At 44.9% G+C, this 72,089-nt stretch overlaps 3 protein-coding genes and 1 pseudogene across 7 annotated transcripts; 2 read left to right on the top strand and 2 right to left on the bottom strand.

Moving 5' to 3' along the window:
* Window positions 1-10,959: 10,959 nt before the first annotated feature.
* On the bottom strand, window positions 10,960-13,962 carry LOC124676610. Of its 2 annotated transcripts, none has more exons than XM_047212647.1 (2): window positions 13,738-13,962; window positions 10,960-11,692 (listed from the first exon to the last, which is right to left on the bottom strand). In XM_047212647.1, exon 2 carries the CDS (start codon window positions 11,687-11,689, stop codon window positions 11,198-11,200), a length of 492 nt encoding a protein of 163 aa, XP_047068603.1. In that variant the 5' UTR covers window positions 11,690-11,692; window positions 13,738-13,962; the 3' UTR covers window positions 10,960-11,197. The 2 variants fall into 2 exon arrangements, with proteins under 2 accessions (XP_047068603.1, XP_047068602.1); XM_047212646.1 differs by having other exon boundaries at window positions 13,742-13,962.
* Window positions 13,963-37,451: 23,489 nt separating this feature from the next.
* LOC124676929 lies at window positions 37,452-41,531 on the bottom strand (annotated as a pseudogene).
* A 12,271-nt stretch (window positions 41,532-53,802) lies between these two features.
* LOC124673910 (TORTIFOLIA1-like protein 1) lies at window positions 53,803-60,498 on the top strand. Of its 4 annotated transcripts, XR_006992863.1 has the most exons (7): window positions 53,803-54,669; window positions 55,720-55,911; window positions 56,030-56,102; window positions 56,197-56,774; window positions 57,456-58,310; window positions 59,136-59,220; window positions 60,054-60,163. XR_006992863.1 is itself a non-coding variant. In XM_047209959.1 (6 exons), the coding sequence occupies exons 1-6, from the start codon at window positions 53,914-53,916 to the stop codon at window positions 60,246-60,248; spliced, it is 2,631 nt and encodes an 876-aa protein (XP_047065915.1). In that variant the 5' UTR covers window positions 53,805-53,913; the 3' UTR covers window positions 60,249-60,498. The 4 variants fall into 4 exon arrangements, 3 of the variants coding, with proteins under 3 accessions (XP_047065915.1, XP_047065914.1, XP_047065913.1); XM_047209959.1 differs by lacking the exon at window positions 59,136-59,220 and having other exon boundaries at window positions 53,805-54,669; window positions 56,030-56,087; window positions 56,200-56,774; window positions 60,054-60,498; XM_047209958.1 differs by lacking the exon at window positions 59,136-59,220 and having other exon boundaries at window positions 53,805-54,669; window positions 56,200-56,774; window positions 60,054-60,498.
* A 218-nt stretch (window positions 60,499-60,716) lies between these two features.
* Window positions 60,717-62,514, top strand: LOC124677999 (taxadiene 5-alpha hydroxylase-like). Its single transcript, XM_047213931.1, has 3 exons — window positions 60,717-61,669; window positions 61,761-61,948; window positions 62,031-62,514. Exons 1-3 carry the CDS (start codon window positions 60,724-60,726, stop codon window positions 62,340-62,342), a joined length of 1,446 nt encoding a protein of 481 aa, XP_047069887.1. The 5' UTR covers window positions 60,717-60,723; the 3' UTR covers window positions 62,343-62,514.
* Window positions 62,515-72,089: the final 9,575 nt, after the last annotated feature.

Below are 72,089 nucleotides of genomic sequence, written 5' to 3'. Positions count from 1 at the left end.
TGGAAACTATGCTTTCATGTCAAGATGTGGGGTGTGTGTGGCCTATAATAACATGAATGGTGTAAGACTTAGTTTCAGAAATGAAACTGGGGGCAATGCCTTGTTTTTCTAAAATAAAAAAACCCCGTTTAGTAGTCTGGGCTGATTTTCTGCATCACTACGCAAGGGAAAAATGCCACTTGAGCGGTTTCGGGCAAGCTACGGGTCATAAAATTCTAATTGTTTGGTAGACCGTGAAGCCATTTTCTGCATCAGATAGGAAAGACAGCCACTTCCAACCCAATTTAGACGCACCGAAACACAATTTAATTGTTTGGTTGCACAGATCACAGCTCTATAACCTTACCACGATTTAAATTGGGTGAGAATATCATGCCATAGCATGTTACATACGATCACACGCCATTCATAAGAACAAGATCCTCACGATCACGACGATCATGAAGACGATAATGTAATGTTTGACCCGTCTCTCACATACCTCAGGTGCTCATTGTAGAGCATGCACTACCTCCGGCGGTAACTGTGCTAACGGCACTGGTTGATCGATGGTATCAACTGCCATGGCCTCATCATCCAAGAAGCTGTGGTGCTCTTGTTGTGCCCCCTCCAATGTTTCATACCCTCTGTAGCTGTTGTTGGAGTAGTCTGATACGTCTCAAACGTATCTATAATTTTTGATGCTCCATGCTTGTTTTACACCAATTCATATATGTTTTGCTTAAACTTCGATGAACTTTTATATGATTTTCGGCACTAACCTATTAACAAGATGTCACAGTGTCAGTTTCCTATTTTTTTCTGTTTTTGTATTTCAGAAAAGTTGTACAGTAAATATTCTCGGAAATGGACGAAAGAAAAGCCGAAATCAATATTTTACTGAAACGAAGACATCGTCCAGAGGAGGGTCGAAGAGGCGCCACATGGCGGCCACACCTGCCCTTGGCGCGACCAATCCTGGGCCCGCGCCAAGGCATGGTGTGGGCCCCTAGTCACCCCACCGACCTAAATCATCCGCTTATTTATACATCTTCTCGGGAAAACCCTGGATACCCGAGCCTCCATCCACGGAAAGTTCTGTCGCGGCCGCCATCGCAGAACCCATCTCGGGGGGTTCGGAAGCTCTTCCCGGCACCCTGCCGGAGAGGGAAATCATCGGCGGAGGCATCTACATCGCCATGCCCGCCTCCAAAGTGATGCGTGAGTAGTTCATCCCTGGACTATGGGCCCATAGCAGTAGCTAGATGGTTGTCTTCTCCTCTTTGTGCTTCATGTATAGATCTTGTGAGTTGCCCTACATGATCAAGATCATCCTTATGTAATCCTACATGTTGTGTTTGCCGGGATCCGATGAATGTTGTATACTATGTTGAGATCGATTATATATTCATGTCATATGTTATTTATGATCTTGCATGCTCTCCGTTGCTAGTGGATACTCTGGCCAAGCAGATACTTGGGACTCCAAAGGGGGTATTTATGCTCAATTGTAGGTTCATGCCACTAGTTTTCTGGGAGAGTGACAATAACTTCTAAGATTGTAGATGTGTTGTTTCTACTAGGGAGAAAACAACAATGTTTTATCCGATGGTAATTCTATTGTTTACTTTACACACATTGCTTAATACGATAATTTATTGCTTGCAACTTAATACTGAAAGGGGTTCGGACGATAACCGGAAGGTGGATTATTAGTCATAGACGCAGTTGGATTACGGTCTATGTATTATGTTGTAATGCCCAATCAAATCTTATAGTAATCATCAGGTCATGTATGGTCGATATTCTATCAATTGCCCAGCTGTAATTTGTTCACCCAACATGCTATTTATCTTTATGGAGAGACACCTCTAGTGAACTGTGGACCCCGGTCCTGTTTCCTTTACATTGATAAATTCATCTACTGGAATCATGTTTTGTTTACTTTCTGCAAACATCTCTTTCCAATCGATACGTCTAATCCTTTGTGTTCAGCAAACCAGTGAGATTGACAACGTCACTGCAAGTTGGGGTAAAATACTTTGGTTGTGTTGTGTGCCGGTTTCACGTTGTTGCTGACGCCGGTAGTGCGCCCTGCCCCTAGTCAGCTAGCAACACCTTCAGAAGTCACGCCTTTCTCCTACTGGTCGATTAAACATTGGCTTCTTACTGAGGGAAAGGTTGTTGTTGTCCTCATCACACCTTCCTCTTGGGGTTTCCCAACCGCTTCCACAACAACTGCCAACAAGATTGTATGGCGCCATCACCGGAGCACCATCCAAATTTTATGGTGCCGTTGCCGGGGGACTGCAGAAAAGTTACACCACAGAGATTTCCAACTCCCACGGCAATCTGCGCTCAGCATAGCCATTGACTTGGTTTTGATAGATCCTCCATGAGCTGTAGATTACTGGAACCCTTACTCAGAACACCACATACCACTAGCATGGCAAAAAAGAACAAGTAAGCTATGTTGTTGATCGATCACAACCATGAACCAATTCATAACAGAGCAACACAGCTACAAACAAGGTCATAAGATAGCAACACAAATGTTGACATCAAATGATAAACTAACAGAGGCATGCATGATCATTGCAAAAGTGCATCACAAGTTCATCTACACTACTATGGTGTCATCCTACCACCACAACAAAAGTGGTTGTCATCCTAACACCGCAAGTTCATCATCTCATTAGGGGTTAGTATATACCACCTAATCATAGTTACAAAAGGGGGCCATCAGAAGTCTTTCATCCCTAGCTACAACCAAAATGTACATCATCATCATCAAGTCCATCACCTCCATGCATGCATCCCCTCACCCACGCCCTCAAGGGCACCACTACAGGTTGTAGTGATACTAGGCAAGGTAGGTCCTTAGCCAGAGGATGCGGTGTGGGTCGTTCATGCCCACAAAGCTTGAACCCTAGGCCTTGTGGTCGACGAGGTGGCTCAGCGCTGCCACGAGATCCTCCTCAGTTAAGTCAACCATGTCCATGGCTGCATTGTACAACTGAGGGTGCAATTTTGTTGGGTTGATGTCCCGGATGGCCTGTGCGAGGTCCTTCACAGCAAAAATCATGTCGGTGAAGGCCACTAGCTCGTCGTCGGTGAAGGCACCTCTCTTCCTCTTGCCGGCATTCGGCTTATCAGGTGCGTCGGCAGCCTTGTCAGATGGCCCATCTAGGATGACCGTGTAAGACTCCTGAGTGTCAGCATCCCCAGTTAAAGGCTCATATGGAGTTGTACCCATGGGCTCACTTGATCCCATGGCGTACTTGCCGGTGGCGAGGCCGATGGAAAAGATGGCATGCATCTCGTTGTAGTTTGCAATGGGCACATTCAGGAACCCGCGTCCCTTGGGTGATCCTACCATATGAAGGGACAATGATGTTAGTTGTGCATGTTTGTGATAAAAAGAGATAGTAAGGTGGATAGAGAGTTCTCACTGCGACGTGCCTGTGGTAGTGCTCAGCCTCAAGGATGATGCATTTGCTCTCGTCGCACCACTGAGCTCCGCTTAGATTGCGGAACCTGCTAACGATGAGCCACATCTGCCTCCACTTCCTCAGGTGGTTGTACACCTGAGTGGAGCTAACGCCTACACCACATTGTTCAAATAGGGCCTTCGCCGCAACAGTCAGATGGACTTCCTTGAATCCTTTGTCATTTCTCACTCCGCTCTTGATCAAGCCGCACATCTTCTCCAACACGAAGCTGGACATGAAGGGGGGCCATTTCATGGTCGCGTTCCCCTTCTGTGAGGCCTTGACGGCCTTGTCTGCATTGGTGCGGTTCTTGCCATGGCTCCTCTTTGTGAAGGCCATCCTCGCCGCCACCTCTGCCTCTACCTGAGCCACATGATCAGCCACAGGTCCATTGTTGGCCAGCAAAGGGGTGACCGACACCTTAGCCTCATAGGGGGGCTATGAATCGGCAACTTGCGACAGGATCTAGGTGTCCCCAACGCAGACGAGAGACTGGCTAAAGTCATCAAAGAAGGAGTCCTACATAGATCGTAGTACAGAGAACGTTAATTTACTTGGGAACAAAGACATGGATAATGCGGACAATACAAACCATACCAACATCATGCTAAATCAGACAATCTATACATGGCAATTGTGGACATCACAAACCCTAGCAAGATCATGATAAGTCAGACCATTTGGGACAAACAAAGAATGGCAAATGTGGCCAACACAAACCAGCAAGATCATGATAAATCGCCCTATTTGGGACTAACCCTAGCAACAAGATCAAACCCTAGGCAAGATCCGACAACTCCAAACCAAGATCTAAGCATAACCAATCAATCGGGGTGAGGTATTCCAACACTCATAGCCGGAAGTGAAGAAGTGTTGCACGAGGAAGAAGATGAAGCCGAGATGCAGTCGCCGCTGTCGCCCACCGGAGACCTGTGCGCCGCTTACCTGCTTGCCGACGGGAGGTGGAGCTCAAAATTTGGGGGAGAGTGGACGAGGGGTAGAAATAGATGATGGGACGCGGCAGAGGTGATGGAATCCTTCCCGTCCTCATTTTCGCGTTTCGCCGATGCGCGCCGCAGCTCGCGCCATCTTCCTCCTCGTCCCCGCTCGTGCAGCCGAAGATTCCCTTTTACATCAGCTCCGTGCGAGATTTGGGTGGCTCGCTGGAAATGGCCGATTCGGGCGTTGCTCCCGGGCCTTGCCCGTGGCTGCTTTAAGAACCGGGCGATGAACAACGTGGAAGAGCCCAGGAAACCAAACGGGCCAAGAACTTCGCCCCACATGCGAGCCAAGGGGAGCCCAAGCTACCAAACATGCCCTAAATTTGGGCGCGTCCTCTCCTTGTCTTCCTGGTCACAATGGGCCAACAATCGGGGCTAATTTTTTATATAAATCACCCTTCATCCCCATCCCCATCCCCACACTCCACCCCCACTGCCCAAGCTTCCCTACCACCCAAAACCCTAGGCCCCTACCGCCGTGGATCCTAACCGGTGGTTCCCCAATGGGAAGCACGGCCACGAGGCATCCTCCAATGCAACTAGCCGACACCGCGCACTTTCACCTGACCCCACTGAGGGTCTAGTGACGCGCAAACGTGTCCACAGAGGTGGCACACACATTCTAGGAGGCGGCGGCACCATTTCCATGGGGCGACATCCACCTGCTACGGGATGGCGTCAGAACCTTACCTGAACCCTCATGAGGTTCTAGTGTCCTCCATCCTCGCATCTGTCCGTGCATAGGATAGAGGCACGACGACCCCGCTTACGCGGAAGGGTCGCGCCACTCAGACTGGTGGTTCGATTGGGAGCAACAAATGACAATGACACTGAACCTGACGCCAATGGAGGAGGAAAACAAGGACTCCACCTTCTCCTAGTGGTCGATGAAGGTGGAGGGTGCTGAGATGGTGGCCGAAATCGAGGCTTTGAAGCTCGAGGAGTTCGGCAAGTGGCCACAACTGTCTGTGACGCTCTGCCCCTCCGCTCTCAAGGCGGCGGTGCAAGCGGCCACCGAAGACACTGAGAGAGAGAGGTTGCTTTGGAGGCGGCCAGGGCATATGACGAGGGATCCTGGGCGGTGTCCTAGCGGGAAGTCGCGACGATGAGGGCCTCACCGGTGATCCCTCCAAACTAGTACTCCTCATGGAAGGGGGCGTCATGGTCACCATGGACCACACTCGTTCCCCCTGGCTCCATAGTGGGCGCCTGCCATCCCACCTACAACCATGTACCCAATACCCGTCATCATCAAGCTAAAGAGTGATGACGAGCATGACTATGGGCCCTGACGGCCAACCCAAACAATAGCCTAGTTTTTTGCTTTATTGTAACTTATATTTTAAGGTTTAGCCTTTTTAGGGCTTATATATTTCTTCTAAAATATGAATCAAAATTGAAAAAAATATTTGGATGGCCATGTTAAATTCACCCTGAGACCCAAATGGATAAGAGGACGGCAATGTGTCCATCCATGCACGTCCACGTGGACAACTGGATTCCAGGGTTCCGAGCTGGATCCTTCAAGCCACTTTCACCGATCCCTGATAATGCGAAGGTTCGGTTTCTCATGAATGATGAAGGCAAAGAGTGGGAGGTGGACACTGTCCGTGCTTTTTTCCATGAAGAGCTGGCGGACGCTATTCTGCAGGTGCCAATAAGTAGATGTGGAGGCCAAGATTTTGTATCCTGGCAGTTTGACAAGTGCGGTATGTACACGGTGAAATCGGCATACAATCTGGCAAAGACTGCAGTCTTTTTTGCCCACCAGGAGTCAGCTGGTAAGGGCTCTTGTTCTGATCGCGAGGTGGAGGCTAAGTTATGGAAAACAGTTTGGAAGATTCAGGCGCCAAACAAGATGAAAATTGTTCTTTGGCGGATGATCCATGATTGCCTACCTACAGGTCAGCAACTCACTCACCGTCGGATTCCAGCGGATGATCGGTGTTTTTTCTGTGGCAAAGTTGAGCGTGTGGAGCATCTCTTTTTGCTATGCCCATTTGCGAGAGCTGTTTGGGATATGGTGAAGGAACGGTTTGGTTTGAAACTTCACAGGAAGGATCTGTTCAGTATGAAACAATGGATCCACTCGTTCTTACAGCGAGAAAATGAAACTAGTGCCACTGTTTTGGCGGTCACGTGTTGGCATGTGTGGGAAGCTCGCAATGACACAAGGAATGGTGTTGTGCAAATCCATCCAAGGCGTGTTGCTTCCAAGGTCTTGGCCTATGTTGAGATGATCATGGAGAATCGCATGGGATGTGGTGCAGTTTTTAGAGATCACAAAGGCCAATTTCTGCTCTCGGTTAGCGAAGGAATGTCTGGTTATCCTGCTCCTGAGATGGCAGAAGCTATTGCAGTTCGACGAGCGCTGACAGTCTCCAGGGACAGGGGTTTCCAGAAGATTGTCATTGTCTCTGACTGTTTATCTTTGATTCAGCGAATCTCCTCGGTGGCTAGAGATCGCTCTACTCTTGGTTCTGTCGTGGGTGACATCAAGGCTCTGAAGACGGATTTCGAATCCTGTTTGTTCAGATTTTCCAGTAGAAGCACGAATGTGGTAGCACATAAACTGGCTCGTTTTTCTGAGCCTTTGGTTTGTAAGTTTTCAGTAGATGTAATCCCGGAGTTTATTCGGGAAGCACTTTGTAATGATGTTGCTTAATCAATAAAGACCACATTCTCTCAAAAAAAAAAAAAAACGAATCAAATGGACACATTTTGTGTGCGCCTTGGGTGACTGCATTGGAGACCCCCTTGAGAATCTCTATATTCCGGATAATAGCTTAAAATCAGAAAACTCTGACCGTTTTCCGGCTTTGGGTTCCATGCCCAAAAAGACACCCAAAAGAGGCTCCCCACACACACACCACCCACCCATTTAAAGGCTATAGAGTTTTTTGGGATACCAAATCTCGATCCCCTACCACCGCGTCCATCCCCTCCGGGCTCCGGCGCCCCTTAGGTAGGTCCATGGCCTATGGACCTAGTCGTGGTGGTGCCGGCTTCGCTGCGCAGTCGTTCGGCCATGGGGAAGGCGAGACGATGTGTACCCCACCGATGGTACCATGTATAACCCCATCGTCGAGGCCCGGGAGGAGCTGGAGCTGGTCGGACGATACGCCACTCTGCCAACTTATTACACTTCGGCTACGACTAGATTAAGGTCAGAGCTAGGGTTTGATGATCCTCACGTATGCCGCGTATGTTTTTTCGAAAAGGGGAAAACTCGTCCCAGCTTCTGCATCCAAAGGATGCACACGGCAAAAATCAACCTCGAAGCCACCTCACTAGACCTACAGTGGGATGAAGAGGGTGACAATACACCAACTGACATCATCCAAAAACCAAATGCCTTCCCAAACTGCCTAATAGCAGGTGAGAAGCACATCCAGTCAAGCAGACTCTCCGCGCACGCCAACGCACACGCCATAGAAGTTGCTACCGCCGTCTTCCTCGACTCCATCTTCAAGAGAGATCATCTCATTAACCTTGCAAGACCTACCGTCGATGCCACCATGACGTCAGACGGCTCCACCATCCTGCACGCATACATCATACCGCATATGTCGTCGATACCTTGCAGCACCATGCCACCGAGCCTCAACGCCAACAATGTGGTAGATGAATACCACTCCATCGACCTCCGCCAAAATCCAGCAGCTGCTCAAAAAACGATGCCCCAGGAGGTAGAACGACGCAGGGCGCACCGCCATCGTCCGATCCGGGAGACCCAGATCTAGGGTTTCCCCCGGAGCAGCGCGAGAGTGTAGATGCAGGCTGTGACAACGATGCCTTCAAGAAGGTTACGACCTGTAGCGCCGCCATCGCCCGCCAAGACCGGAGTCGGAGCATGGTTTTCACCGGCAGCAGTGCATCCCCACCTCGCCGAGCGTAGTGACGAGGCAAGCAAGATGGCGTTGAGCCACCACCGCCGTTCCTCAGGTGCTCCGCAGAGGACCAGCCCGCAGCGATCCGCCGCCGGCCCCCCATGCAGCCGCCGTCGAGGCACCTTCCTCGCAGAAGTCGGCCAATCAGCCATCACCGCCCTTGCCACCACCTGCCCGCGCCGCCCGGAGACGCGCCGCCACCACCGTCGTTCGTCGCATCGCCGCAGCAGGCCATGCCCGCGCCGGTGCGCCGTGGCCCCCGACAGAACGCCACGCCCTATCCCGGAGAAGACTGCCCGCGCCCCTCCATCTGAGCCAGAGGGCGAGAGGGCCTCGCCGCCGCCGATGCCAACCGGGCTTTGCCCGGCCGCGCCCTCAGGCATCGGCGAGGGAGGAGAGGGGAGGGAGGAGGGGAGCCGGGCGGCGGCGCGATATAGGGTTCCCCTGGTCGCCGCGTGGGGGCGACGCAGGGGGTTTCCGTTGCGGTGTAAAATATGTGAAGTATGTGTGAACTCAATGATGAACTATGATCTTTAATATATCGTGTGATTTTTATAAAAAAAAGATAGGGTACGAGTTACGGTATATGTTTAATTAGCAGTTCAATTTTCGAACGAAAACCAAAGATCATGGAAACTTCAAATTAAACGCGGTGTGATTTTTCCGGTAGCTGCTAGAGATGGTCATAGGACAGCTCATATATTCTTGACCTCTATAAAGGTTTAAGAGGCTTCTCTTAAACTAGGCTTTCTATAAAGATTTTAGAGGCTTCTCTTAAACTAGGATTTTTATATTTCAGTTTTTCTGCATTTTCTCATTTCTTTTATTATTTTTGTGCTCAATACTATATATCTCTATTGTTGAAAACGACTAGGCTTTTTATATTTCAGTTTTTCTGCATTTCTCATTTCTTCTATTAATACATTTCTAGAATCACATGTTCTAAATGTGAAAGTTAGCCATGCTCACAATCTCACATAGTAGGACAACGGCACCGCCTCCTGTCTATTGTTGGAAAATATCTCCAGTCATTAAAGTTTTTTTATATGCGTCGAATATTTTTCCAGCCCTAGTCGCATGCCCCAAACACCCCTTCCGCCCGGCGCGGCCCAATACGCTGTCCGGCGCCCCAAACCCGTCCCCGCTCCACAGTGAATGCTCCGGACGCGCCGGACAGAGCGAGAAGCGAGGCGGGGAGTGACGAGTCCAACGTGTCATTGACACATTGAAATATAACCAGTCTCCCGCCACATTGCGCCTCTCCCGCCAAATCGCGCCCTCCCGCCAGTTCTCGCCGCCAGCCGCATATTTCTCTACCCTACCAAAAGATTTCACCCCCTCCCGCCGATTTATTTCTTCCTCCCGCCGCCGCTAGCCTCTCCCTCCCGCCACCGCTACTCTCTCCCAGCGATGGCGCCGACATGCCCCAAAAAACTGGCCAAGAAATCTGCCACCAAGCCACCGGGCAAGGAGGCAGTGACGAAGGGGCCGAAGGCGCCCTTTGCAAAGCCGCGGAAGGCACCGACAGCAAACACGAAGCTGGACGATTGGACCGAAAAAGGTGGCAGGAAGACTGCCTGCAGCGCAAGTTGTCGACGTGGAGCGGAGGGGTCGGCGGGTGGTGGAGCAAGCCAAGACGGTGGCGTCGCTTGCGCAACAGAGGGCTGCCTTGGCCGCGCGTGTCGCTGCGACCGCCGCGAGCCCATGGAGGTCATCGACCAGCGCGTACATTTCGGGAGTGGCGTTCCCGTCGTCACCCGGTTTGTTTGGCGACGCTACAACAGCGATGCCCGGGTGCCGCGGTACGAGGATGCGCTGGTGCATGGCGGCTTCACCCCGAACGCCGTGTTCACCCCGATGTACGACGCGCACCCCGATGTACGACGCGCAGTAGCGCCAGCAAGGCCACGGTGCGGACGGTGTTGCCTTCGAATTCGAGTGCGCCGGTGCTCCGTTCGGGGAGAAGGAGAAGCCAGACCGGGCAGAGCAAAACGAGGTCGTCGTGCTTGACGGGCCTACGTTTTGCACCCTCGGTCTGTCGTTCAGTACTTTGATTGCGGCGACTTCGGTGAAAACAATCTCTTTTTAATATAAAGTAAAACTATTTGAATTTACGTTTGGAGGTGGTTTTAGGAGACGCGGCTAAGAATTAACGCGTCCGAACAGCGGCACGAGAAATACCGTTCCCAAACGCTGGATCTGCCCTTTCCATATGTGTCGCGTTTTGGGTGACGCGAGATGCTCTCTAATTGACAGAAGCTGCAATGTTCTCACTTATTTTTTGAAACACGAAACTGCAAATCTAGATGATCATTAGATTTAACCACGGACAGATCAAACCCATCCAAGTTATTTGGTGTGTTTAGCTGACCGAAGACAACAACTTAGTTTAAGAGTCTAGGAATCTCATATGTTATTTCAGAAGTGCAAGGTTTTCCATTAAATTTGCATTCCAAGATGGAAAGACAACTCTCACTGACTTGTTGCCAAATCCAAGCGTTTGGTCGAGAATGGTGGCGCCAAACAAGCCAGGTCAGCGATGGAAAAAAGAAACACTAACGCATCATTACATTATATCATCCATCGACATCTAGCTTCTGATGGGAAATGCTTTTCATGAATTAACGTTTCATACATATGAGCACAAAAGCAGTTTCCATGGAGAGAACTAGTAAGGAAATCTTACCTAAACCAGATCGCGACATACAAAGATGCAGTCAGGTGGATGATTGGCTCACCAAACATCGCAGGGTATGATGCCCTCCAAAGCCTTGCAAGAACCCAAGATGACCTCCAGGAAAGGGCAGCAGAAGCTTTAAGTTCAGTTCCGTCGTGGCTAGGCAAAGGTCTCCGACAGCTTAGAGAACCCGAGCTTACGGAGACGGCTGCTCATCGGGTTACTGCACCTAACATCAACCACCTCAACAACATGAAAATTTCCTTTCTTCTTCGCCTTCTCGACGTTCGGGCTTCTGTCAGCTAGCACACCATCTGAGTGCAGCATTGGAGAGTGGGACTTGTTCCGTTGAGAGCTCCTTCTTGCCTTGCTGGCTTCATCAGCACTCACACGATCGGTTCTGCCGTTGTTGCTGCTACTGCTGCTGCATGCGACATTGGATGAGCTCTTCCTTAGGATGGTCTTCCGAGGGCTAGCTCCACAGGGAACCGAAACCGGGTTACTTTGGCGTCTCAGACGTGGGGTAGCAGCTCCTTGGGGTGTGACTTTGATGGACTCCAGTTCTCTTATCATGAGTGAACCGATGGTGCCGGTTGTGCCCACTTTGATCGCGCCGCCCTCACCATTGACAAGCTCGGGAGCGCAAGGCATGATCTGTTTAAGAAAAAAAATGTCAGAAAAGAGTAGCAACTAGTTAGGTTTTGCAACAGATGACGTAGCTAACGTAGCAATTGTATGAAGCGAGATGTACTGGCTAGAGAAACATGCAGTGTACAGCAAAGGTGAAAAGGAAGGGGAAAAGTTGCATGACAAGTAGAATAAATATGATGGTGTTTTCACCATGACACTAGCCAACATGATTGACATTTGAGAAAACATGGAGAAGGATAGGACTGCAATGATTAAACCACTAGGGTAACATGCATGGCATCAAATCATTTCTCTTCCTATGATATATACACAACAAATCCATCCAGTTTGTTTCCCTAATTCAATAATTATTACATATATCTGATAGTTTTGATCAATTGGCTCTAGTTCAAAAATGATTTTATTGGCAAAAAAATATAACGGAATCATTCCCTGATTCAAACATTATTTACATCAACACAAAAATCGTACCCTAGTTCCAATAGAATATGATGGGCACTAATATTCATCTGCAAACATGATTGTCTCGCAAAAAATGTATATGTGATCAAGAGCGACACCACATTCCAAACAAAACTGATATACTCCCTCCGTCGATAAAAAGATGTCTCAAATTTGTCAAAAGTTGGATGTATCTAGACCCGATTTAGTATATATAGATACATCTAAATTTTGAAAAAGTTGAGTCATTCTTTTTATGGACAGAGGAAGTATTTCTGTGCTGAAAACGCACAACGTTGTATCACATTATGCAACTAAGTACCAACATTCTAAAATTATACTCCCTTCGTCCTAAAAAAAGATGTCACAAATTTGTCTAAATTTGAATGTATAGATACATCCGAATTTAATCAAAGCTGAGTCAACCTTTTTAGGACGGAGAGAGTAGTATATTGCATGATTACCAGAAGGCAGAAGCGATTGGCTAACCACCTTGTTGCTATAATCAATGCATTGTTGACAAACAATACTACAAGCATTAACAAATCTCAATATGCTCTACAGTTTTGCTCATATTATAATAGGAGTTACAGGCAGATGGTGTCGAAAAGGATGTGCCATCTGTGTTGATCTAAGCTCTAAATGAGGGTCTTCTGAGGACAATTTGACCAGCAGTTGGGTTGTAAAGATGCACTACTCTCAAACATTTCTATCCCTTTTTCCCTGTGCTTTCTATTCCATCTTTTCCGCCTTAATTTCCTCGGTGCATCTACTGATGCTACCTTTAGACCATAGTATATCACGTAGGTCTAATTCTCGGACAAAAATGTTTAGATCTCCCCTAAATTTTGCCTTTACATTACAAAAAGCATGTGGGTCACGTTGTTCTGTTCCTTCTTATCTCATTGCAGAGAAAAGTAGTGTACTAATAAGTAATGATTTACCACCAAACAGCAGCAAGAAGAAGCAAATGGCATCAAGCATCAATTGATGGGATGCCAACTGGGCGAAGTAAAGAACCTACTACTCCCTTCTGCCGCCTGCTTCTTGGATTCCTTAGTCTACTGGTCTAGAATGGATAGATCAAATGCGGCACCAAATCATGTGGCAGCGCCGACCAAACTCATTTATCTAAGGAAATAGTACTACTGGGACGGAAGAAACAAGAACTAGAACCCAAAACTGGAACAGATTTCCTGGAAAGGAAGCAACAGACGAGCAGCTCTGGACAGGAGCTCGCATTTCCATTCCGGCATGTAGGACAACGTTTGAATTGCCGACAGATTTAGTGCTACATGGCACAATCTTGCAAGTCCAGGCGAAAATGAAGAAAGAATGGACTAGGTGTACACGCAACAAAAGATTTGGAAGAAGAAAACGCTCGCAACCACAAAGAATTACAATCCAGAACAGATTTCAGAGAAATTGAATCAACCAAAACCATTCTAAGAAGAAACTGTCAGGGGAAAATAGCAGGGCCAGGACCTTCGGATCCAGAAAGGAGCTCCCACAAACGATTTCGCGTCAAATCTTTCACTCCGCAACATTACAGCCATTCAACAGATCACACAACGCAACAAGAAATAGAATAGGAGGCTGTGGCATACCTACCAGCTCTCGGAATCTGGAACCGCTTGAAAATCTTTCGCAAACCAGGAGAGAGGGATAGGTGGAGGTAGTAGGGAAGGGAAACGAACTGGGGCCGACAGCTTATGGGAAGAACTGAATTGAAGAACACAAGAGAAAGGGTGAGGAGAATCCGATAAGGAGTCACACCGAATGCTCTGTGTGCCTTGAAGACTGCAACCTATATTACCGCACCCAATTTATTGCCTGTCTCCTTCTTCATCCCTCTCTCTGTCTCTTGTAATGTGCGTGTGAACACGTTTTGTGTGGGCCGGCTTATCTAGGAAAGAAAATTAGTGTACCGTCAAGGGGGTATTTGCATGTTGAATAATCTTGGAATTGAGGGTGAAACTTTTGTTTGCAAAAAGGTCCAGCGGTTTATTAATAATCATTAATAGTAGTGCAGAGAGCCATAAATTAATATAAGTTATAACTAGGTCCTTAGACCCTCTAGCGATGACTATAGACAATGGAGCGAGCTGAATACACTTCTCCTTCCTCCTCCCTCGTTCCTTTATCACCAAAATTGGATAAAGCATGGTTTTGAGATGAAGTGGAATAAAATGGCATGGTTCCATTCAAGTGGAATACACAATTACATTCTCGTATTTGGTTGGAATAAAAAAAAAAGTGACATAGAAAAGGTTTCATCTGGTGTTAGGTTGTGGAACTGAAATAGCCAGAATTGGATTCATCCCACCTCTTTCAGTGGAATGGTGATCTTACCTCCTACAGTCCTACATTTGTATTTGTAGGGTATTTATCTTTAAAATTTGTGGCACAATACTAATAAAAGTGTCAGCACAAATAGTATTTGTAAATAATTTTTGTTCCATGGTGAGATTGGATTTTGTGCGGTGATGGTTAGCTTGTCATTTCCCTAGTCCACCGATCCGGTGGAATGATAATAAAGAACCTGTGCTTTCTGAAATAAGCAAAATGTTAGACTTTTATATCTAGGAGGTAAAAATTGATGTGCCAACCGGTTATGATGTAAGTGAGTTATGTGACATGTTTCTAACCCCGGATTTAACCTGAGAGCTACAGGGCACTTTCGCTGATTTGTTTTTATTTGAGCCCGAGAGCTTCACTTGCATTCTGCATCTGAGGTTATATTCTCTTTTTGAGAACCACTTAGTTTCATTCTTTTTACACAACCAAACACATGAATGGGTTCTAGGTGTGAAACGGTCTCACTTCGTTCCTAAACCAAACACACCCTAAGAACTCTGAGTTTGGAAGATGTCGACCTGGTGAAGATATCGCCTTCGAATGAAGGCGAACAATAGCATCAATCATCTCATTTCATGTGAAATCATCTGCTAAAAGGTGATCTATTCATTTAGATTATTAATAAAGGAGCAACGAGTAAAGAAATACAATTGCGTGTTAGCATAAATCTTCTAATGCAATTTCAATTGAAGAAAACAAACGACGTGTGCGTGCTTCATCACAATTTAACTGAAGAGATCTAAATGTCAAACAAAAAAATCAGGCTGCCCTATTCGGCTCTGGGGAGTCAGAAGCGAGCGCGAGGTGGAGGGGTCTAAACTCTGATGGCGAAAGCTTAGTGATATGGGGATACTAGATGTGTTTGGTTTTCCAATTTTATGTTCGTGTTGCAAGATTGTTATTGTTCTATTTGCAAACGTTAGATGTGTAATGATTTTCCTCAAGGATTTGTTGCAACCCACGGAAATGCATGGTTGTGTTTGAATGTTCAAGGCGTCTATTTCATATTTTTTACATACCACGCAAACAATATTTCAACAATATTACATGCGTAAAATAATATTGCCCACAGAGTTTCCATATTGCAAGGATCAGGAGCTCTAGATTTCGGATTAAAGTGGGATCTGACTGTTGTGGATATGCTAAAATGGGTATACTAATGATTTAATCTAAGATCGGCAATCCCGAGTGGTTTATAGATGGTGGTTGGACCTATGGCCTAACTGGACGGCCTTGCTGCTGGTTGATCAAGATGGATAGTCCAGTCCAGAAGAAGCTAGTTGGATCCTTAGGCAGATCTATGATGTGCACATCAAGTAGTCCACATAGAATAGTCTTGTAGTGTCCAGGTACGACTACTCCACGTAAATCCTAGATCATTGGGTCTTTATAAGCTAGACCTCAGAGAGACCTTGAGGCAAAACCAATCCTCTTATTGTAATTGCGCACTTCTTACCCTTTTGGCGCAAATTTGGTGATGTTGATGTACATCATGATGCAATTTGGCTTGGAGTAGATCGTGTTGGAGATATGCCCAAGAGGCATAAATAAAATGGTTATTATAATATATCTTTGAGTTTATGATAATGTTTACATACCATGCTATAATTGTATTAACCGAAACATTGATACATGTGTGTTATGTGAACAACAAGGAGTCCCTAGTAAGCCTCTTATATAACTAGCTTGTTGATTAATAGATGATCATAGTTTCATGATCATGAACATTGGATGTTATTAATAACAAGGTTATGCATTATATGAATGATGTAATGGACACACCCAATTAAGCGTAGCATAAGATCGCGTCATTAAGTTATTTGTTATAAGCTTTCGATACATAGTTACCTAGTCCTTTCGACCATGAGATCATGTAAATCACTTATACCAGAAAGGTACTTTGATTACATCAAACGCCATTGCGTAAATGGATGGTTATAAAGGTGGGATTAAGTATCCGGAAAGTATGAGTTGAGGCATATGGATCAACAGTGGGATTTGTCCATCCCTATGACGGATAGATATACTCTGGGCCCTCTTGGTGGAATGTCGTCTAATAGCTTGCAAGCATATGAATGGTTCATAAGAGACCACATACCACGGTACGAGTAAAGAGTACTTGTCATGAGATGAGGTTGAACGAGGTATAGAGATACCGATGATCAAACCTCGGACAAGTAAAATATCGCGTGACAAAGGGAATCGGTATCGTATGTGAATGGTTCAGTCGATCACTAAAGTCATCATTGAATATGTGGGAGCCATTATGGATCTCCAGATCCCGCTATTGGTTATTGGTCGGAGAGAAGTCTCAACCATGTCTACATAGTTCGCGAACCGTAGGGTGACACACTTAAGGTTTGATGTCGTCTAAGTAGATATGGAAATATGGAATGGAGTTCGAAGTTTTGTTCGGAGTCTCGGATGGGATCCAGGACATCACGAGGAGGTCCGGAATGGTCCGGAGAATAAGATTCATATATAGGAAGTCATTTTCTAGGTTTGAAAATGATCCGGTATTTTTCCTGGAAGGTTCTAGAAGGTTCTAGAAGAGTCCGGAAGAAATTAGCATGGGACTCCACCCACCTTGGCCAGCCAGCCTAAGGGAGGAGGAGTCCCAAGTGGACTCCTCCCCATGGTGGCCGGCCACCCCACCAAAGGAAAGGGGGGAGTCCCACTCCCCCTAGGTTTGGTCATATGGAAGGTTTATGTTGGGGTCTTATTCGGAGACTTTTGACCTAATCCTTGGGGCTTCCACCTATACAAAGAGGGGAGGGGAGGGGCTGGCCGGCCACACCAAGACCACCATGGCCGCACCCCCCAAGAGCCCCCTCTCCCAGAAACCCTAGCGGTTCCTCCTCCCTCTCTCCCACATAGCTTAGGCGAAGCTCGTCGGAGATCTCCACCACCACCGCCACCACGCCGTCGTGCTGCCGGGATTCCGAGGAGGATCTACTACTTCCGCTGCCCGCTGGAACGGGGAGAAGGACGTCGTCTTCATCAACACCGAACGTGTGACCGAGTACGGAGGTGCTGCCCGATTGTGGCACCGTCAAGATCTTCTACGCGCTTTTGAAAGCGGCAAGTGATCGTCTACCGCAGCAACGAGAGCCTCCTCTTGTAGGCTTTGGAAATCTTCAAGGGTTAGTCTCGTTCATCCCCTCGTTGCTCCCATTTTCTAGATTGCATCTTGGCTTGGATTGCGTTCTCGCGGTAGGAAAATTTTTGTTTTCTATGCTACGAATCCCTACAGTGGTATCAGAGCCGTGTCTATGCATAGATGGTTGCACGAGTAGAACACAATTGTTTTGTGGGCGTTGATGCTTATGTTGTCTTTAGTTTGAAGTACTTTGCATCTTTGTGGCATAGTGGGATGAAGCGGCTCGGGCTAACTTTACATGACCGCGTTCATGAGATTTGCTCCACGCTCGACATGCAACTTGTATTGCATAAGTGGCTTTGCGGGTGTCTGTCTCTCCTACTATAGTGAAGATTCAATTTACTCTTCTATTGACAACACTAGTATCACCGTTGTGGTTCATGTTCGTAGGTAGATTAGATCTCACTCGAAAACCCTAAACCACGTAAAATATGCAAACCAAATTAGAGACGTCTAACTTGTTTTTGCGGGGTTTGGTGATGTGATATGGCCATAATGTGATGATGAATATGTATGAGATGATCATTATTGTATTGTGGCAACCGGAAGGAGCCTTATGGTTGTCTTTAAATTTCATGTTGAGTAGTATTTCAAATTAGTTGTAATAGTTGCTACATGAGGTGAACAACCATGAAGACGGCGCCATGGACCTTGACGCTACGCCGACGATGATGGAGATCATGCCCGTTGATGATGGAGATCATGTCCGTGCTTTGGAGATGAAGATCGAAGGCGCAAAGACTAAAAGGCCATATCATATCACATATCAATTGCATGTGATGTTAATCCTTTATGCATCTTATTTTGCTTAGAACGCGACGGTAGCATTATAAGATGATCCCTCACATTAATATCAAGATAATAAAGTGTTCTCCCCTCGTATGCACCGTTGCACGGTTCGTCGTTTCGAAGCATCTCGTGATGATCGGATGTGATAGACTCAACGTTCACATACAACGGGTGTAAGCCATGTTGCACACGCGGAATACTAGGGTTTGCTTGACGAGCCTAGCATGTACAGACATGGCCTCGGGACAACGGAAACCGAAAGGTTGAACACGAGTCATATGGATGATATGATCAACATGTTGATGTTCACCATTGAAGCTACATCATCATCTCACGTGATGATCGGTTTTGGTGTAGTGGATTTGGATCGTGTACCACTTAACAAATATGAGGGATGTTGTATTAAGTGGGAGTTCATTAGTAATTAGATTAAAACATGAACTAATTATCATAAACATAGTCTGAGTAGTATTTTGAATTAATTTTGTAGTATTGTCATCCGTTTTCTACCATGCGCTGGTCTTGTAATTGAGATAGAAATACTGTTAAAGTCCGACAAGAAACTTTACGGACTGGTACCGTATTGTTAAAGAATCAAGAAATGATTAAGTCTTATTGCAAACTTTTAGTAAACCTCATATTGTTGATTCAAAGAGTTGTGGTTTCAATTAGTACCTAAAGTTATCTTGTCTCCGTGAAACTTGAAGTTCAAATCTGTTTGAAAAGTAAGGAGCTGAAAATTTAGTTTTCGAAATAATCAAGGTATGAGATATATGTGATATCTAAGACCTTATTGCAAGATGATAGAATATAATTTGGTGAGACTACATAAACTCATAAGTTTTATGGGAATGTACGAAGGTTGAAGATGCAAGGTGTCCCAATCCTCCAACTATTGGGGCACTAACGATATTCGCATATCCATGAAGTGATTGTCCTTAGTATGCATTGTTGCTAAGACTCGTTGTTTCGAAGCATCACGTGATGATGGGGTGTTATAGATTCTACGTGTGCTTACAACGGGTGCAAGCCAGATTTGCACATGTGAATACTAAGGTTAAACTTTATGAGCCTAGCATGTACAGACATGGTCTCAGAAAGTCATCATGAATTGATGGATAAAATTATGAGTGAAATTGTTCATCATATTACAAAGTTACAAATAGTGAAATCTAGAACACTTGTCATATGATGATCAACTTCAAAGTAAGAACCTCAAGGTTATTGGTATTTGACCAACAAACTTAGAAGTTATTAAAGATGAAGTGTTTTTTCTGAATAATGAGGAAAGCTAAAAGAGAAACTACAAAAGATTATTGGCAGAAAGAAAGAAAAGACTAGAAAGTCTAGCTCAGGTGTATATAAATGATATACATGTTATGGTTGTATTCCTAGTTAGGTCACACAATGAAATTCTTGGGTATTTGTACCATATTGGTTGGTATGAAGTGTCATACAAAACAACGCAATACAAGAATACAATGGCCTAAGTGACTGACAAGGAATATGATAGGTATGCACGTCTGGAACAAAAATAAAGTGTTATTATGTTCGTCGTTGGCATTCTATCTAGCCCTTAGAATTTATAATAAAGAATTTAATAATTGTTATTTTGCTCTGGTCAAATGAAAACAATGAGTTGTTCAAATTATGATATTACTCCATGTACGATGGATAAGTTATTATAAATCTTAATGGTGAATCACACATACATAATACTGACACTAAAATGCCATAAGGCAAATGATTAAGAATTCCACTTATTTGTGGAACCGCCATTTAGGTCATGTTAGAAAGGAACGCATGAAGGAACTCCATGCAAATGGATTTTTGGAGTCATTTGATTTTTTGAATCGTTTGACGCTTGCAAATCTTTTCTAAAGAGAATGACTAAAATACCGTTCATAGGCCAAGAGTTGAACGGGCAACTAACTTAGTGGAAAAATACATGATGATGTATGTGGTTCACTCGGGCATAGTTGTGTGCGGGAGATTCTTCTACTTCATGAAAACTTCCAACAATGAATTGAGTATATATATGTGGATATATTCAATAAGGAAGAAGTTTGAAACATTTGAATGGATTCAAATAAATTTCAGCATGAAGTGGAAATCATCGTAATAGAAAAATCAAATATCTATGATTGGATCATGGTGGAAATATTTGAATTACGAGTTTTAGCGAACATCTAAGAGAGTTATGAAGATGTTCTATAAGCCCGAGCAAATTGTGGTTGTGGCCAACCTTTTGACGGAAGAATGCAACTACCCACGAATTGGCGAAAAAATACACTGATCCTCACGGACTGGCTAGGCTAGCCAAAAATTCAAAGTAGCCAAGACTCACGGACATGCCAACTTTTTTTACACAACTTAACTAAGCTACTTTAATAGCAAACTAAGGTGTACCAACTTTTTGGTAAGACCCTCGAGATTAAACCTACCTTCAAACTCTCGGTCTATGCTTATAAGAACATTTTTGGTAAGATCTTAAAAAATGAAAACTAATCTGTTGTTGGATGATTAGAAGGCCACCAGTAGGTTTGACACTTTGTTGTCTCGTTAAAAAGGCTGAATTATCTTCGATGGGAGGTTACGTTTTCATCGATAGTGAGGCGTTTGTGGTAACTTCGTCAATCTCAAGATTGTCGAATCAGTTTCTTAGACTCGATTTCTCAAAAGTGCTCATAGGGGTAGGGTGTGCGTGCACGCATAGGGGTGAGTGTGTGTACGTATTTGTGGGCGTCTACATATGTAGTGTTGAAAGGACGAGATGTCGCCTAGAAGGGGGTGCATAGACGTTTTTAAAACTCTTACGGATTTGGCTTGTAAGAATGCGGGATTAAACTAATATTTATTTTACAAGCACAAACCCTAAATATGCTAGGCTCAACTAAGTGACACAACAACAAGTAGAGCTGAGCAAGATAGGCACAAGATATATGTAGCACAAGTGATAGCAAGATATATGTACTTCAAGCACGATGGCTATCACAAGGAAAGTAAGCTCGGGTATAGAAATAACCGAGGCACGCGGAGACGAAGATGTATGTATTCCCGTGTTCCCTTCCTTTGCAAGAAGGTACGTTACGTTTGGAGAGGTGGGGGTCCCACGAAGGATTCCCCAACGCCACGAAGGCTCACCTTCTTCTCCTGAGCCTATCCCACGAAGGAATAGCTCTTTTCCTTATGGTTAGCTGTTCCTCCACTCCAGAGATGGCAAGCTCCAAAACCACTTCACAAGCTCCACGAAGGAGAAGTCCGGGCCTCTTCACAATCTTCCTTGAAGAGATCACCGGAGCACCAACCGCCAAGCCGATTAGGAGGTCTCCCTCCAAGAGTAACAAGCTCACGGTCTCTCACTCGAACTAATCATGGTGAAGATCTCAACACTATGCAATGATGCAAAGCAAGAACACTAGAGGTGTTCAAATCCTTCACACTCAGATCCCACCAAAGCAACAAATGCTAGGATGAGATTAGAGAGGAAGAACAAAGAGGAAATCAACAAATGACTCCAAGATCTAGATCCAAAGGGTTCCCCTCACTTAGAGGAGAAATGGATTGATGGGGATTGTAGATCTAGATCTCCTCTCTTAGATACCTCAAGAATGAGCAAGAATCATGGGGGAAATCAAGAGATATGGCAAGTCCTTCAAAGTCAACAATGGAGGAGAGAGAGTGAAAGAACTTGTCAAGACCAAGGTGGAAGAAGGCCTATTTATAGCCCAAGCCGAAATCTAACCGTTGGGGAAGTGTCCAGCTCAGCATCAGTCGAGGGAGCTGGTCTGCCAGGCCTGGGACCGGGCCCCGGCGCAAGGGCCGGTGCGGCCGGGCCGCAAGCCGGACCATCCGGCTGGAACCGGAGCGTACGCCGGGCCAAAACCAGGCTGCTTCTGAGCTTGTAGTACATGTGCCCGGATGGCACCGGTGCAGGGGCCGGCGTGTGCCGGGAGGTCCGGTCCATAGGCCGGCGTCGCCGGGCCAGGCACTGGGTCGACCAGTTGAAACCAGACGTGAGGCCAGGCGGGCACGAGCGACGGTGCTAGGCTCACTATAATGTGCCCGGATGGCACCGGTGTGGGAGCCGGCATGTGCCGAACCATCCGGTGAGACAGCCCACTGCCGGGCGTGGTGCCGGAATACGCAGGACCCCGGAAGACCTTTTATTTTCCTTTTAAACAGAAAATGCTCCCGAACTCCGATTGACATGAAACCAATTTTGTTGGAAAGGTAACGAAAAATAGTACCCCAACAAAAATGATTTTGTTGGAAATATGGAGACTCCTCACAGGATAATTTTAGAGATTCTAGAGAGGGAGTCTCCAACCGTCAAGAAACGGTGAAGACGCCCAAACTCGAAAACGGAGTAGAAGATGCATGCGATTCCATTTTCGATGAACTTGGGCTTGTTGTAAAGCTAGCAACAAGCTCAAGAACCCTACACAGAGAAACACCAAGAAGCTATCGGGATATGCAAAGTATACAAAGGATTGAGCTCCCTAAGACGATGTGATCAAGTTACCCAACCGAAAGCCCCTCTTGATAGTGCGGCTATCTATCCTATAATCCGGTCTCCCAAAAACCCACCTTGAGACCGGTAAAAGGAAAACCTAACAAGGACATACCTTTGCCTTGCGTATTCCGCTTGATCTTGATGATGATGCTTTATGCTTCATTCAAGCCGAAAAGTCTCACTTGATCATTGTTACTTTGCGAAGACTCACAAATGCTCCCCCTGTTATCACCAGAATTTGACCGGATCAGAGGTGGGCCGCGATTGAAGATGGGCTTGAAGAATATACATAGAAGAAATACATGAATCGGCCTTGTGTACCAAGTTTGGGCTAGATTGCCCGTGTATCTGTACCATATTAGATCGCATCTTAATTTAGAAGTTAGAGTTTAACCCGTGCACGGTTAGGTGCACGCCTGAATTAGAAAGTCCCCCGGACTATAAATATGTATCTAGGGTTTATGAAATAAACAACAATCAACGTTCAACACAAACCAATCTCGGCGCATCGCCAACTCCCCCGTCTCGAGGGTTTCTTCCGGGTAAGCACCATGCTGCCTAGATCGCATCTTGCGATCTAGGCAACGACACGTTTATTCGTCGTTCATGCGTTGCTCGTCATCGAAGCCTTTTTGATGGCGAGCAACGTAGTTATCATAGGTGTTTTAGGGTTAGCATTGTTCATCGTATCATATGCTATCGTCGTGCAACCCTTAGGCATCTAGCCGCCCTTACGCCTATCACGGGTGTAAGGGCGGCACCCCGCTTGATCATCGTTTAGTAGATCCGATCCGTTATGATTGCTCCTTGTTCTTCAAGGATTAGTTTAATATCTGCATTGTTAGGCCTTACAAACGGGTCGAAGGATCCGATGGCGCGTAGGGTGTAGTTTGCTAGCCCTAGACAGGGATGTTCGAGGATCAACTTCGTGTTGGTTTTTAGGCCTTGTCTAGGGTCGGTTTACGATCACCGTGCGTGGCCGCCGGGCTCGATCACGAGTAGGATGTTCCGATTATGCGGTGAAAACCCCGGATCGTAGTAGGTCGCTTTAGCTTTATCTTGATCAAGCAGGACCAGCATCCGATCGTACACCTCGTACGTATCATGGGTGGATCGGCTCTTTGAGCCGATTCACGGAGACAACTCGAGAGCCGATCGAGGCTCGTATTTAACGTTTACGTGTATGCCATGCGGGAAACTAAGCGAGGCATCATCCAACACCTTCACGACCAGGTATAGGTCGGGTGGCACGCCCTTGCATCAGCATCGGACGTGCGTGCGAAGGCTTTGCGGGCCGTCGCTCGGAGGGACCGGGGCCAGCCGCGGTCTCGGGAGATTCCCGGCTCTACGGTGTTGCCCGTCGCTACCCGCCGGTGGGTTTCTGACCGCAACACATTCTGGCACGCTCGGTGGGACGACCTTCGACATCCACCGCATCGCCATCTACATCCGAGATGGCGGAAGGCACTCCGGTCAAGTACGAGGATGCGGCCGAGGAGCTCAAGAAGAAGCATGACGAGATCAAAGCGGTCCTCGAAGCCGACCTCATCGGCTCTTTTCACGAGACCCGCTCACATGGCATCGGGTGGAAGGGGTTCTCGCTGAAGCGCGCTCGATGGAGTGGACCTGTCCTCCCCGTCGGAAGGACGCACCGGGTCGCTGCGTCGAGGAGATCAACTTCATGGTGGCTCATTCGCTGCACCGCCATTCCGAGAGCTCTGGTGAACACTTTGGAGCGTGTCGCTCGCGCGTGATCCGGAAATCATGAGCCATCAGTATTCTCCGTCGGGACCGGCTCCGGGGACTTACCAAGGAGAGATGCCACTCCGGTCCCGTCCACCGCTGCCGTTCGCGTTGGCGGCATCGAAGTGCCGAATTCATCGGCATACGTCGTCTACAAGATCGGTGGTGACCCTAGTGACTACCAATTCTTGCATGAGGCGCCTAAGGAGATCCCGCACGGATACACGTGCGCATACGTGCCGGACTGCGATGGCCGGGCGCTATCAAACCAGGCTGCAACGGCGGGGACTTCGGAACGGCGGGGAGGAGTTTCGGGAACAGATCTTGAGAAGCAGACGTGGCTGGATAAATACGCCACCCCGACAAACCTCTAGAGCTCAGCTCCTGCAGTTGGCTCAGAGCTGGAAAAGCAAGCATGGCTGGCCAAGTATGCTACCCCGGCGAACCTTCAGAGTTCGACGCCTACAGCCATCACCGCGGATCAGATTTGTACAATTCTGAAAGACCAGTTCGGCATGATGCCGAAAAGGAGGACAATCGGCTATTCCAAGCCGTACCCCAACGAGTACGAATTGATCCCGCTACCACCCAAATATCGGCTCCCTGATTTCACAAAGTTTAATGGATCGGATGGTTCCAGCTCCATCGAGCATGTGAGCCGATATTTGGCACAGGTGGGCACGATCTCGAGCATCGGACGAGGTGCGTGTGAGGTTCTTCGCACAGTCCCTCACGGGATCGGCTTTCGGGTGGTACACATCGCTGCCACCAAACTCAATCCGGACTTGGAAGCGGTTGGAAGAGCGGTTCCACATACGGTATCACTCGGAGGCTTCGAGGCTGGCATTGCCGATCTAGCGCAAGTACGACGAAGCGCGGGGAAACGGTTGCGAGAATACGTCCAGCGCTTCGGGACCGTTAGGAACCGATGCTATTCGGTTCATGTAAGTGAAAAAGAAGCGATCGAGTTGGCGGTGGTGGGTCTCTCATCATCGATCAAGGACGTGGCCTCCCAAGCAGACTACCCTTCACTGGCGCACATGGTGCAGAAGCTGTCAGCATATGAACAGCGCCACCCATATGTTTACCAGGATAAATTCAAGCGCGCGGTGGTCCTGGTCGAGGCAGACGAAGATGAAGGTGCTGCGGGAGATCAAGAGGTAGCAGTGGCTGAATGGACTCGGGGGGCAAGCCCCGTGTCCTGCAAGTGGGTTAAGCCACAAGGTCCTCCAAAAGGATTTGACTTCGACGTGACCAAAGCTGAGCAGATTTTCGACCTTCTACTCAAGGAGAAGCAGCTAAAGTTACCCGAAGGCCACAAGATCCCCACGGTGCAAGAGCTGAACGGAAAGCCATACTGCAAATGGCATAACACGTTCACCCACGCCACCAACGACTGCAGGGTGTGGCGTCAACGGGTCCAAATGGCGATAGAACAAGGGCGGCTAATTTTCAGCCGGTACGCCATGAAGGTCGACACACACCCCTTCCCCGCCGTTAACATGGTGGAGTATACTTACCATGGAGGGTGCCGGCCAGATTTCTCGTGCAATATCAACATGGTAGGACACGGACACCACTCTGGTAAGGACGGAGATGAGGGCAGCTGCTCTCATAGCAAGGACACAGAGGAAGCCGCTCCACGCGATCGGCTCCGTCACGATGGCAAGCGCTACATCACAGAGGGAGAAGTGAAGTACGTAAGATATCAGCGACCTCTCTCTGATCACCTCCTCAACAAGTACGTGGGTCAATACGACCAACGCCGGCGATACGACGACGATGATGAAAGAGATCGTCTGGCTAGGGACGCCAGGAGACACCGTCGGCATGATCACGACGAGGAGCGATATGAGCGCCACGCCAAGGAAAAGTCGAGGGAGCAAGACGACGTGGATAGGCACGGGACTGCCCCTTATTCGGACACTGCTGGGATTCGGGGAATGAGCCGATTGCCTACAATCGGCAGCGCCCGAGAATGTAAACAAAAGAAGAAGGATGCGGCTAACGTGTCCGTGTTCAAACGTCTAGGGCCTCTCCCGCCTCGGAACAAGCATGCTGAGTCCGCTCGGGTAGAAGATCTCGAGGAACTAGAGGACGATGATGAAGAAGAAGACAAGTATCATCGGCCAAGGTGGTGCCCTGATGGGCTCAGCCGTTCCCAAAAACGGAGGGTTCAGCGTCTACGTGGGTTGGAGGAAGCTGAAAGGTTATACCTGCACACGTTGAGGAAGGCGCGGCCTGATCGGCCGCTAAAATTCAGCGAACCCTGGACGAAGAAGGTCGGCCACAAAGGAAAGAGTGGCGCCCCGGACAAAAGAAAGCCGATGATGAGACATCGGCTGGCACAAACATGGTCTTCATCCTTCCAACGGAGTTTAGTGCTCCAGGATTAGACGAAGCACCTGTGGCACAACTTGACTGCGGCCCACGACCGGTCATCTTTGAGAAGCCACGAGAAAGCATCGACGTGACAAAGGATGGGGTTAGGCTGGTTTTATCCACCGGTCTGACCGTGTAACAAGAGCAACATCTATGGACAAACGTGGCGATGCCGATCCATGTGATCGACCCCAAGGATCTATGGAGGAACATTGGAAAACCTTCATTGAGCAATTCGACATGGAGGCCGATTCCAGCAATCGGCCAAAATTATCCTCACCATTCATTCACGCTCGGGTTCAACGTCGATCTAATGGGCAATGGGTTTGCGTCGGCTGATGCACTTGGAAGAAATCCACATTGTTCCTAACGAGCCGACGTTCACATCGTAGTGCCTTGGCTAACCATAGAGCCGATATCAGCAGTTACCTGGCAGAATCGGCTCGGGGGGCACCTAATCAGATAAACATGTGCGATACATGTGCAGTGAAACATTGGGGGCCGGCCGATAGAAAAATCGGCCCGTAAAAAAAAATTCGCATGATATGCAAGGAACAAAGCCGATGCATAGCCATCGACTCTAGCACAATGACACAGGAGCTACCCGCTGCGTGTTCAGGGCACAAGGCAATGCTGTCAGAGGAGTTCTACTTCTGAGCCGTTGTGTGATCATCTGCAATATCGACTTTCAACGGAGGAGGGTGATCGGCTCTGGCTGGCTCTGCATGGTAGTTCTCTCAGACATGATCGAGCCCGAGGTCCATTTGTCCGAATTGCGTGTCCTCGTCTCTGTTTCGCCTTGAGCGAGACTCGGGGGCAGCTGGCCTGGTGGATGCTCTGTTTTTGAAAGCCGATTGGGTGGCCATCGGCTAGTCCCGCGTCGCGATTTTCGTCAAGGGTGGTGATCCAGCAGAACTCAAACTCATTGATCGAAAAGATGAAGGATAGATCATGAGGGCTTGATGCGCTGACATCGGCTTATTGAGCTTTAACCAAGTTCGCGATCACCCCGTGGTCGAAGAGATGAAGGACGGATTATGAGAGACCGATGCGTTGCCATCGGCTCACTGAGCATTGGCTAAGTGATGATCGGCAGAATCAGCATGAAGGAAATCGGCAAAATCAAATTGGGAGAAATTCTTCATTGATAAACAAGATTTCTTAGAAAGAAAGTGCCGATTGCTCAAGGAAGGAAGAATAAAAGAAGGGTCTGTTGACCAATCTGCTACTACTAGGCCTACACTAATAGATCCTATCTACGGGCCGTCACTGCCCTCGTCGTCGTCCTCGGAGCTCTCATCGGCACTACTGACGGTGGGCTCCTCGTCGCTGCTCCCGTAGCCCTCTACGGGAGCTTCATCCTCCTCGTCATCATCGCTGTCGTCGTCGTCCCACCACATGCGGAGGCGTTTCGCTGGCGGGTAGCCCTCGAGGGAGTCATCGTCGTCTTCCTCCTCCTCTTCTTCAGAAGAGGGGCAGCCGTCCCAGGGGAACAAGTCATCCTCGCTTTCCGATTCCAGTTCCCCATCGGCGAGGAACTGGAGATCTTCATCCCCGCTGGTCAAGGACTTGTCGTCCTCGGACCAGACGGAGGAGGCGTGGTCCTCCTGGTCCCATTCTTGTGGTGCGCGTATGTCCTCCGGCGTCTCACGGGAGGAGGAAGACCGATAGGAAAGACCGGAAGAGGAAGAGGAGGAAGAAGACATGGTGGCGCAGGAGGGTTTTTTGGGTGCTAATGCGAAGGGGATGAAGAAGCGAACTGTTTAGAACGGTTAAATAAAAGGGGATATGATGGAGATTCAATGCCACAACAGTTTCCGAGGAAGAGGTGCCCAACAGGAGAGAAAAAAAAAATTCAGGCCACGCGGAGAAGTGAAAGAGGCAAGGCATCGTGATGAAGGATACTGCGGCAGTTCTGCTCTGCCACGACATGACCCGACGAAGGAAAAGCGTAATGATTTTGGAAATGTCATTTCCAAAACCAGGGGGGCATGTGTTATCACCAGAATTTGACCGGATCAGAGGTGGGCCGCGATTGAAGATGGGCTTGAAGAATATACATAGAAGAAATACATGAATCGGCCTTGTGTACCAAGTTTGGGCTAGATTGCCCGTGTATCTGTACCATAGTAGATCGCATCTTAATTTAGAAGTTAGAGTTTAACCCGTGCACGGTTAGGTGCACGCCTGAATTAGAAAGTCCCCCGGACTATAAATATGTATCTAGGGTTTATGAAATAAACAACAATCAACGTTCAACACAAACCAATCTCGGCGCATCGCCAACTCCCCCGTCTCGAGGGTTTATTCCGGGTAAGCACCATGCTGCCTAGATCGCATCTTCGATCTAGGCAGCACACGTTTATTCGTCGTTCATGCGTTGCTCGTACTGAAGCCTTTTTGATGGCGAGCAACGTAGTTATCATAGGTGTTTTAGGGTTAGCATTGTTCATCGTATCATATGCTATCGTCGTGCAACCCTTAGGCATCTAGCCGCCCTTACGCCTATCACGGGTGTAAGGGCGGCACCCGCTTGATCATCGTTTAGTAGATCCGATCCGTTATGATTGCTCCTTGTTCTTCAAGGATTAGTTTAATATCTGCATTGTTAGGCCTTACAAACGGGTCGAAGGATCCAGTGGCGCGTAGGGCGTAGTTTGCTAGCCCTAGACAGGATTTTCCGAGGATCAACTTCGTGTTGGTTTTTAGGTCTTGTCTAGGGTCGGTTTACGATCACCGTGCGTGGCCGCCAGGCTCGATCACGAGTAAGATGTTCCGATTATGCGGTGAAAACCCCAGATCGTAGTAGGTCGCTTTAGCTTTATCTTGATCAAGCAGGACCACCATCTGATCGTACACCTCGTACGTATCATGGGTGGATCGGCTCTTTGAGCCGATTTACAGGACAACCTGAGAGCCGATCGAGGCTCGTATTTAACGTTTACGTGTATGCCATGCAGGAAACTAAGCGAGGCATCATCCAACACCTTCTCGACCAGGTATAGGTCAGGTGGCACGCCCTTGCATCAGCATCGGACGTGCGTGCAGAAGGCTTTGCGGGCCGTCGCTCGGAGGGACCAGGGCCAGCCGCAGTCCTGGGAGATTCCCGGCTCTACGGTGTTGCCCGTCGCTGCCCGCCGGTGGGTTTCTGACCGCAACACCCCCATACACCATGATGGGAAACCTCCATTGATGCACATCTTCACATGTCCATTATCACCAAATGGACGTCAAACTTTAAGCATATGATACTCTTGAGATGCTCAACTTGAACTTGCCCAACTCAACCTTGATGACGATCATCACTTGATGTCATCCTCTCATGGACTATGTGAGATTTCACTTTTGATGCATGCCCATGGAAAGATACCTAACCCATATAGACAACACAAGGGCACATATATGATGGGTTAGTTCATAAAGCATAATTGACAAGGCTTACCATACCACATGACTTCACGTGGCACGTTCTTCATGCTTCATGTGTTGATCAAACTTGAATCTATTTTCCACTCTTTGTATTTGTCAACTTTGTATCTTCTCATGCTCTATCATACTATCTTGAGGTGTATATAGAATTTTTCATTTGTTGCATGCTCTAAATCTTAGTCAACCATAGCTCAACTTATGAGACTATCATGACATCGACTTAGAGCCATAACTTGAATTCTTCACTTGGAATCAAGCACTCAAGATTTTGATCATTCATTGCTTATCACATAAGCTAGAGCATGACTAATATTGAGTTTCACATAAGAACTCCATCTTTATTTCTTCTTCTTGATCGTATCACATATATATCTTCAAATCGATGATCTTGATGCCAGTACACAAGATATATGTTTATCTTCATGGCATCCATACTTGAATCCAACACATGGAATACAAGTAGTACCTATGGAATATTCATTCATATAAACTCAATGAAAACATTAGTCCATAGGGGTTATCACTAATTACCAAAACTACACATAGGGGCAATATACCCTTACAAGTGTGTCTCGCAAAACAAGGTAAGACCCTAAAAAACCAAACATACCCTTAGGCTTGTTTGATTCAAAAGATTTTTAAATGAATTTTGTAGGATTCTTACTCATATGAATTTTTTCCTATTGAGATCATTTGATTCACGGGATTGAACCCTCCAAAATTCTTATGTAATCCTTTCATACACTACAATCTCGTAGGATTTCTAACAAGAGTTTAGATCTCCTAAAAAAAATCTATGTTTTATGACAACAAGCACATGCAGTCAATCTTGACTGAAATTTATGTAGTTTTCTCTTATGGTGCGATCAAACGATTCTTGCAACTGATTCCTGCATTCTTTTATTTTTCTAGAATTTCATATGGCATGGCATACTATTCCTTCGTTTTTCCTATTCATATGCTTCAAAATCCTTTAAATCAAATGGGCGTTTAACTTTTTGGTAGACGTTCAAACGTTGATTAGGTACCTTGAAAGGTGGGTTGGATACTAAATTTTGCTTGGCGTTTAACCCAATGATGTAACATAATTTAGGTACTACCATGACTGCACCACTATCCATCGATCGCTTTCTCCCATCCGGATTCGCACGACTTGAGAATTCCGATCTATTTTGATTGGCTCTAATTAATCTGGTCAACGATAGACAGCCTCATCACATCCCATGTCTTATTATTAATTAGTTGTACTCAGTACTAATCAGTAGTGCTGGTACACATTGGACGCATGACCGGGGCCATGACAGAAGACGAAGATGTACTCTTCTGAGATGAATTCCGCGGCCTGGCGATAGAATCGTAAATGTAACCGGGTATCTTAAAAGTGAAGCATAACCGAGCCGAGATTTTTTTTGGCTCCAAGCTCCTGTGCTCCTTGCAAATTAAAAAGTTAGAAAATCTATTATGTTTTTAAAAAATTGTGGAAGCTAATAATGTACATAAACATGCAAAACCACAATTCATGTTTTATGTTTTGAGCAACAAGAAAATGAAAAAGTTATGGATATGAGTATAGTGATTTCAAATATCTAAAAAAATCACGCGGTTATTTTTATGTGGCTCAGAATACAAACATTATAAATTCAGATTTTACATGTTTGCGGGATACATCATTAGCACTTTTAGGTTTCAGTTTCACGATTTTTTAAAATTTGTGAATAAATTTTGTATTTTTAATATGTAGGTAGCACATTAAATGGAGTTTCCGAATACAACCTCGACTTGACCATAATGATACTCCAGTTGTACTCATAATGAGAAGTGGATCCTTGACGTAGTTGAACCTGACTTTAAGCCCCTCACATATAATCCCCATAAGTTAATACCGTCAATGTTCGAGCAATTATTAGGTCTGAAGATTATTTTTTACAAGAGTGGGTTGTTTTGTTTCGGTGAGGCTCAAGCCAATTTTGACCGGTATGCTGAGTTATTTGGCTGCGGGGAAGGCCAGTTTTCTATTAGATATTTAGCTATTTCAATTTATTATCGAAGACTTACAAATGCCAATGGCAAATGGTGGAGGAATGACATCAACTCAGATTAAGTAGTTGGAAGGGCAAACATTGCTATCCCTGGTGGAAGATTGGTTCTCATTAATTCAATACTAAGCAATATGGTGATGTATATGATATCCTTCTTCCAATTTCCTAAAGGTGTCTTGAAAAGATTAGTTATTGCCTATCAAGATTCTTCTGGCAAGAAGATGGTGAGAAGCGTAAATATCGTCTCGCTAAATGGATAACCCTCGAGTCGCCCTTTGTGGGGAAAAGAAGCTTGCTACAGCACACTTGGAGTCCCAACGAGTTGGTACACATGGAGTTGTTGCCATTGGTACTCCCCAAACTAAAAATCATAACTATATGCAATATGATAAAATAAAAAGCATAAAATACTAGGTGGAACTCCCCCAAGCTTTAGTTGTTGGTGCCGGGTCTTGTTCCTTTGCATCCTTCTACTCATAATGAGCTTCCCACTCCTCGAGCTTTCAAGGATAGGGACTCCCATTGTAGAAGGACAGAGGCGGACCACTGTAGTTGGTGGAAGCAGCTTCGGCGATCTTCTTGAAAAGGTCTTCATACGCACAATTATGGTTCTCCACATCCCACATGAGGACCTGGAACTTGTCCAGCTGCGAGACGGTATGTACATACTTCTCCTCCAGATCCTTGATCCTTGCCTCATAGGACTCAATATTTTTCTCCAGCTCGAGATTCATGAAATGGTGAGCATCAAGAATGCTCTCAACCATAGTACCATACCTGAAAGTAGTGTCCTCCAAAGTCTGCAGCCTCTCCTCCATTGTGCCTTGAATCTTCGGTGCCTTCACCTCCTCCAAGAGGAGAACTCCTTCCTTGGAGTTCAAGGTCTTCAACGGAGCCACCATAGAGTCGAGGTAGTAGCTCACCACGGCTTTCTTATCGAAGCAGCTTCCTCCTGGATTGGATCTAGGGCTTCCCATGGCTAGAGCTGAAAGGGGCAGGAAAGAAAAAATAATATTTGCCTCAAATAGACTCGGTGCGAGATTAGATATACGAAAAGGAGTATATATTGACAATTTTTAGGGTAAGACGAAGAGTTGGAGTCGAAATGGAGTCCGGAAGGCGGAAAGAGGGGGTGGTGCGACCTACAGGTGGGACCGCGCCACCTATCCTCTTTTCCTCTTTGGGACTCTGTTTTGTCCAAATCTTTTTTCATGCATCTAATATTCACAAAATAATGAATTTCCCTGAATAGCATGACATTTAGAGATGGTTACGTACCTCAAAGTTACCTTTTATTGATTTCGGATTTTGACAGGGGATATTTCTTTGCTATGTAGACCACCGGGCTTTGGAGATGCATCACATCTATCTTTCCAATAAATTATTGGCCTGAAATATAGTGTTTAAGATGTTATCCATTAAGTACATGAGGCTTACCCTTCATAGCTCCATGGAGACGGATGGCTCCGGAGCGGTATATTTCTTGTATTGTATCACTAGTGGACCTTGTCATTCTGATGCCAACTTCCTTGCATAAAACTTGAAATGAGAGTTGAACAATAATACTTGATCACCTACTTTTACTATATTTTATTTAAATAATCTAACACTTCCATAAGCTTCATTCCTCCATTCATCTAAGAAGTTTATGTCAAGAATTCTTGTCGCACCAACAATTTTAAAATGAAAGTTAAGTTGTTTAACAACCCATCTAGATTTATGTTCTAGTTCTACTGGAAGATGACAAGCCTTACCATAAAATATCTTATAAGGAGGCATACACATATGATTTTTAAAAGCAGTTCTATAGGCCCATATGCATCATTAATTTTAAGTGGCCAATTAGACCTTGCTCTATTAACTGTCTTTTCCAATACGAATTTAATTTCCCTATTACTTAATTTAACTTGCCCACTAGTTTGATGGTGATATGGGGATGCTACTCTATGATTAACACCATACTTTGCTACTAAAAACTCCATGTAAGAAATGAGAACCACCATTAGTAATTAAAAATCTAGGAACTCCAAACCTAAGAAATATTATGTCTTGGAGCATCTTCATTGTTGTAGCATGATCTGCATTTTTGGTTGAAATTGCTTCCACCCACTTTGTAACATAGTCCACTGCAACCAAAATATGTGTATGTTTTGTTTTTTATGGCGGGAAAGGTCCCATAAAGTCAACCCCCCACACATCAAATGGTTCAAGTGCTAGTGAATAGTTCATAGTAATTTCATTTCTTCTACCAATATTACCCACTCTTTGGCATTTATCACAAGATTTAACATATTCAACAAAATCTTTAAATAAATTATGCCAATAAAAACCGAACTGTAATACCTTTGCAGCGGTGCGGGGTGCCCAGTGTGATGTCCTCCATAGGAACTATCATGCCAATCTCTTATGATACTCTACTTCTCAAATTTGGGTACACAACTCTGATGATACCATCTACACTTTTCTTATAAATAAATGAATCATCCCAAAAGTAATATCTAAGATCATAAAATAATTTTTTTCTTTGTGGGGACTTAAAATGAGGCGGAAATACTTTTTCAACTATAAAGTTTGCATAATCAGTAAACCAAGGGGAGGCTTTAGCACTAGACACATTTATATTAGCAAGTTGTTCATTAGCAAAACTATCAATAATAGGAATAGGGTCTTGTAGAATGTTTTCCATCCTAGATAAGTGATCTGATATAATGTTGTCCTCATCTTTCCTATCAACAATGTGTAAGTCGAATTCTTGAAGTAGTAAAATCCATCTTATTAATCTAGGCTTAGAATTTTTCTTATTCATTAAATATTTCATAGATGAATGATCTGAGTGAACTATGACTTTAGAATCAACAATGTAAGGTCTAAATCTTTCATAAGAAAATATCACAGATGAAAATTATTTTTCAGTAGTAGCATAATTTCTTTGAGCACCATCAAGTGTTTTACTAGCGTAGTAAATTACATTTAACTTCATATCAACTCGTTGGCCTAAAACAGCTCCAACTGCATAATCACTAGCATCACACATAATTTTAAAAGGTAAATTTCAATTAGAAGGTTGAATTATAGGAGCACTTATTAAAGCATATTTTTGAAAACATTAAAAGACTCTACACAATCATCATTAAACGAGAATAAAACATCCTTTTGCAGAAGATTAGTTAGAGGCTTTGGATATTTTAGAGAAGTCTTTGATAAACCTTCTATAAAAACTTGCATGTCTAAGAAAACTTCTTATACCTTCACTATCTTTCGGATATGGTAGCTTCTCAATAGCTTCTATTTTAGCGCGGTCCACTTCAATTCCTCTTCCTGAAATGCGGTGTCCAAGAACAACTCCTTTTGTAACCATGAAGTTGCACTTCTCCCAGTTTAACACTAAATGTTGGTCCTCACATCACTGCAAAACTTTATTAAGATTGAACAAGCAATTATCGAAAGAGGTACCGTAAACAGAAAAATCATCCATGAATAGTTCCATAATTTTATCAATATAATCAACAAATATAGCATTCATGCATCTTTGAAAAGTAGCAGCATTGCACAAACTGAAGGGCATTCTCCTATAAGCAACAGTACCAAAGGGGCAAGTGAAAGTTGTCTTCTCTTGGTCATCCTTGTGCACCAGTATTTGAGAATGCCCTTCACCGTGCCCGCGAGGAATACAACGAGGAGCAGTGGCGCTGCGACATCCACATATCCATCCATTGGGCACCAATAGAGGAGGCAAGCCACCACTTCTTCGCGGAGGAGCGGTAGCGGTCCCTCGAGGACGCGGTGTAACGTCGAGCTCTTTTCGAGGGCTCCGGAGGAAGCAGCAGGGCTTGGTGCTGGCGGCGGAGAAGTGGAGGGGGGAGGGAGGCGACGAGGAGGCGGGGCCATCGAGCGCCCCGTAGGACAGCGAGTAGGCTAGGGTAGATCAACTAGCACTTTTCGTTCAAAAATGGTAAAATATAATCAAATTTAAATAAAAACTTTTATTTTCGTACTATTTAAATGTTTTGAGACCTCGTTTGGGGGACATGGCTGGAAACGGACATCTCCCAAAAATAGCAGCACCTTGCGGCGTTCACCAAAATGAATTTTGGTTTGTGACGTATTGAATTTCCTTCATTGAAGATTTTAAATCCCTAAGATGGAAGAAAGTTGGCAATGGTTTCTAGTTATTCTATCATAAGATTGCTGGCAGTAGAATACAGTCCGAACAACTTTCACCCCACATGCACTCATTTGCAAAGGACAAATAATTCACTGTTAAAAAGGCTAGGATCTTTAGTGATAATGATATCATCAACCATTGCATCTAAAACAATGCAATGCTCTTTAGTTAATGTGTACATTAGATACTAAGGACATAATGACCAGGAGAAACTTTTCACACGCAATGTCGGGTGACTCTAACCAGAATCATTGGTGGAAATTTAACCATGAATGGATCTGGATCTTAAAAACAGAGGACTCTGCAATACTTTATTGTTCATATTATTCATGAAAGCTCTACCATATGGAACCACATAAAATCATGTTTGACAATGTTGACAAAGACAACAAAAAATGCATGTATGGATATGTTTAAAAGACACCTCATCGTCACACATAGGGGCTAACCTAGGCTTATGAAAGGGTTGCAAGACTTGCTGGACCTCTTTTTGGTTTACCTTTTCGTCTCTTCTTTTGTACTTGTCTCAAATGGCGCATTAAAGGCCTCCCCTACTATTTATTCTAAAAATAGTTTTTAGAGTAATATACATTATTACAAGAATCCAAGTTATTTCGCTATTACAATGGAGTTTGGTTCAGGGTATATTGAACTTATCAGAGCAATATACAACATAACAAGAAGATTGCTTTACAGTGATAAACGGAAAATAAATAATGAATGGTCGGCGCGGCAAAGCGCGCAAGGTCCTACTAGTATACATCAAAGGTGACTCAGTTTGGAGCACATGAATTATCAGTTATTTTTTACCAACATTTGAGTTGGACAAGACCTGGCTGCCAACCCTGCGCATACTTTTTGATCTGAGGGGCTGAAGCCGCTTACTACTTGAGCTTGCGTTGGGTCCCTCCAGTCGTTTCCGGTACTCTTTCTCAAGCTCCTCGAGATGACTCAACACCTAAAAGTAAGATACTGGTTGTCAGTATCAATCTTGTATTCAGTCTTCCGATCATCACAAAATGTACAAGCGTATTACTCTTTGTAACATATCCACATGTGATACACCAACCACTGACCACCGAATAGTAAAATACTAAGGAGTTCTAAGAAACAAAGATAGTCATATAAAGGAGGCAATTTTTTCTACCAAACAAGCGAAAAGGTAGTACGTCGATAAACAGTACTAAAACCATAATAAGATAAACAAGAGAAAACATATAACTCACAAGCCAGTAACATTGCCATAATAAGATAAACAAGATAAAATATATACTCCAACTCACAAGACAGTAATATTGCCATAATAGGATAAACAAGAGAAAAACATGTAACTCACAAAACAACAGACGTACTAATATAGTAAATAGTAGGAGTATCTCATCTGCTTCAAGAAACAGTTCCTCACCTTAAATGAGAAGGCAAGTGGCAATAGTTTATCTGGATCAGTTGCCTCCTCCGGAAAATTTCTCAAGGAATGCAAAAGTTCCTCAAAAGGCAATTTGACCTGACAGCAAGGTAACTTTAGCAATTCTTTAAAATCTCTTTCACGGGAAAGCAATACAAGCACCAAGAAGCTGACCAGGTCATCATGGCAGAATCTCAGTAGAGCCAGTCCAACTTGGAACATTTAGGACGACTCAATGAGCAAAAGCAAGTAAACCAGAAACAATCAGGTAGTGTTTTAATAAATGCATCTAGAAGATAGGAATATTTATAACCTTACAAAGATATAGTCCTATGGAAGGACTACAAACATTCGCGTCAAACTTTTGATTTTAAATATAAAAGAGTATGAAATAAATGGAAACAAAAGCTCCTGTGTCTTATTAGAAATACATTTGAGTAGGACCCCATTGATAAGTGTTAGCTACATTCAATTTTTTGTAACGCATAAATAAAACTACATTACATGTTCTCCAGAGCGCTTCTCTACAAGGGAACTTCACAATTATTAGAGGTGGTAACTAACTGATCACAAAACGATTCTATCTTGCTCCTATATTGACACTGCAGTTCATCTGAAAATTAAATTTTAAGGTGCATTCAGTCATCCTAAGGAACCGAAGCACGAAATAACTCCACAACTGATACTATTTACCTAACATCCACATCAGACGCCACAGTTAGTGCGTGTTAGAATATGCGATACTAGAACAACTAATGGTTATACAGGTCCAAGGGGAAACGAGGGGAGATTATATACATCTGTATAAAATTTCTTCTAAAAAAAGCTCTAAAGGAGAATGTTAATGTAAAACTTGTAACCATACCATATATGAAGCGAACATGCTTGCAAAATCAGTAAAGCACATCTCACAACTCATAAGCTGGGATAAACACCAGACAGGAAACAAGTATGAAGGGCAAAGATTCTTACCTCGTAAAGGAAGACATCCCAAACTCTAAGAGTTATATGAAATGGAAAGGAATATGAGAAAACCGTGATAAACCATTGACTTGCATACATGCTCGGATTTATCATTTCTTCAATAAAATGTTCTCCCAACTTTGGCATGTGCTCTCTAACTAATCTCTCAAATTGAAACAAATATTGTTGCACGAGCGGCAAACCAGGCTGTTCAGCAAGTACAAACATTAACGTTTGTTAAATAGTACTCAGAATATACAGATTCTTTCCAGAAAATGTTCCATAATTTTGCATATGACTAGTTACTCAAAAGAAAGAAAAATATTTCTGAACAAGTTGCGAAACATCTGCCCAGGAGAAAAAGGAAGTAATTTTGGTTCAATATTTAAGTATATCCAAATGAGAGGAAAAAACTATAGTATAAGATAACATAAACATATCAGAACAAAAAAAAACTCCCATTCACGACTCTGAAGTAAAGTCATATGAGTTGGCTGCCACAGGCAACAAAAATCATCAAAGAAGTTTGTTCACCTGATACAAGCCTTCCATTGGTGCATGGACAGCTCCTTTTAGCAAAGCTACAATTAACCAAAATGCATCCTCCTCGCTCATATAAAGAAGCAGCAACCCTGCTATAAATCCCATTCCCTGCATCATGATCGCGCAAAAGTAACAGCATGTTAATCCAGAGAATATGTTCATCCCTAGGTAATATGCTGGCGGGGTGTGAACACAAACCTGCACATATCCAACGTCCCTATCATAAACAGAGTACGCTTTTAAAACGTTATACAGAGATCTTTGACCTGGGCCATGTCTCTGTTGGAAGAAAACATGAGATGGAAATGTACGCGATATGTCACGAATAATGTCCAATTCTGATGTTGATGTCTCGTATATGACCAGAGTCTGTTCAAAGAAAACATAGTTACATAAAAAAATCCCACTCAAGTCTGGAATAAGTACAATAGAGGCACCTGCACAGAGTGCAGCTAAATATGAGCTTGAATAAATATGATCAGCAGTAAGTAAAATCCTTATAAATAACCTGCAGAATTTAGCTATCTTATTCTCCTAACAGCACATGTAGATCGAAAGAGATAAAATGTATAAGATACACCAAAGGAATTTTGTGATGTACCCCTTCAGATCTACTAGCTCGTTGTAAATAAATTACTTGATAGAAAGCCTGCAGTTAAACTTTAACCTAGTAGTTACTAATGAAGTATATTAAAAATGATAAAGAGGTATGATCAATTCATCTAAGTGGTATATGATATGAGGAGTGGGAGTGAATACTAGGAGATATAGATCATTTTTACATAATTAGTTTACACTGGTAAGGTTAAAGTAGTACTATTAGATTCGTCATGAAAAATACTATGCATACAAAAAATAATGGTTCAAAGATACATGTTGTGGACTTCTAAAATGACATCCAGTTATGAACCGATGGACTATTTTAAGAAGAATTAAAAAGAATCTTATCAGTTACCACTATAAGAAGCAGCAATACCAACATTAGCGCCAAATGATTCAACCAGAAGGATGATTATGAGTACCTCATAAACACCAGGATTCATTAGCAGGAGGTCCCTGCTTCCTGAAATCAACTGCCAAACAAGTCCTCTAAGACAATCAGGAATTCCTTTCCTTATTCTTCTTTTGACCACATGAGGATTCCTCCTACAATAATGCTTCCATTCGCTACCACCAGTGCCTATCATCTTCCTCCACTTTCTTATCTTCCTTTCCTCTCTACAATATCAAAAAGAATTGCCCGTGAGTCAGATTGCTTAGAGAAAAGAAAAGTTTACAGCTAATTTAGATAAGCCTGATGCATGCAGCAACATGGTACCAGAGTACATAAGCCAGATAGTAAGTACGAGGTATACTTTATCATACAAGGAGTCAAATATATGACAACCGTTCTCACAAAATTTGCTAAGAAGGTCCATGCATAATAAGCATATAAATGTATAAACTACAGAAACAGATATGGCTATGTCGCAAGAAACATAGAATCAAACGTCACTCGGTTGGCTAGTGGCATAAGAGTGCACACCCAGTCCAGCGTTTTAGACCTGGCCTCCCCTGTAGATCTATTTTTTTAATGCCACGCCACATAGAAACGAACTAACATATTCATAGAAAGAGACAAGGTAACTTATAAAGAAGATTTACTGACTCAACTAATCAAACATATGAGGACTAACAAGTAACAAGAGACCCCTGGTCATACCTTCCGCGTTCATGTGTGGATCTGCTTTTCAGAACGCCCTCCTGAGAGTTATTTTGTTCAGTCTTTATAAATCCAAATATGTCCACGGACCGAGAAGAATCTGGTCCAGGTTCTATGTCATTGACTTCATTCTTCTTATCCATTTCAGTGAGTACTTGATGATACCTTCACTATATAGCGAGAAAGATACCCCGTCATTTATTTTGAGGTAACTGCATATGAATTTGAGTAAACTTGTGTCTGCAAATAGTATGGACTATATAAAATCAAAGGGAACCAAATGATACAAAAGCACATCTGCAATAAAATGTAGCTAACAGACGTCATCAATTCAGATTACTACATTGTTTCTCACTGTCAACATTAATAATGAAGAAATATCAGATGTACAATGGATACACATGTCCTCCTTTGCAATGTTGGAACATATTAAAGGTTAATCTAAACAAGGGATGTACGAAGTTTATTGACTCATCCTACTAATCACTGCCTGACCAAAAAATCAAATACTCGTAGCAAATAATACTTTAACTATAATCAATATCATTCTACCAGGTATGCGTAGGGCATGGGGTCAGTTGAACCCTCAAAACCTTGAGAATAAATATGCTGACATAAGCAGGGAAACAGATGCAATGTTCATCATATGAATGGCTATGAAGTCAACTGAGACCGAACAAACAATTGAATACTTGAAGCAGCAAAATGTTGGGGAGGAACAACTCCACTGTGTTGCTACAACGTGGACATCACATTTAGTGAAGGAACCGCTTCAACGTGTTGCGCTAGATATCGCTCTAGGGGCAGGGCTGCCAAGAGTTCAATTCAAAACTCTCAACACACAAGATCTAGTCCAAGATCTAAGACAGAACACAAGGTTCTATTTATTTGATAGGTAGGGGTACATAGTCCAATTACATACGTAGAGGTTGGACCTCTTTATAGGCTGCATGAGCCTTCACTACTTAGCTCTACTTACAACTAGAGTGTTCTAGAGAACACTACATAAGCTAGGGAAAGAACTACAAATATTCTAGTTACAACTTATAATGAATACTCTGGAAACCACTACAACACATGTTACTAGAGGACCATATTACCTAGAATATAGTACAAGTGTGTAGAAGCTAGTACTAGGTATTAGTTCGGTTTTCTTTATTTTATTTTCTCTTTTGTACCTCATCATCCTCCCCTTGTTGTTTAGAACTCGACCTCGAGTTATCTTCATAGAGTGCTTGTTCTGGATGATAAAGAGCCAAGTCTGCCATATTAAATGTGTTGGGGATTCCCATCTCAGTTGGAAGATCTATCACATAAGCATTATCATTTATCTTCCTTAGAATAGAGAAGGGTCCATATTTCCGCCGTCTAAGTTTCCCTTTAATGTCTAAGGGCGGTCTTTCTTTCCGGAGGTATACCATCACCTTATCATCAACTTGGAATGATTTTAGCCTCCGTTTGTAGTCGCTTTTCTCCTTCGCCCTAGAGCTATTACGATTTGATTGGTTTGGTAGAATGATGATCTTCCGCTTGTTCCAAGTGAAAGAGTAAGAATTTTTCTTCCCTTTGTGTGTTGTATCCACATCAAATTGCCAAGGTCTCCCAAGAAGAACATGGCTGGCATCCATATCAACAACATCACATAACACATTTCAGCGATAGTACGTGGCAGGTTGCATTGTTTCGTGACCCTCATATCCACTCCTTTCTTGATCCATCCAATAGTGTAGGGGTTTGGATGATCATGTGTCTCAAGCTTTAAATGGTTCACCAAATTTTGAGAGATAAGATTTTCACAGTTGCAACTATCAATCACTAATTTGCATACCCTGCCATTCATCGAGCATCTGCTATCAAATATTTTCTTCCGTTGTGCATTGTCGGGTTGTGGTGTTGAGCACACGAGGAGCTGAATCATGCATATCACCTCTTCTCCCTCCTCTTCACAAACATCTTGTCCTTCTACATCTTCAGATTGATATTTTTCGTCGTCTTTGCCATTATGGATTGTTGTGTTGAAAAATTTCCTCAATGGGTAGTTGCTAGATACGTGTCCCTCTTCACCGCACTTGTAGCATTTCATCACTTGCTCTGCCCTACTCTTGCCTCCAGCTTGCTTTGGGACAGGTTGTTCCGCCGATAATGGAGTCTTACTTGCCCTTCTTGTCCACACCAACCTTTCAGCCTTTAAGGCTGGAGCTTGTGCTTGATCAATGGACCAAATTTGTTGCATCATCAAATGGTTCTGGATAGCATCATTGAGCACATTGACATACCTTGCAACTTGTTGATCTTCGGTTTCAGCAAGGTTGCACCTCACTTGTAGCCTTAGAAACTCTTCTGTATATTATCTGGAACGTATATTCTGAAACAGTCCTATTACCTTGGGCACAATTCTGAAACTGAATGAATAGGATCTGATCATAAAACCTCCCTTTCAAAAGGTTCTTCATTTGCCGCCAAGATCGCACACGAAGTTTTCCTCTTAGTCTGCAGTCTTCTTGAAGGCGATGCCACCATGCACCAGCTCCCCCTTTCAGCTTGTATGCAACCAAAGAAACTCTACGGTCTTCTGGAATATTCATTACCTCAAAGAAAGTCGCCACCTCATACAACCAATCAAGGCACCCCTCAATATCAACATTTCCGTTAAAAATGGGGATCTCAGCTCTCACCTTCTATGTATCCCTCGCATATGTAGAGTTGTGTACTCTCGGATATGTATAGAGATCAGGTTCTTCAAGGCCCTCATCATATTCAGGTTCTTCAAGGCCCTCATCATATTCGTCACCTTCATAAGCTTCAACATACATTGGCCTCCTTGAAGTACGCTGAACAACATGTGGATGAGGTGTTTTTGCTTCAAGATGACCCCCCATTCTTCGACGCCTATCATCTGCCTCCTTTGATGATTCTTCATTGGCAACGGGAGGAACACCCTTTCTTACCATCTCAACTAGCTGATCAAATCTGCGGTTAAGATCTTCACGGAGCGCATGGATTTGTTGATCTACAACATCCACTGTTTTCCCCAATTCCTCCATTGCTTGGTGCAACTCTCAATGAGGAAACCAACAGCTGGACCGGATTAGCAAAGCAATTGTTGAAGGAACCGCTTCAACGTGCTGCACTAGATATCGTTCTAGGGGCGTAAGCTAGATATCGCACTAGGGGCAGGGATGTAACGAGTTCAATTCAAAACTATCAACACACAAGATCTAGTCCAAGATCTAAGACAGAACACAATGTTCTATTTATTTGATTGATAGGTAGGGGTACATAGTCCAATTACATAGGCAGAGGTTACACCTCTATTTATAGGCTGCATAAGCCTTCACTACTTAGCTTTACTTACAACTATAGTGTTCTAGAGAACACTACATAAGCTAGGGAAAGAACTACAAATATTCTAGTTACAACTTATATTAGAATACTCAGGAAACCACTACAACACATATAACTACAGGACCATATTACCTAGAATATAGTAGAAGTTTGTAGAAGCTAGTACTAGATATTAGTTCGGTTTACTTTATTTTATTTTCTCTTTTGTCCCTCATCAATACTACTTGAAGAAAACTCGATCTCAAAAACAATGTTCCAAGAAGGCTAGGCAAACTCCCTACCTTCGGTGGAAGGATCGTGAGGGAGAGCCCTTATAGAAGACGGGCGGGGCAGGTGACAGAGCCTCTGAATCACACGGGGCACGTGAATTTGGAATATGAAAAGAAAAACAAACGCTCTACAGCTGCCAGCCTCCGCTCGTGTCTATTATTTCTTATCCGTCGACCGGAGCTGCCCGGCACGGTGAAACGAGGACCCCAAATAGAGAGGGAGGGAGGGAGGGTGGGCGGTTAGCGGCAGTGGTGGCGATGGGGGCAGGGGCTGTGGTTGCGGAGGAAGGGGTGGGCCGTGGTGGACGCCACGGGGCAGCTGTCGACGGGGGGTAAGTGGAGCTGGTTGCGAGGAAGCGGAAGCAAACTAGCGCATTATTCGCGTCATTGTTTTAAAAAGATCTGATCTGACGCGTCCGAGTACCAAACAACAGTTTTTTTTCTTGAGTGGACGACTTGACTATTTTGAAACATCTTGGAGGTATGACACTCGGAATAGTTTAGGTACATGTGATGCACTTCACTCGTTTACAAATTTGTAGAAGTTATATTTACAAGTATGATCCAGCATTCGAAGATAACCGAGCCATCATCCATGGATCCACCTTGAAAGAAGAGGGAAAGGCTTCTTTCTTTATAAGGGCTGGTCTGTGTGGCCTAATTAGGCTGAAACCTCAAAAAAAAACCGTAGTCTGGTACTTGGACGCATAAGATCAGATCTTCTTAAAACAATGATGTGAATAATGTGCTAGTTTATGTTGTCTTCCTCGCAACCAGCTCCACCTAATAACACCCCCCCCACACCCCCGGCCCGCCCGCCCCTCGACAGCTGCCCCCGTGGCATCCAGTACGGCCCACCCCTCCTCCGCAACCACAGCATGTGCCACCATCGCCACCGTAGCCGCTAACCGGCCACCCTCCCTGCCTCTGTATTCGGGGTCCCCGTTTCACCCTTGCCCTAACCCCCCGCCGAGCAGCTCCGGTCGCCGGATAAGAAATACTCGACGCGGGCGGAGGCTGGCATTGGTATCAGTAGAGGGTTTGTTTTTCTTCTTCTGATTCCAGATTCACATGCCCCGTGTGATTCAGAGGCCCCGATCACCTCCCCCACCCGTGTCTCCTACAAGGGCTCTCACTCACGATCCTTCTACCAAAGGTAGGGAGTTTGCCTAGCCTGCTTGGAACGTTGTTTTTTAAATCAGATTTTCTTCTAGTAGTATTCCATTTATGAGCAGTTGCGTATTGGAATTGTACTAATATATTCCATTGTTTGTTCGGTCTTAGTTGACCCCATATCTATTTTTAAGATGTACATTGCATCTGGTTAACTGACAATGCTTATATCAGCATGTTTATTCTCAAGCTTTTGAGGGTTCAACTGACCCCATGCCCTACGCATACCTGGTAGAATGATATTGATTGTAGTTAAAGTATTATTTGCTACAAGTATTTGATTTTTTGTTCAGGCAGTAATTAGTAGGATGAGTCAATAAACTTCCTACATCCCTTGTTTAGCTTAATCTTTGATCTGTTGCAACATTGCAAAGGAGGACATGCGTATCCATCACAAGAGATAGAAAGAAACAAAGATAGAAAAAAAAAATGAGAGATGGGCTTAGTTGATAAAGAATGAAAAAAAGAATAAGTGACAGAAATAAAAAGTAGACAAGACTGACAAAAAATGAAGGAGGACAAGCGAATGAATGAAGAGACGAAGAAAGACTAAAAAAATACTAACACAATGCACGAACTAGTGATGAATTAAGGACTACTGAAAAGAGAGAAAGTCAGAAAGACACGATGAAGGACTGACTAACTGAACTAGTAATGAATGCTAACAGACTAAAGACAGATACATATCGAAAATAAGATAGTTAACTGAGACTCACTGAATTAATGGAGAATGAGGAAATGAAGGAAAACACTGAATGTGAAATGTATTCCTAGCAACACAAGTTGAATCACTGACATAATACAGAAAAATTATACACTAAAAAAGCATGAAGCTTTACTTGGTAGAATGATTTTGAAGTAACTGCAAGGGTAGAGAAGTTTTTAAGAGATTTTTCTCATTAACCTAGAGGGATGGTGGTTATCTCCGATTCAGGTCAGCATCCAAGCCGATGGTCTTTTTGTGGTCTTCTTTTCTATCTCCCATAGTCACATTCATGCTTTTTTCCCGCTCTCCTCTATTTCTTTTGTTGCAACAAGATGCTTTTTGCCCCAGGTGTTTCTTCCTGTCAGGAAGATCTTCACTTGCGACACAGGAGATGCGTGTGCCTATCTTAGCGTTTTTACCAACTGAGCCAGACAGAATTTGTGAGCCCACAGGCTCATCTGCCGAATCGCGTAAAAGCCCAGAGACTACGACAACAGGGGAGGCCGTTTTTTGTTGGATGGACTGAGCACTCGGTACAAATTAGCGTTATTGGATTTAGTGGGTACAGCTAAAGACAGATACATATCGAAAATAAGATAGTTAACTGAGACTGACTGAATTAATGGAGAATGAGGAAATGAAGGAAAACAGTGAATGGGGAATGTATTTCTAGCAACACAAGTTGATGCACAAAAATTATACACTAAAAAAGACAAATCAAAGCTCATGACATTAACTGAGAAATGAATAAAGGATGACAACAAAATTATACACTAAAGACTCAACAAAAAGGGTAAGTTACAGAAGGCTGAGAGAATTTGTCTGCAAAACAATGACGAAGAGGACATTAAATGAGAAATTATGACAGCTGAAAGAATGAAGAAAGAGACAAATGAATTAATAAAACAAACAAATGCAGAGATAGAAGGTAACAATGGCGACAGAAACAGAGAAAAGAAGTAGGAAAGACAAGTAAAATTGGGGCTAAAGAAAATCAATGATGCCATCACTAACTGAAACTTAAGACTAAAGACTAAGAATGACTACATCCACTCTAAGAATGACAAAACTGAAAACCAAAATATTAATTAACCATAAGAGACAATCATGCTTTGCGAATGAACACGCAAAAACCCTTCAGCTGTGGACCAGGATGCATGGGGTGCACCTGACGAGTGAGCCAGACAAGCTTGTCTGGCGGTGGACGACCAATGGCCAGTACTCCTCTAAGACCTGCTACTATGCCCTTTTCCAAGGGTCGTTAGTCTCGGGGTCTTGGAAGTTGAACTGGAGATCTTGGGTGCCGCCCGGGGTGAGGTTCTTCATCTGGCTAGCTTGCCAAGACAGATGTTGGACGGGTGAGAGACTCGCACGCTGCCAGTTGCCTCATCGGCCGCGATGCGTGTTCTGTGACCAGTCGAAGGAGACTATGTCACACATTCTTACAGGGTGCCCGTTTTCGCGGATTATCTGGCATGAGGTCCTATCTTGGATCCGATCTACTGCCAGACCTCCCGTTGTTGAAGGGGACTTCGCGGAGTGGTGGACGATGGTGGTGCGATCCAACCCACGTCATATGCGCAAAGGAACCTCGTCGTTGATTATGCTCATGGCATGGTGGGTATGGAAGCATAGGAACGCGATCGTCTTCAACAACGAGCTGCCTTCAGTGGTCTCCCTAGTCGACACGATCAAAGCCGAGGCAAGATCATGGGCGGACGCGGGAGCACGAGGGCTACGCCAACTTCTCCCTTAGACTAGGTTTCTTCGGTTGAGTTGTATGGCGTGGGTGTTGGTCCATTCTTCGGATTTGTAAATACAACTTCTTTTTTCTATCAATGCATCGAAACGCAAAGCTTTTTGCGTTTTCGCGAAAAAAAATGAACAGGCAAAAAACTACTAATAGCCATATAAAATTTCTTACTTCTAGAACATTTTTAGTTCACTAGATGTATATAGCTTTGTCATCATACTAATAGAAAAATATTACGTAGTATATTCAATTATAGCTGATGTACTGTATGGATACTTACGAACTAGGTTGTGGTTTGTTAATGGAAAAAACTATTGAGAATATGAAACTCCATACACTAGTGCAAAATCAGGCATAAATCTGGCTGACACTACATCAGCTAAAAGATGAACCGGATGATTTTCAGAAAACCTAGTCAACTCAACAAATGAATGATACTTTGATTTGGTTCTAAAAATAAAACTCAAAACCCGAAGATACTAGCTAAAAGGAAAAATGAAAATTACAAAGAGAAGGTGTATCTACAATTTTTATCATTTTTTCGTAGGATAAGCAAGCCTTATTTTCTTAGACATACCAACTGAGCGCTCAACTAAACTATAGATTAACTAATGTAGGGCCCAACTAAACTATAGATTAACTAATGTAGGGGCCAACTAAAGAAGTTGAAAATGAATTCATTATGGAAATGACGCATTTGAAAAATTAGCACTAAGCATCCAGGTAGATGGCTAAGTACCATCATTAAATCAACAAAGATCCTTTGGAGCAACCTTCTTGTTAAATAATTCACCAATCTGTCGCAGGGTCTTCTTTTTGGTCCGGTGAGTGGCACAAATAGGTTGAATTGTTCCTCAACAAAAATCATCTTCAACATAAATGAGAAGGTTGTCATTCATATCACTAAACCCAGCTAAGAAAGAGAATAATGAAATAATAACTTCGGCATACAAGAGCTGGACGATGGAAACTGAACGTCAAACTACAGCACGTATCATGCATGATGTGTAAAAAAACATGAAGCAACTCCTCATATATGAATGTACATCAAGTATTAGAAGCATCCATATGAACCAACACTTACTAAATCATGACAGGATAACATGGCAGAGGGGAATGTGTGCAGTACAAATATCAGAAAGCATTACAACTTTACAAGGAGGGAGCCGGAGTAGCACAGCACAATAAATCCCCGAACCAGATCCAGCAAGTGAGACCTAAGATTTACTCTACAGAAGAAGAAGAAAAGCAAATCAGACTAATGGGTGAGGAAGCTCACGTTGAGTCTTAGGAACGCGGCCCTGCTGTCGTCCTTGTTGCAGCCGGTGTCGCCTGGAGCTCTCCTGGCTGCTACGTGCTGGCGGAGAGGAGGGAGCGGATGGAGACGAGCAGGATACTGGGGCAAGACGCCTGGGTCTTGGTTCGCCGATGCATTCGTTCTCCGCCGGCGTCGCCTGGACCTCGCGCCCCTCACCGGAGAGGAACACGCAGAGGAAAAGCTTAAAAAAAAAACGACGCTGAAACGAAAAAACGTGTCCGGGTCCCACAAAAAAAAGACAGGCCCATATAAGATCGCTGCCGCATAAATCTTTAGAGAAAACAAGACCACAAAAGTGATTGTTGGTGAAATACAAAACAGCCAGCGTAAAATAGCAGAAATTTATATCTTACTATTTTATATTGGAGTTGATTGTAGATCGTATAACACGTTTGATGAAGAAATTAGGACGATCTGAGCCTTACAATCTACATCTGACGGTCATCTTAATTTTTTTACTTAGCTTAATTACTATTCCCTGCCACCGATAAGTGAAAGATACCGTCTGAGACCAGCCAAGGAAAATAGAACCGACGGCCCCGACCTTCTCCCATGGAACCCTAGCAAGCTAGCACAGGGTCTCGTAGCCGCCACCCCTGCCCCTCACGTCTCGCCCCTCGCCCAATCGTGCTCTCGCCGCCACTAACAGCCCAAGTTGGACCATCCTTCTACGAGAGCGCCTACAGCTTGACGCTTCCCAACCTCATCCCTTGACGCTGGCACTGCCCACCCTACAGTTTACTGTCGCCGCCATCCTAGAATCCACCAACGCCGATGTCACCTCTGAAATCCATGACGCTCCGCCATAGCCCTTGATCTGGATTGCGCCTACTCCCGTACCTCAGCTAGGTGTGGCCTGTCTCCATGGCAAAGCGCACAGACGAAGAGCGGAACGAGGATGGTGTACAACGGAGTGATGAGGTTTTCCCTTCTTCCTCAATACATCTACTGATGCGCCAATGTCTATCTCTTTGCTCAATTCATATGTTTACATTTTTCTCAATGGATCTAAAAATTAATGTAACATTGCTACTTTATTTCACATGCGATGTATAGTCAGCTTCTGAACCAAAAGCACTAAACACAGAAATTATCGGTGCGGAGAGGCATGCAACAAATATCTCTGAAGCACGCTCGTGTTATTCATGAGAGGAAGGTGAGCTCGAAATTTCAAATTCCTTATGGTTGATGCATCAAATGTGAAAACCCATTCACACTCAATAATTGAACTATTATGTTGCCTGCTTATGCTAACTGATTGGTAGTTCCACACGAACCTGGGGTGTCTTAGGAAGCGAAATGTGGCTAAGTTGCTGCAATTGTGGAGGTTCCTCATGCCAGGCTGAGTGATGACAAATGTGTGTGTCTGATGGAGGAAACATGACTGCACATTGCATTTCTTGTGTTGTTAACTGGCCATGGTGTTTGATGCCATAATGTTTATTTCTTTGAATATTTTTATATGTGCTTAGGATACTTCAATGGTGTGGTATAGTGTAGGGTTGAGCTCGCAGAGGAGGCCATACGATATTGGATCAGCCCCCTCTGAATCAAGAGAACCGTGACTTGCAGGAGCATGCGAGGCCGCCTATGCCACTGCCGTTCCCTGCCATTACCTGTGATGTTGCCACCTCCCGGTACGCCGCAGATCCCTACCACCTCCCGTGATGCCACAGATCCCTACGGTCGTAGCTCTAGATATAGCCTGCCACACATGTCACATATCCCTACCATCGTAGCTCTATATACAACCTTCCACACGACAACGTCCTTCACGTGAAAGCCATTGTTCCCTGTGAACATTGTCATCTTCAGTGCAACAGTTCCCTTTTTAGGTTTGCACATGCAGTTTTTGGTTTTCTTCGGTGCTTCGATATGGTTCAGATTTTACAAATCTTAGTTGTCATGTGTCCTGCAACATTTGTAATCCCAAGTGTGTATTTAAATTGCTTGAACCATGTAAGTAAGGCTAGACAATTACAAATCTTCTTGCATTTATTTTCACTTTATTCTCTAAAGATTGCTTTCAATTATATTGCCCCTTCTTAGTTTATAAAATCTCCTTTTATTATCACGCTTAGATACACACTTAAATTGCCTTGTTTTCCGCAGGTTTGGAGTTGGGGACGAGCGCCCCAACGGCTTTAGAGGGACGCATTATCATGGCATGGTGGCACCCTGACTTGACGCTGGCAGAGATGATAACGACGGAGAAAGATCAACCGGCGAGTATATGGCTAGATGTTGGAGAGGGAAAGATCAATTGGCGAGTATACGACTAAGTGTGTTAACCCATCTAAAGGGGGCAACAAGAAAAACGGGTTACCAATGTCGATTTAATGTTAGCTTCCAAAATCTTTTCATAGCTACAAGCTTACAAGTATTTATTTTCAGTGCTACCTGATTCAAGCTCATTGTCATACACCTTGGGTAGTCTAGAGAGTCCGACTAAGCTAATTGCACAACTTTGTGATCATATCTGGAGAGTCATGTATAATTTATTCTGGAAGCAATATGCAGTTCATCTGCAACATGTTTTAAGTATAAACGTGTTCTCCGATGGCCTAAGTCTATGTGCATGTTCATGTACATGATTGATTGTAAAAATATTACTTCAGTGAATATTTGGAAGTGCATAAGTGACTATGTTTTAGTGATTGAGATGTACACCAAGTTTTTTGTGTTGACTTGGATCAAAATATATTGAAAGTAAGCGATCTTCTTTCTTTACCTTTTGAGAGAATTGTTGCAGCGGAACAAGTGGACTAATGCTGAATTGAAATCAGCATATTTCTAATTTTCTACAACCAAAATAAGGATAAATCCTAGCATGTTTCTATGGTAGAAATCATACTTTTTTTTTTTGGAATGGTGGGCACGTATAATTTTACTTTATCTGTTGCACTTGATGGGCACTTTGCTATACACCTAATTTTTTTCCTTATATTGTGTTTGCATTTGCTAAAAAACAATTTTGAGCCGTAGCAACGCGCGGAACCTCCCACCATTCAACAGACTGAACAAAAAAAAACCACCCCAAGCTCTACTCCCGAATCTCCAGACCACTCGCCTTTGCTGATTCCAAGGCCAAGCTCGGCCGCGGCGACACCGTTCTGGTGGACATAGCAACTGAGCAGGTTGCATGCCATGGCAAAGCTGGCCGCCCTCTCCCCTTACCTCGCGTAAGCCGCTATCTCCACTTTCCTTTGGCTTGTAGGTGCACCAGTCTGACGATGACGAGCCAGGGAGCTAGGTACTGGAGGAGGTCTTTCAGCGATATGGCGACGGTAGGTCATCCGCGGGCGAGATGATAAGGTGTGGCGGCGGCGGTACCCTATGGGTCGGGGCGTTGTTGCCCTTTACTTTTGGTGGTTAAGAACCGGTATTTTCCACTCGTCGGTGGCAGATGCGCGTAATTATCAGTGAGACGATGTACACCATCGGCAAGGTACCGTGAGATATACATTGGACAACTTGGATGATCCGAATCTCCTTCACCAAACGCGTTGTACGGCGACTAACTTCAATATAGTACTGTAGATATACACCGGCCCCATTTACATGTCTTGCCGTTTACATACGTATACGGTGGTAGAGGATGAGTAGAGTATGGACTGCCGTTAGTACTATGACTGTACTTGGCTGACAAGGTGGGGGCAAAGACAGTAACAGCTGATCCATATGATTTTCCTTCTCACCTAATGATCCCAAGCCGCTCACTGACAAAGTGGTCCACTCTCCCTCGTCTGCCTTTCTCATTCTCATCCATCGTCTGTCTCGTCTGGGAAGAAAGAATCTTGAACTCGTTGGCTCACTCCTCGTCTTCCCAAATCTCCGCTCCCCAAGGTGAGATCCCATCATCTCATTCCCAAATCCTCCGCAAAACCCACCAAAATCTTCCACAATCCCTCCAATTTCCCACGGATTCGCCACCGAATGCCTTCAGTCCTAGCCCAAATCCCACACCCCCCACCAGTTCAAATCTGAGCCCCGCATTCCCCAGATTCCCACGCCAATCCGCCGCAATGGCGGCCGCGGTCTCCAAATCCGCCACCAAGGCCCACCCCCGCTCGCCCACCACCGCGCCTCCGACCCCAAACCCCGCCCCCACCTCCTCCTCCGCCGCCGCCGGCGCGGCGCCGTCCAAGAACGCGGCCATGGCGGAGCTCAAGTCGCGGGTCTTCTCCGCGCTCGCCAAGCTCGCCGACCGCGACACGCACCACATCGGCGTCGACGAGCTGGACCGCTTCATCCGCGCGCCGCCGTCCCCGGACGCCGTGCCCATGCTCCTCCACGCGCTGGCCTCCGACGCGCAGGGCCTCGCCTCGCCCGCGCGCCGCGAGTCCACGCGCCTCCTCGCCATGCTCTGCGCCGCGCACCCCGACGCCGCCGCGCCGCACCTGCACAAGGTCATGGCGCACATCGCGCGCCGGCTCAAGGACCCGGCCTCCGACTCCTCAGTGCGCGACGCCTGCCGCGACGCCGCGGGGCAGCTCGCCGCGGTCTACCTCCGCCCGCTGGCTGCCTCGGCCGCTGGCGATGCGGGGAATGGGACGGTCGCCCTCTTTGTGAAGCCGCTCTTCGAGGTCATGGGAGAGCAGAGCAAGACTGTGCAGAGCGGGGCTGCCGCCTGCTTGGCAAAGACGGTGGAGGGGGCAGGGCCGGGACCTGGGGTGTTGGGGATGTTTGGCAAGCTTGGCTCCAGGGTTTTCAAATTGGTCGCCAGCCAGGGTGTGCAGGCCAAAGGGGCACTGCTCAATGTCATTGGAAGCCTAGCTCAGGTATACGCTTATGGTCTCCCTATTTCTTTTGTCTTGCATGCTATATACCTGATGAATTGACATATAGGCGATCAAAATAAGGTTCAATATTTATTAATTTTAGGCCTTTTAATTGGTGTGGACTGCAATTTTGCAGCTTGTATGTTGAATTTAATATCTTAAAGAATCAAGATTAAAGTGTATCTTCATATGAAGTGTGTGAAGTTGGGATATTTAGCACTTCATGTCCTGCCAGAGGGTATATAAGACCGTGTTTACATTTTTAATACTGTTTGGCCCCATAAAGACATGAGCAATGCAAAATACATCGTTGATATGATTTATAAGGTTTAAATAGAAGCTTAGCTAACCTTCTTGATGCATCCAGTAACTCTTTCATTCTTTCCTTTTTTGCAAATGATTATGAGACATTTTTTTCTATTGCCTCCCGCAAAATGGTGTTTAAATTTTGGAGTTTCAGTTTTCTTTTTGATATATGGGATATACCTATGCATTCATTGCTGTACTAGCTGAGACTAAGAAGTAGAAGGATGCTCTTTTAGGACCTACTCCTATTGCTCACTAGCTGTTTGAGCCACATTATTTTATTGTGTTAGTACCATTTTACAAAGTTGGGAGTTAAAGCTCGAATATTTAAGAACTTTATACCTTTTGATAGATGACAACTGGAAGTTTAGATACTATATGTTGCATCATATCTGTGAGCATTAATTATTATTTTGGTTGATATTACTAGGCTCCAACGCGATAGATCTTATGGACCTAGCCAAGTGTTTGGCATATATTTTCTGGTTTCGTTCATAAGACACAATGCTGAACTGCTTTTTACGACTTTGCGGAGACCTGTGTTTTTGGTAAACAGTCACCCGGGCCTGGTCACTGCGACATTAGTTATAATTAGGAGCATCATATGGTCTTGTAACTTGCTTCCTATGCAATTGCTAATTTTTCTGCATATTTCGTAGATCACTGCAAGTCTGCAACGATAGAAACTATCGCTGGCCACTGGCATTCTTGTTTAGTTTTGATAATTGATTTCCTCCCTTTCAGGTTGGAGCTATCAGTCCCCAGAATATGCAACAGACACTGCAAAGTATCCGTGACTGTCTTGAGAACAGTGATTGGGCTACTAGAAAAGCAGCTGCTGACACATTGTGTGTCCTGGCTACCCATTCAGGCCACCTGATAGGTGATGGGGCCGCTCCAACCATAGCTGCTCTGGAGGCTTGCCGTTTTGATAAGGTAATAAATAAACTACCTCACTAAGATTTGGGATATGTTGCTGTTCCATGCGTTTTCAGATGCCCACTAGCTATACACACAATCCATTGATAACTTGTTCCTGTAAACAAAATTCCAGGTAAGGCCTGTCAGAGATAGCGTGACTGATGCAGTACAGTTGTGGAAGCAATTGACAGGTGAAGATACAAATGGTATCAACCTCTCTTTTGTTGAACAACCATATGTAATTATTAGGGTGTTACTATATCTGTATGTCATGCTTAATGTTAAGCAATTTGCATGCAGCAGATGGTAAAAATAAGGAACCAACTGGCAGTGAAGCGAAACTGGATTCGCCTAGCAACAATGAGAAAACAAAGGGCAGTAGCATAGCTGAAAAAGCAGCAGTTCTCTTGAAGAAAAGACCTACACTAAATGACAGGGAACTAAACCCTGAATTTTTTCAAAAGCTTGAGACTAGAACCACAGATGATTTGGCTGTTGAGGTGGTAGTTCCCCGCAAGACTCTACAATCTCATTTGCAAAGTGAAGATGATCCAGACGAAGCAGATGGCGATCCTATTGGTCCTGCTAACAGCAATGGCTCAGCAGATGATGAAGGAAGTCTCACTCAAGTGCGTGCTAGCTCTAATTTTCAAAGTGTTAGAAATAAATGGGCTGGCCAAAGAGGAAATAGAAACAAAGATGCAAAGGGTAGGGTATCTAATGCTGAAGATAGGTGTGAAACAAGTGCAAAAGATACTACACCAATGACTATCCCAGGAGATGGCCCTTTCATAAACAATAAAACAAACTGGTTGGTGATACAGAAGCAGCTGTCGCAATTGGAGAGACAGCAAACAAGTCTCATGAACATGTTACAGGTTAGTCTTGTTCAGGTTTACTCAGTACTGAATTCTTTCCAGCACAAATTCTGAATTTTGATTTTTTAATTTACTTCTAAGAGTATGGTCATAAAATAACAGAGCTTCTTAACTTCCATATTGATGATAAGTTATATTCTGTCTTTAAAATTTTAATCTATCTGCAATTGTTTAAATGGAAGTAAAGTTTTAATCAGAGTTTGCATTCAGTGATCACATGGATAGGTGTGCACGTCTGCGTTTTCCATTGATCCAAACCGTATAGTCCACTTTTATCTTGTTTTCCTAGTAGAACACAGTTTTTTGGTGTACAAAAGTGGTTTCATATTTTGGGTCAAAGTCAACTCACAAACATATTTTCCGTTAACTTTGATAAAAAAATTCGAACCAAAAATCTGAAATCACTTTTGTACACCAAAAAACCATGTTCTACTAGGATAAAACTGGATTATACGGCTTGGATGAATGGAAAACAAGACGTGACACCTATCCATGTGATCACCAAGTCTATTTTGTTTAGTTATATTGTGTTGGTGCTTGTGCCAAGCTGCTGCCAATCTTTTGATATGACAGTTTTCATGAAGCCACATATTACTGTGATGTGCTACTTATGAGAGAATGTAGCTTATTAGACATCTCTGGGAAAGCTACATAATATCACTTGTTTTTTACACATTTCAGGATTTCATGGGAGGATCTCATGACAGCATGGTTACCCTGGAGAACAGAGTACGCGGTCTTGAGAGAGTTGTTGAGGAAATGGCTAGAGATATATCACTATCGTCAGGCAGGAGAGGTGGTGGTTCATCTCCCGGCAGATCATCTGCGAAATACAATGGTTTTCATGAGTATTCTAATTCAAAATTTGGTAGGGGCGGTGATGGAAGGATGGGATATGCAGATAGATATTTTTCTGCAGATGGTATGGCTTCTGGCGTAAGAAGCCCGTCCTGGAGACCAGATTCTGAACAATGGGATTCATATGCTTATTCTGGATCACGAAACGGAATGAATTCCAGAAGAGGATTGGATTCATTTTCATCTGACAGTAGGGTGCCTAGAAATGGTAATGATCAAGCAGGTCCGAGGAGAGGATGGGACAAAGGACAGGGGCCATTTCGGTTTGGGGAGGGTCCTTCTGCTCGAAGTGCATGGAGAGCCTCGAAAGATGAGGCGACACTGGAAGCTATTAGAGTAGCTGGTGAAGATAATGGAAGTTCAAGAGCTGCTGCCAGAGTTCCTATTCCTGAACTGGATGGAGAGGCTTTGAATGATGACAATCAGGGGGATGGAAGAGGCCCAGTTTGGGAGTCCTGGACTCGTGCGATGGATGCTGTTCATGTTGATGACATGGATTCGGCTTATGCTGAGGTTCTTTCAACTGGAGATACTGAACTACTTGCAAAGCTAATGGAGCAAACTGGACCTGTCGTCGATCAACTGTCAAACGAGGTTGCAAATGAGGTCTTACATGCTGTTGGACAATTTCTTGTAGAAGAAAGCTTCTATGATATAGCTTTGAGCTGGCTTCAGCAGGTAAACTACTGTATTTCATTTTAGGAGCAAAATTTTCTATCTGAAGTTGCTGGGATGTTTTGGACAGTAGTGACAACTATAATAGGGAAATGTCAAAGTAGAGTTTTCTTCTCATGCTAAAACTGGTGCTTGACCAGGGGAAAAAAATCAATTCTGTCATTCATGCTATGCCTGCGGTACAGAGCTCTAAAGCACATTTCAGTGTGAATATGTTAAAACAGTTGCATATCGTTCTTATATGTCGTGCATAACTCCCACTCTCAGATGATTCCCATACGATATCCAGCGGCCGAGAATCCTCAGAACTGGAGGTCGCTGAGAACCTGGGTTGCTAACCCAGCTTACAGCTTAGAGGAATTAGTTTACGAAATTTGATTTGGTGATATGATGCTTACCTGAAGTTAGCAGAGTGTAGATGAAGATACTGACGTTTTCCTGAATTCTCAGTTCTGCATAGTATATCTGTCAATATTCAGACAGTGTGCTCTTATATTTGTCAATTTGGTGCTCAACCAGTGTTCCAATTAGCAATCTGAGTGGAATCTAATTAGCAATCTGAGTGGCATCTAATTAGCAACCAGTGTCCTAGAAACCAGCTCCCGCAAGACAGGTGACACCTAAATGAGCCTAGGTCGGATAAGCGGGCAAGCAGGCTTGTGCCTTTTAGAACAGGCATCTACAATGAGTTTTTCTGCCAGTAACTACATAATTAACTAGATAACTAAGTTAAATGAAGTATGCTTAACATATGTTGGTAGAAAATCAGTTGGATAGAGAACAAAAGTGCAACAGTTTGACAAGTGGTCCTTTTGCCTTCTCAAACAGACTTCTGGCTTTTCATTTGGTCTAGAATGAAGGTCACTCATATTTACTGGATTGCTACAAGGTTGAAGGAAAAAAATATTGTGAAGTATGTGAATGATAATTATGCTTTCTTCAGTGATGAAATGGGTTCTATTTGTTAAATACTAGTTTTTTTTGCTCTGTGTTGTTTGCTTGGCAAGAAAGCTATTGATTAAACATACTTGTGAAACTAATGTAGATGCAGTTGTTTCTGTTTACTCCTTCCTCAAAATATAGTGCATATTAGTTCTGTCCTAAGTCAATATTTTTATTGATTGATCACAGATTTATCTAGATTTGCATGTATCTATACACTAAAACACGTCTAGACTCTAGATACATGAGTATCTAGACAAATCTGGGACAAGTAAATTCGGGGCAGAGGGAGTACCATCTGAGATACCAAATAAATACTTATGAAGCCAATGCAGTAACTTATGTTATGTTCAGGCAGAGTTACTACTGCCAAATGGTATACTCCCTCTGGCCCTAAACACAGGTTCAATGAATCTAGACACATTTTAGCCTACATCGTGTAAATGTGTGATAGGTATTTAAGGTTGCAGGGAGTAGTAACTTTATAGATTTTAACAATAGTGATTGCTTCTCATTCTCTTTCTGCGAAATGGTAGGCTGTATGCTGGTCAGACAATGGTTTGTGAAAATTGATGTTTCTTTGGGGACCTTGGGTGCAATTTTTACTGGAAGAGATGTTAGACTGATCTGGTTGTTCCTGTACTGAGATCAGGTTGTTCCCTTTTCAGAAAAAAAAAAGAAAGAGATCAGGTTGTTCCTGTACTGAGATCAGTCTGGCATGTTGTGGTTTAATTTTAGCTGAACACTTGAAAACACTACTTGAGCAGCGTGTGTAATTCATACTTGTCTTGGTTGTTGATGCAGTTAGCTGATCTGGTAATGGAAAACGGATTCGACTATCTTGGAATCCCACGAGATGCGAAGAACGACCTCTTATTTGGACTTCATGAAGCTACCGCTATTGAGCTGCCCGATGATTGGGAGGGTGCAGCACCTGTCCAGATAATGAAGCAGCTAGCCTCGTCATGGCGCATCGATCTGCAGCAACTTCTAAATTAGAGACATCGGTTGCTTACATGAGTTGATTTCATTTGTTCATTATCCCCTGTCTTTTGGTTTGCTCTGTTGCTATTGTAGGAGTATAATTAAATGATTATATATATGAGAGAATGAGAGTGGAGAAGAGGAACTGTGTTGACATCATGACATGTATTGGTGTTGTTGGGTCTTGGGTGGTGATATGATGTTGATATTGTCTTCCCCATGTGTATCTCATATTCCAGTTTGTGGAATCATTTCTTGTCTTGTACTAGCTGGGCATCTCAGCGTCTGTAAGTCGTCAACGCGTGCTAAGATTCCGTGTATTATTCCTAGAAAACTTGGACATCTGTTACCCATGTTCTATACCTGCTAATAAAATGTCCACGTGAGCTGAAATCTGATGGAAAAGAAGGGCCTCATACACTTCCTAAGCTATATATTTTCGTAAGCCACTAAAGCCCGCTTTGCAATGCATCAATACCCACGCTCTCTAATGGATTACTTTCCCATAGCGGTGGCACTGATTGCCGTGGTTTCATCCATAGCCATCATCCAGCTCCTCACCAGAGCCAGCAAACCATGTGCGGCTAACCTGCCACCGGGCTCCCTCGGCCTGCCGGTGATCGGGCAGAGCCTCGGCCTCCTCCGCGCCTTGCGTAGCAACACCAACGACCAGTGGATACAGGAGAGGATCGACAGGTACGGGCCGGTGTCGAAGCTGTCGCTGTTCGGCACGCCGACGGTGCTCATTGCAGGTCCGGCGGCCAACAAGTTCGTGTTCTTCAGCAGCGCGCTGGCGACGCGGCAGCCGCGGTCCGCCCAGCGGATACTCGGCAAGAACAGCATCGTGGACCTCCACGGCGCCGACCACCGGCGCGTCCGAGGCGCGCTGCAGGAGTTCCTCCGGCCGGACATGCTCAAGATGTACGTGAGGACGATCGACGGCGAGGTCCGGCGCCACATCGACGAGAACTGGACGGACCGGGCGACGGTGACGGTGATGCCGCTGATGAAGACGCTGACGTTCGACGTCATCTCCGCGCTGCTCTTCGGCCTCGAGCGGGGCGCCAGGCGGGACGCCCTCGCCGGCGACTTCGATCACGTGATGGAGGGCATGTGGGCCATCCCGGTGAACCTTCCTTTCACGGCGTTCAGACGGAGCCTCGAGGCCAGCGGCAGGGCTCGCCGGGCGCTGGAGGCGATCACGCGGGAGAAGAAGGAGAAGGTGGAGCAGGGCAAGGCGTCAAGGAACAGCGACCTCATCACCTGCCTGCTCAGCCTGACGGACGAGGATGGCGAGCGGGTCCTGAGCGACGAGGAGATCGTCGCCAACGCCATAGTCGCCCTCATCGCCGGCCACGACACGACGTCCATCCTAATGACGTTCATGGTCCGCCAGCTCGCAAGTGATTCGACTACCCTCGCCGCCATGGTCCAAGGCAAGTAACCATTTCACTCTAATTACACGTTTGTTCATGCATCCGGCAAGCAATCCATGGTCATATATGCTGTGTCTGTCTCGTGACACAGAGCACGAAGAGATCGCCAAGAACAAGGCTGACGGAGAGGCTCTCACCTGGGAAGACCTGGCCAAGATGAAATTAACGTGGCGAGTCGCGCAGGAGACACTTCGCATGGTCCCTCCCATCTTCGGCAACTTCAGAGTAGCACTCGAGGACATCGAATTCGACAGCTACTTGATCCCCAAAGGATGGCAGGTCATATCACCGTAGCATCACTAAGTAACAACTTCAGAGAAACCTGAACTGAAGACGCAAAACTGACTCTTACCGTTTTCAGGTGCTTTGGACGGCAAACGCGACACACATGGACGCGAGCATCTACCACGAGCCGGCCAAGTTTGACCCGTCCCGGTTTGAGAACCAGTCAGCATCGGCGGCGCCTCCATGCTCCTTCGTCCCCTTCGGCGGTGGCCCGAGGATATGTCCCGGGATAGAGTTCTCTAGGATGGAGACGCTGGTCACTATGCACTATCTGGTGAGGCACTTCACATGGAAGCTGTGCTGTAAATCCGACACTTTTGTCAGGAACCTCTTGCCGTCCCCGCTGCATGGTCTACCCATCGAAATCGAGCACAGGACCTCTGCTTGACCGGCAACCAGAACTCGTAATTATACCAGCATTGAGGTCGGTCGCATACAAGCATTTCAGTATTTCAGCATCAAATCTCTGTCCAAGGTGTGAGCTTTAAGCTCTTGATCGAGCGGCAAATGTGTTTTTGCGCGTAAAAAACGGAATAGGAAAATATACTACTCCCTTAGTTCAGGACAAAGATTTGGTGCACATGAGCACCTGTGATCTCACTTCAAAAAATAAATTAAAAATCATATTTCTAAGCTTTACAAAAATCTGAAAATAAATCATGATGTAGCCGGTATTGTATCCCACAATCATGTAAATTTTCAACTGAAAATAATGTGTATTTTAGGCTGCACAAAAATAACAAATACATAGATCTGAGTATAGTGAGTCAAATCTACAAAAAGAGAAAATATTTTGTCATTTTTGTATAGGTCAAAAAACAAATCATTTGAAATTGAGATTTTGTAGGTTAGTGGGGTACATCATTAGGTACTTTTAGAATTTTTGTTACATTTTTTAAACATATAAATATAATTTTTGAATTTTTTAATCTGGCAAGAGCACTGGTGCTCAGGATCCAATATAACTTTTCGCTTAGTTCACTATTATAACATGTTTTAGATATATCAATATAGACTAGATATAGACTAAAATAAGTAACCTACAGGCTCGAACGTCTCTAGATACATAATTTTTTTATTTTTAGAATATCTTATTATAATAGCTAAGGGAGAAAGTAAGAAATTAAGGTGTTACCTTTCGTCTCAACAAATGGACCCTGAAGACGGAAATTCAATTCGGCTCCCGGGTGTGCACCCTCTACCAAAAAATCATATTTCGAAAGGTCGAAAAAATTTAACAAATTTTTTTACATGTACATCTTCATAATATATATGTTCGTTCGTCAAGTTTCACGAAAAACCAACATTTTTTGTGGTCTATATAAAAAAGAAAAAACTTATCTTGTGAAAAGCATTATTTTTAGCACTGAGTTTTGTCTTTTTACACACGTCACATGATAAGTCGATTTTTTATGAAACAACTTTGTAAGCGTGTAGCACGAGAAGCTTTACATGCGAATTTTCGGTTTCAATTTTTTTAAAATTTAAAATATATGTAAGATGCATTTCAAAATAGAGGGATCATATGCTCCCATGTTCCAAAACACCACTCCCCCCTGAAGATTTTCAGCTTCTCTAAGGTGCAGGTGCTATTATGTAGCCATTAGTCAAGGTCGAGCTCTAGCTACTCATATCCAATGCCGTGTTATGATAATATTGTAAAACATGAGACCTTTGAAATCATCATTGTAGTGGCAGATCATTGCCCCCTCCTGCTGGACTGTACCTCAAAACCCGCAGGGCGGAAAAGGTTTCAGTTCGAACGTTTCTGGCTAAGGTTGGATAGGTTCAGTGAGGTGGTACAGAACAGTTGGGATGAGGTGGATGGAGACCCGGACCCTTTCCGGATGCTCACCGCTAAACTGAAACGGACGACGCGCAGCCTTATGAGCTGGAGCGGTAAGAAGGTTGGTTCGGTTAAGCTGCAGCTGATGATAGCGCGGGAAGTTGTGCTGAGGTTGGACATCGCCATGGATTCTCGACTGCTATCTCCGGATGAACGTCGACTCCGGGCCCACCTAAAGCACGCCTACTTGGGCCTAGCCTCCCTTGAGCGCACTATGGCCCAGCAGAGGGCTAAGATCGCTTGGCTGAGAGAGGGCGACGCCAACACATCATTCTTCCACCAGCATGCGGCTTATAGGCGCCAGAAGAATGTGATCCGCGCGGTCATTTTCGACCATGCGGCCATGGCTGAAGCGACCTTTACGCACTTTGAGGGTCCGCTCGGGACATCGGTAGACCGGTTGCACTCGCTGGACTTGGACTTTCTGGGTACTCACTCAGAAGACCTCTCCGAGCTTGAGGCTGCGTTCACTGAGGATGAGATTTGGGAGGTGATTAGGCGCTTGCCGCCAGACAAAGCGCCAGGCCCGGATGGATTCACGGCCGAGTTCCTGCAGAAATGCTGGAGCACGGTCAAAGGTGATTTCATGGCAGCGTTCGACAAGCTGTTCACGATGTGTGGGCGCGGGTTTCAAGGCCTGAACCAGGCACTGATGATCCTGCTCCCTAAGCGTCCGGATGCGGCGGCGCTGGGTGACTACAGACCAATTAGTCTAATCCACATCTTCGCCAAGCTGGTGGCAAAGACGATGGCTTCTCGGCTAGCACCTAGGATGGAGTCGCTGGTGGATCGTAACCAATGTGCGTTCATTCGCAAACGGTGCATCCATGACAACTTTATGTTGGTACAGCAGACAGCTAGATTCTTACACAGACGGAAGGAGCCGCGGGTGATGCTCAAGCTAGATATCGTTCGTGCGTTCGACTTGGTCTCGTGGGGGTTCCTCATGGAGATCCTTCGCAAGATCGGGTTTGGCCCTAGGTTCCGCGGGGTGGTGTCCATTTTGCTCTCCACGGCTAGTACCAGGGTGATGCTCAATGGTGAGCCAGCCCCCCCATCTGGCATAGGAGGGGTCTGAGACAAGGGGACCCCCTGTCGCCATCGCTGTTCGTCTTGATGAAGAACTCGCTTAACAGGCTGCTGGCCAAGGCCATTGAGTTGTGTATCCTGAAGCGTCTGGCTCGGTGGGACTTGGTAACATCGGTGTTGCTATACGCGGATGATGTGGTGATCTTCTGCCACCCAGATGAGTCGGAATTGCGCGCCGTCCGCGGCATTCTAGAGCTCTTTGGGCAGGCATCAGGATTACGCACCAACTTCGCCAAGTGCTCGGTCTCCCCGATTGCCTGCTCGGACGAAGAGGCTGCTAGCGCAGCTGAGCTCATGGAGTGCCAGCTGGCGCAGTTCCCGGTGAAGTACCTCGGCATCCCGCTCTCCATCAGGAGGCTGTCGGCTATATCTTTCCAGCCCCTGGTGGATCGGCTCGCCGACAAACTCCCCACTTGGCGGGCATCCATGATGCCCAGGGCGGGGCGGTTGGCGCTGATACGCGCGGTCCTTGCGGCTATTCCCCTGCATCAACTTATGGTGTTGGGGCTGGACAAGAGGACGCTGAAGCAGGTCAACAAGATCCTGCGCGGCTTTCTCTGGGCTGGGAGGACGGATTCCAATGGCGGTCACTGCCACGTCAACTGGTCCAGGGTCTGCCGGCCGCCTCGGCTGGGTGGTATGGGAATCCCCGACTTGGCACGCACCGCGATCAGTCTGAGGGTGCGTTGGATTTGGAGGATGCGTACAGACCCCACGCGGCCATGGCGTGGGCTCGACATGCAGTTCTCGAAGGTGGAGCTTGATGTCTTCATGGCCTCCACCTTCATGGAGGTTGGCAATGGGGAATCCGCGCTCTTCTGGGAGGACAAATGGTTGGACGGCAGGTCCATCAAGGAGATGGCGCCAGAGGTGTATGCGCTGGTACCTAAACGCCGCCGGAAGGCACGTACGGTTCGGGAAGCGCTGGTTGATCGCGCTTGGATCCCTGACATTGTCGGAGCGTCGAGTGCCCTAGCTATGTGGCAGTACGTACAACTCTGGGGAAGACTCAGGGATGTGCAACTATCGACGGAGCACGATAGGATGATATGGCGCTGGACGACGGATGGCCAGTACACTTCTCGTTTCTGCTATGACACCCTCTTTCAGGGGAGCCATCACCTCAGGATCGTGGGAGCTGAACTGGAATTCCTGGGCGCCGCCAAGAGTGAAGTTCTTTATCTGGCTGGCCTGCCTGGATAGGTGTTGGACGGGGGCCTGCCGCATGCGCCTAGATGCCCGCTGTGCGACCAGGCTGTGGAGACCATGACACACCTGCTCACTGGGTGCTCCTTCTCCAGGGTGGTCTGGTACGAGGTCCTCTCGTGGATCCGATCGACCTCAGGACCTCCCACGGTAGAGGGCGACTTCGCGGAGTGGTGGTCGCTGGTGGTGCGGACCGCCCCTCGCCAGCTGCGCAAGGGCACTTCGTCGATAATCATGCTTACGGCGTGATGGATATGGAAACACCGGAATGTTGCGGTCTTCGACAACGCACTTCCCTCGGTGACGTCCCTATTCAACGACATTAGGTCCGAGGCGCGTCAGTGGGCGGACGCGGGAGCCCGGGGTGTTCGCCAGCTCCTCCCCTAGATTAGTTTCTTCTCTTGGGTTGAGTTGTAAGGCGTGGTGTGTGCCCTAACCTTCTTTCTATCAATGCATCGAAACGCAAGGCTTTTGCGTTTTCGTGATTTTTTTTTTCCCTACTGGCTTCTCCCAGAACGGTTTGTATGTGATATTTCTCTGAACCCTCCTTCAAAGCTACATAGCTAGTAGCCCCTGTGCTCTGTTTATGCTCATATGCGCCGTGCGCCTAGACAGCATAAGTTAGTTGAACTTTTGTTCTGAAAATGCATTTTTCCATTGAGCCCGCGAGAGGGCCTCACTACTTTTTGTTTTGACATGGAACACTCTATTCCATTAAGACACGGCTAAATCGCTTGTCACCAGACGTGTTACAGAAATAGGGTAGCTCGACACCCACATAGTATGTTCTCCATGAGCTACACCTACACCCGAAGCGGCTAATTCATGAGCGGACTTATTACAAACTCTACGGGCATAGACAACACTAGCCTGGATAAAATTCATTCAGAGTCTGAACTTTAGATCACTAATCAAGACACCTAGGGATGTATAATCGTAAGTATTTAACGTCACAGCTTGCTAGAGAGTAGAGATTGATACAATCAGTTTCAAAAATTACCCGTCCCATGTTGAGATGTTCTGCAACCTGAATCGCATTTGATAAAGCCATCGCTTCAGCGTGCATGGCGTGATTAATTATCGACAGGGATCCAACAACAGCAAAACAAATTTCCGAAGATGAATCTGTGCATATTGCGCCCCGACCTCCAGATCTCGTTGTGTGATAAAACGGTGCATCTATATTTATTTTGACGAAATCTGAGGCGGCGGTTCCCATCGACATTCAGATGACCCCATTGTATTTTGCTTCTTAACTACTTCCACTCATCCACATATGGTTGAATACTTAACTGAAACTGATCAACCGTCAGGTGTTGCTCGCCATGATTCCCTCTATTTCTCTCAAACCACCAACTCCAAAGGAAAGCAACCGTGAGCAGCAGGTCATCATTTTGCGGTCCTAGAACTTCCTCTAGTACCTCCAGGGATGCCAACATGGTAGCAGTTTAATGCGTACATCTTCCAAGAGTATACTGCGCCATCTTTGTTTCGCAAATTTGCAATTTAGTAAGAGATGACCCCCGTCCTCAAAATACGTGTGGGCATTGGACCTTCCAAATTTTTGTAGAAACTTCGTGCTTCAACGACACCATATCTGAACCTTGTCCTTCCTGAGAGACACACATCCTCTTCACCATCTCAATATGGACTTTGTAAGCGGATTTTACTGAAAAAATTCCTTTGCTATCAAAGTGCCACGCCATGAAATCTTCAGCTTGATCTTTAAGTGGAATACTCAAAATGGTTGGAACATCAGTTAGATGGAAGTGTTGTTCAATCAGAGCATGATTCCAATTACCTGTAGCTGAATCAATTAGCTCAGATACCATTGTTAACTCACATCCCCCTCTATTTGTCGACGGACTGCCTAGTAGCTCCCCTCCCCCAACCCCCCGGTAACCATGGATCTTCCCATATCCGGATATTAGTGCCGTCACCGATACGCGATATCATATCCTCCTTAAAAAACCCCAACCCTTTTAAGATACTCCTCCAGACATAACTCATACCCACCATTGGTTTAGCTTCCAATAGATCACCATTTGGGAAGTGCATGACACCAAGTATCTGGGCACATAGGGACTCTGGAGCTTCTAGAATCCGCCAGCATTGGCGGGCTAGCATCGCCAGATTCAACGAGTGCCGGTCTCGAAAGCCCAAACCCCCTTCTGCCCTAGGACGTTTCATCTTCTCACACCCTACCCGGTGCATCTTCTTCATCTCCTCATTCTGTGACCACCAATAGCGACTATATGACCAGAAATTGGTTATATGATTCGGCTGGATTAATTAGTGTGGAAACTTTTGAAACATCAAAGTGTTAACGTCATATGGGTTATTCAAGAGTTGTAGAATAATGAAGGTGAGAAGAAGTAGATCAATTAATAGCTTCGAGTATCTGCCTTCTACCCGGATCCTTTGTCACGTATTGTTCATAAAATTTTACAGATATGTTAATCTCAAAAATTTACAGATATGATAATTCCAATGAAATATTAAGAATATTTTCACCAAGAACAGGTGCTTCCAGTGTAGAAAAACAACACTTCTGTGGCACAAAACAAAAAATGTCTGCCTGAAAAAAATGCCGTAATTAATTTCTTGGATTTTACTCATTGAAAACAATACATAATTTTCAAAATTGTCTACTTAAGAATGAGATTAATTTTATAGATTGGAGGTGCACCACCGAAGATGTTAGGTGGAAGCATGCAAATTCGTTCCAATAATGACGTGATGACCCAGGCGAGCCAGCATATGCTGGCTACATTAACGGACGTGAGTCACGGTATCCTTTTACGGAAGCATGCAATTATTAGTCCACAAATAACAAAAATTGTCACACGGGGACTGGTTAAGATCGTAGGGACCGTCTGCTTCCAATCCTATGGCTATGCACATGTCCCATGGGAAGCAATAAAACGGGATCCGATTCCTAGTGGTGCCCGGTGGATAAAGCTAGATTTACGGTTTGGTTTCAGTATTTTCTGCTTCAGTGTGAGCTTAAATCGCAAGCGCTTCTGTTTTGGGTTTAGAGCATCTTTAGCAGACACGCTAAACTTTAAACTCCAAATACATGTTTTCAGTTACTTTAAACGCGTTTTGCAGGCTAAAAAATAGCGCGCGAAAAATGGTGTTATACGGGTCACATTTGGCGCGTGCGCGTCGTTTTTTCAGCCCACAAACAAAACCACAACACATGGTTTTGCAAATATTGGATATATCAATCACAATCAATCAATTGATACAACAAATATTTTAGTGTCATACAATACAACAATAATCCAAATTATACAAATGTTTTAGTGTCATACAATACAACAATAATACAAATTACAACAAATAATTTAGAGACAATATGAATCAAATGATACACCAACAATTTAACAAATAAAAAATTATTGGAAATACAAACAAATCCTAGTTGTCGTACCTCTGCCAATTGTGATGAATGAGACCGAGCTGTTGTTCTGCTGACCTGGCATTCTCAATCTCACGGTATGTTTCAAGAAATGCCCCAACAGTATCCGGATTTCTAGAAGGTTTGACCTGGGTGCCAACATTATCAAAGAAAAATGATAAGTTCAAACCCTCTCATCCTCGATGATCATATTGTGTAGAATTACACAAGTGGTCTTGATGTCCTTGAGGGTTTGCATATCTCAAAATTAGGATGGACCTCGGACTATTGCAAATCTAGCTTGCAAAACACCCAAAACCCTCTCAATTTCTTTTCGGGTTGCGTCTTGTGTTTTTGCAAACTCGGCTTCAACTCCGCTCGTTGGAAGCTTGATGCTCTTCACAAATGTAACCCAATCCGGGTATATACCATCAACAATGTAGTACCTCATTGTGTACTTCCTTTAGTTGACAGTGCGGGGCATCACCTTTAGCTAGCCGGGCAAGAAGATGGGATCTATGCAAAACATTGATATCATTGAGAGAACCCGGCAAATAAAAAAAAAACTATACCAAATCCAAAGATCGTGTGATGCAACTAACTCAAGCACGATCATCGGTTCTTTGCTCCTAGCACAATACAAGCATTGCCAAGCTTTTGGACACTTCTTTCATGTCCAATGCATACAATCAATGCTACCTAGCATATCTGGTCAATCTTGGTGTTCGTTCTCGGCCATTAATCTAATGACATCTTATTCGTTGGGAGCTCGAAGATACGTCAGCCGATACAAACGGATCATAACTTTACAAAACCGATGGACGGATTCCGTCGTCATATCTTCACCTATGCGAAGATACTCATCGGCATAGTCCGCCGGAATGACGTAGCCGAAGATGCGCATGACGACGGATATCTTTTGGTGATCACTGAATCCTATGAGTCCGGCTGCATTCCTCTTGCACTTGAAGTAGCGCGTATTGCTCTCGCATGCATCAACGATCTTGTTGAATAAAGATCTACACATTCGGTACCGGCGGCAAAAGAGATGAAGCGAGTATGTGGGTACCTCGGCGAAGTAATCCCGCATGAGCAAATTGTGCCCAAGAGCGGGGTTCTGGGGGATGCACAGCCGCCCCATGGTTGACATCTTCCTCTTCTTCGGCCTCACATCCAAGATCTCCTTCGCTGCGAGGATCACGACCGTTTGCTCCAAGTCGTCGTCTTCGAGCAACTCCTCCAAATCGGAGTCATCGGAGGAGGAACAATCCTCCATCAAAAATGGCACTCACGGGTCCATCTACAAAGCGCAACAGCAAAGGAGTTATTACGGGAGCTCGGCGGCGCCTACGAGGAGTTGGGGAGAGTTACATACCTTGGCCGCGGCGAGGCATCCGTGGCGGCGGTGAATTCGTGGCCGATTCCGATGGATGTGTTGGGGATGCGGGCGCCTCGACGGGCGAAACTAGCGCAGCGACGTGGCGCGAGTATTTCTACCGGGCAATTCGGAGGGGACGGCCCACCTAGGCCGAGATCTGCGTCGGTGCGCTGCGGTGGCCGCGGGAGGTGGGCAGAAGGGAGAAAAGGGAGGAGTTGAATATTTTGTCGCGCCAACGCAGGGAAGGAGATATGGTTCGCGCTCGCACTGCCTCGTGAAACCGGGAACTTAGGATTTCCACGGCGCGAAACTGAATTTTGGTGTTCCCATGCGGTGTTCTGGATTGACATTTTTTTTTCTCCAATCCACCAAACAGCGATTATTATATGAATGGATCCACATGCGGCTAGAGATGCTCTTATATGCTCATCCCAAGTTGTAGTGCAGTGGCTTCGGCACGGCAGCTGTGGCCTGTGGCCCAGCTAGAGATGGGCTGTAACGAGTGGTGGCCACAAGCGAGCAGTGTGGATTCACTGTTAGTTGTGCTCAGCACGACATGCGTATGCAGAAAAGAAAATGCAGAGGTACAAAATGAAAATAAATGCCAAGTGCAGGCGCACTACCTGAGAGAAGCACAATTACTGCTAAGTGCAAACTACTAAGAACAAAACCCTGGATAGATATTTAGAAAGGGCGCTGGAGTTGGATCGTGATGTTTTAGCTTTTTGAATGCATTTGCTTCTTTTATTATGAAATAGAGATCTTTAATGTATTTTAAAATGTTAAAGAAATTCAAACAGAAAGTCTACATCTTCACATGCTACATGCAAACAAAGTTTTTTCATAAAAAATATCAACTTACTGTTTGGGCCGTGTAAAAGATAAAATTTGGTTCTAAAAATAAAGTTTTTTTGTGAGGCATGTTCTCTCTTTTTTACATCGACCATAAAAATATCAGTTTTTTGGCAAAACTATATGAACGCACATATAATATTAAGATGTGCATGCAATTTTTTTTCTAGGTGGAGGGAGCATATGCACCCGGGAGTCAAATTGAATTTCTAAATGAAGTTTTGCATCTGTGCTGATATGTTTTGACATATAATACATGAATAGTAAATAAAACGAAATACTTCCTCCGTATGAAGATGTCTCAACTTTATCAAAATTCAGATGTATTTGGATACATCTAAATTTGTCCAAAGTCAAGACA

Source organism: Lolium rigidum, chromosome 7 (assembly GCF_022539505.1).
Source record: "Lolium rigidum isolate FL_2022 chromosome 7, APGP_CSIRO_Lrig_0.1, whole genome shotgun sequence".
Classification (NCBI taxonomy): Eukaryota; Viridiplantae; Streptophyta; class Magnoliopsida; order Poales; family Poaceae; genus Lolium; species Lolium rigidum.
The sequence above is the reverse complement of the archived record's forward strand: the minus strand, read 5'-3'. Positions and strand labels throughout refer to the sequence as shown.

Bases quoted from the DNA above. Each gene is read 5' to 3' on its own strand.
- LOC124676610 (XM_047212647.1), bottom strand. From the start codon at position 11,689: ATGCCTTGCGCTCCCGAGCTTGTCAATGGTGAGGGCGGCGCGATCAAA.
- LOC124677999 (XM_047213931.1), top strand. From the start codon at position 60,724: ATGGATTACTTTCCCATAGCGGTGGCACTGATTGCCGTGGTTTCATCC. The intron at 61,670-61,760 runs GCAAGTAACCAT...CTCGTGACACAG, and splicing joins CCTCGCCGCCATGGTCCAAG to AGCACGAAGAGATCGCCAAG. The intron at 61,949-62,030 runs GTCATATCACCG...TACCGTTTTCAG, and splicing joins TGATCCCCAAAGGATGGCAG to GTGCTTTGGACGGCAAACGC.
- LOC124673910 (XM_047209957.1), top strand. From the start codon at position 53,914: ATGGCGGCCGCGGTCTCCAAATCCGCCACCAAGGCCCACCCCCGCTCG. The intron at 56,103-56,196 runs GTATCAACCTCT...ATTTGCATGCAG, and splicing joins GACAGGTGAAGATACAAATG to CAGATGGTAAAAATAAGGAA. The intron at 56,775-57,455 runs GTTAGTCTTGTT...TACACATTTCAG, and splicing joins GTCTCATGAACATGTTACAG to GATTTCATGGGAGGATCTCA.